The sequence below is a fragment of the Balaenoptera acutorostrata genome, chromosome 18 (assembly GCF_949987535.1).
Source record: "Balaenoptera acutorostrata chromosome 18, mBalAcu1.1, whole genome shotgun sequence".
In the NCBI taxonomy this organism is placed as follows: domain Eukaryota; kingdom Metazoa; phylum Chordata; class Mammalia; order Artiodactyla; family Balaenopteridae; genus Balaenoptera; species Balaenoptera acutorostrata.
In genome coordinates, this window is record NC_080081.1 from 49,949,570 (window position 1) to 50,021,658 (window position 72,089).

Genomic DNA, 72,089 nt, shown 5'->3' on the forward strand with positions numbered 1-72,089 from the left:
CTGACCTAAGAACAATGCCTATGGACTTTTTCCTATTTATTTTCCTATTTCTTTGTTTCTAGTGCAGTATTGTGATTTATAAGAAACATATACTTGGTCATTCAGATGACCAAAATATATTTCATATATATATATATATATATATATATATATATATATATATATATATATATATATATATTATATATTGGGTCTTCACCCAAGATTCCTGGCTCACAGCTCCCAAAATGTTTGGAATTCCCTAAATGATAAGAGCAAGGGGAACATCTTTTATCATATTTGGTCTCTAATCCCCAGTTCCTGACATCACTTCAGAGTTATAAAGGTGAAATGAGTGTTTTGCTATTCACAACAATACCCTTTCCACCACAACTGAGTTCATATTAATAAGGTAACTTTTGGGATGGGGGCTGGTTTCCAAAGGAACCAACCAAGAACAGAGACTTGGAACTTTCAGCCTCACCCTTTAATTTCTGGGAAGGGGAGAGGAACTGGAGATTGAATCAATCACCAAAGGCTAATGATTTAGTCACATTTGCCTACATAATGAAGTCTTCACAAAAACTCCAAAGGAGAAGGTTCAGACAGCTTCTAGGTTGGGAAACCAGAACTCTTACACTTGCCACCATGCTGGGTCCCAAACTCCATGAGGACAGACACTCATTTGTTTGGTTCCTCAACTATTTATCTCTTCATCTGACTATTGATTTGTATCCTTTAATATCCTTTGTAATAAACCAGTATTCTAGTGAGTATATATGTTTCCTGAGTTCTGTGAACTGCTCTAACAAATTAACCAAACCCAAAGAGGTGGTCATGGAAACTTCTGATTTATAGTCATCCCTCAGATGTGCAGGTAACGACCTGGGTTTCCAACTGGAGGGCGATCTTGTGGGACTGAGCCCTCTACCTGTGGAATCTGATACTATCTCCAGGTAATCAGAGTCAGAACTGAGTTGAATTGTAAGACACCCCAATGGGGTCCTGAGCATTGCTTGGTGGTGTGTGGGCAATCCGCCCCCTACACATACACGTTGGAATTGGTTATCAGAACCACTAATACATAGTAACATATTCCATCCTCTTGCTCTTTAATTGTCCCAACTGCAATGATGGGAGGCAGTGTGTTGTGTGGTAAATAACACAAAATACAGAGTTTAAAACTTATTATTGTCTATACTTAGAAATCTTGTTATCCTCAGTGAATGGTAGTCCATCTGTAAAATAAAAGTGTAGTATTTGTCTGTTGAAAACTTGGCATTTATGATAATCAGTTGAGATGAAGCAATTTATGTGTAAGCATATTTAAGATCGAAAAATTGTGTCCAAAATGTAATGAAATGTTATTAATATTATGCTTAATCACTAGTATCTTGGAATAGCAACTTGAAAATAGCAAAAAGGTAGAATTTATAGGCTAAATAGTACAGGTCTCATAAAATAGATTGATATGAATCATTTTGAAAAAAAAAAAAAAAACTCTTATTAGAATAAGAAATGCCTAAAGATAAATTAACTTCTCAGTATATGTATCATTGGTAGATAGATGGTGTCCATAGATAGTGTTCTTAGTGACAGGAATCAACTCAAGAAAAGGGAATTTTTGATAAATGGGAGAAAGATTTGGGAAGTTGGCAGAATCAAACAGTCCAAACGTGGGGACTCTTGAAATTTAAAAAAGTGCCTGAGAACTAAGAGTTTACCTTGACTAGTTAGTCTCTGCCTCTGTCATCACCTCTTCCTTCCCCTGCAGTGAGCCCTACTGATAATGACTCTGTTATAGCTGGTCCCATGGCAGCCACGGGCTGTCTCAAGTGGTGCATGGAAGGACTGTGCCCACCAGGCTTCTAAGGTAAAATGTAGGCAGCGATCCTAGGGAATTAGAAAATATCCTCCTATCAAGACTACACTCAGTGGAAGAGAGGCAATTCCCTTTAAGGAAATCAGGTACTATTAGAAAATATTAGTGCCAGGAAGTCCCAGGCTAATGAGGGTCTGCTTTAGAAAGTCACTATTTTTTCTGGCCTGCACGTGGGAATAAAATTTCTATTTAAGGGGAGTTGTAAACTTGAACTTCATTAATAAGAATTCTATGTCAGTATTCTAATTTAAAGTTCATTTACTCTTTGTGTATGTTTTTTTCCCCCTCTAATCTACAAACATTTATTATTGAGAATAAACTAAACATGTTCTCATCTGAAAGATGAATAGCTTCCCCACCGCTTATCAGCTAAAAGCAGTTCGTGGAAAATGTTGAAGAAACTTTGGAAATCTATTTTATTTTCTAAAGAACAGTATATCAGTCCCTGTGTTCTACTCACTGGAAAACTAATCACACCAATATTCTCCATTAGTGTCCAAATCACATGTACTATTTCCCCTTATGTTTTGTTATGAAAATAATATTAAATTCCTGAAATTTTCAGTGGGTTATTTTCACTTTGACCATTTCTTTGAATGATTTAACTAGATTTCTGAATATAAATGTTGACCATTTTTCTTTATTTCTTGGGTGAAAATAAAGATAGAGATAGGGTCAGTTATGATTGAAGAAATTTTGCTACTTTCAAGATGTGGTTATTAAATAAGTAGCAAGATAACAAACAACAAGACCAATTATTTTTCATTATACTAACTCTATTATAGAAATTGTCTGAAAATGTAGGTATTGTCAAAAAATGTTGATTAGGTAAAACAGTAACATTGATAATGTGTCCAGGGGAAATGACTCAGAAACATCAGATAACAGGGAATAAATGAGGTCTTCTAGAATTAAAATTTTCTATGTAAATTAATATTCAATAGATGAAGGACAAAGTGACTTAGAAGCATTTCAGGGCACAAATACTACACGTTTTCAAATTTAGCAATAATAAAAATTACTGATTTCATGAGATAACTTTGGTTTTCTTCAAACTTCAAGCCTTTTCCAATGAAAAACAAGATCCAAAAATCTCACTTGCAAGTTGTTAGTGCCATTTTGCAAACATTTTGAGAATTTGGAAAAAACAAGTACCCCTTACTTTGGCTTCCTGTTTTCAAATCTGATCTTAGGGCTGCTTTTCAAATCTTTTAAAAACCATAAGAATGTTTAGTTCTTCAAGTAATGTGTTTATCAAGTAAGGCTGCTATTTTTTGCAATGATGCCAGCAGATTCTTAGGCTGTTGAAGACAATTTATAATATAAAATGTTAACATGTTAATCAGGGAAGGATTTCATTCATACCACTTTTAGTCTGGTCTAAAGAAAATTCAGTATGCTTTTAAAATACTTCAATGTTATATACAGTAATTTCCTCATATATTACATACTGTATTAAGAGAAAAATTTATCTGTTATTAGTGTTTACAGGAATGCTCATTTTTTCATGTTAATTTGCCATAAAAAGCCATGAAAGAAAGATATTTCGTTCTGTGTTATAAGAATAATTTTTTGCGGACTGGGAAATAATAGCATTATTTGTTTGGAAAGCAAAACAAGAAATAATTGATGACGTCACCAGCTTAAAAAAAAAAACTAACAGTGGATCAAAACATCAAATAAAAAATAACCAGAAAACAGAATAAAAATATACACAGAAATCACAACTTAAAAATACGCTACCTTCATTAGTGAGCAGAAAACTCTTATATTAATAAGAAAAAGAGATTTGGAAATAACAAAATCATAAATTATCTTGTGGGAACAGGTTCTTAAATTATTTTTAGTGCACTTTGAAATTTTGTATGTGAAAATTATATTTTTGAATTTCAGGATATTGGGAAAACTTCTTAATGAAAGGGCTATTGATTAAAGTGTTATATTGTATTTTCTATTTTTATTAGTCCACTATGTTTCTATTTTCTATTTTAATATAGTCTGTTTTATCATAGTAAATGGAAATCCATTTTTAAAATAAAATATACCAGGGAAAATACCATAATAATTCTTTCATAATGTGTTTTTTTTTTTTTTTCTCCAAAAAGAACCTAGTTGTTCTCTAGAAACTGGCAATCGTTCACATCTCTTACCAGAACATATTTCAATTTTTCTAAAATGTTTGATTATTTGCTAATGTATCCAAGAGCTTAGGCAGAAGTTTCTGCATCATCTTAACTCCATCTGCTCTTGTTCCTGCTATGTTTGGCAAGATTTTTTAAATACTAATTTTAACTAACAGAACATCATTAATACTTCACCATACTATTGATATTTGGATAATTTAGCTTCAAATGGAAACATTTTATTTCATGTATTAAAAAGGCAACTTACTTTGCCTTCTAGTAATTTCTTGTGATTTTAGAGAGTTTGTCCTTAAAATATTTCTGCCAAGTCTTTTGTATTCTCATTTTAGAAATTAAAACCTTACAAAGTGTTGGTGTTAATGTAATAGCTCACTCCTTGGCCATAAGCCAGCAGGGTTAAAATAATTTCCCTGCTGTCATTGATTCTCTTGCACAACATCTAGGTTTTGTGATACTGAAGAACAGTCTGCCATTAAGAAATATATTCCATTTTCCCATCATAGCTGAAGGTTAGCCTCATTAAAGTGGGAAAAAAGCAGCCAGACTCCAGCTTGACACTGGGTCAAGTATTGTAGCTCATTTTCTGGAACGCTTCCCATCTAAGCAATTTGTCTTTTTCTCACTACGAAGATCTAAAAGATCACTGTGTAGAGTGAAAAAGCCACTAGGGAATGGAAAATTTGACCATTCAAAAATAAAAAGGAGTATTTTGCTTTGCCTACTGGGAAAGTATACTATCTTTGACTTCAAGAGTGATTAAACAAAAAGATTTCCTTATTTTCTAGTGTTTTGCAATTGTCTCTTAAAATGATAGCCAATGGAATGTAGATTCACTGTGCTATTCTTCCAAGCAGCTCTTAGGAATATTGTTTTCACACCAAGTCCTGGTTATTTCACTAATATTTTTTTTTAGGGTATCACTCAATACTTACTAAATATGTCACATTTAATATAAAAATTAATTGTTTTATATGTTTGCTTATTAACATGTTATCTTTTAGAGGTAAATATAATTGTTTTGATATTATCAGAATCTGTTTGCCCCTAGTCACCATCAAACCTCATATAAGAATAAGTTAGGGGACTTCCCTGGTGGCGCAGTGGTTAAGAATTCACCTGCCAATGGAGGGGACATAGGTTCGATCCCTAGTCTAGGAAGATCCCAAATGCCACAGAGCAACTAAGCACGTGTGCCACAATTACTGAGTCCGAGGCCACAACTACAGAGCTTGTGCACCGCAACTAAAGCCTGAAGCCTGTGCACTCTAGGGCCTTTATGCAGCAACTACTGAGCCCACATGCTGCAACTACTGAAGCCCACACACCTAGAGCCCATGGTCTGCAACAAGAGAAGCCACAGTAATGAGAAACCCATGTACCGCAAGGAAGAGTGGCCCCCACTCGCCACACTAAAGAAAGCCCACACGCAGCAATGAAGAGCCAACACAGGCAAAAAAAAAAAAAAAAAAAAAAAAGAGAGAGAGAGAGAATAAGTTAAGCAGTATCATGCGAGTATTAGTGAATATACCAGTGAATCATCTTTAAAAAATAAACTAGTACATCAAACATTAAAAAAATGCATTGGCTACACAGATAAGATTTTAAAATTTAAAAAGTTTTCTTAATCAAAACTGTTAAACATATTACCTTTAAGCAAATATTTTCTAAATTATGTTCTTATACATAATTTTTCAAGAAGTGGAAGTTTTTAATGTGTGAAAATAATTTCATAAAATAAAATCAAGTACATTATTGTAGAAATTAATTAACTGAAGATACTGAATTATTACATTACAGGGGCTACCAGTTGGTTCTATTCAAATTTAAATACAGAATTTTATTCATATCTTGATTACTCATTTGATTATAATATATTTAAAATAAAAAAGAATTGCCCTACAAGAGTTTGGCTTGATGGGTATCCAGAGTTAATCAAACTGCAAGTTTAAGGGGCAGTCCTCCACACTGACAAGTCGGCCCAAGACTTCAAATACCAACTGCAAGTTTCTGGTTTTCCCAAACTACCCTCAGGTTTGAAAATTTGCTAGTCAGACTCACAGATCACAGGGAAACATATCCTCACAGTTATGTTTATTACAGGAAAAGGATACAAATTAGGAGCAGCTGAAGGAAAAGACACATAGGGCAGAGTTTGAGAAAACACCAAACATGGAGCTTCAGGTCACCCTTTCCCTGTGGAGTCACAGACTGTTATCTCTTGCCCACTATAACATGTGACACCACGCATGGAGGATCGCCAACCTGGGAAACTCACCTGAGCTGCGGCGCTCCGAGTTTTTATTGAGGTTTCATTACATCAACATGATTGAGTCATTGTCCACTGGGTTGAACTCTATCTCCAGTCTCCCCTCCCCTCCAGAGGTCTGAATGATAGATATCATGTGGCCTCAGGGTCCCATCATGTGTCACCTTGTTAGCATAAATTATTATATAATTCCATATTACATTATATAGCATAAATTATCAGTATAATTCCAAGTGTCCACCATGAGTAACAAAGATATTTCTATTTGTTGGGAAATTCCAAGGGTTTAGCATTAGCCAGGGATGAAGTCCAGACCTCCTTTTGGACTAGGCTACATTCCTTACAACACAACGGGACAATAGTTTGATAGTGTTCTTTAGCTACACAACATGGGTAGAGAATTACAGCAATTTGCCATTTGATTTAGGCCTAAATAAGCACTTTTTGTAAGAAAATAACCAATAAAAGCCTATACTTTTTAATAAGTTATTCAGAGATGTATATGTATATATATTCTAGTTTACTAAAATATTAAATTGACTCAATAGTAAAGGTTTTAAAATAAGAGCACAACAGAGAAAATCATTGATGAAACTGATTATGCCATCTATTTTTCTCACTTTTCATTTATTTTATAGATCTAGAGTTAAGATTCTGGATTCACCTTTAAGAAAGCAATATTTATTCATGTGACACTGAACCATCACAGATCTCTTTATTTGATGGAAAGAAAGGAATGAAAGATTAGTTTCAAAATCCATACACTCACAAACAACTGATAAGTGCAAAGAGGACACAGAAATCCCACCAGCAGACTGGCAATCAGACAGTGCACACTGTAGTAAATATGGATTGTTTACAAGATCATATTTTCCATATGTATGTCCTAATTTAACTGTCCTAATTTTCCAAATAATTTAAATTACTGTGAGTTTACCCCAAACAATTCCATATATAGAATCAGGTGTAACAAACTTACTCAAATATCATTTTGGCATAAATTTCATATGTCTCACTTGTAGCATTTTGCCTTATATGAATGTCTCTGTCTTCCTTTTAAGAAAAGTCAACATGCAAATTTCATCACAGATAGAAAACTAAAGTTTATGGATGAGACATGTGAGTTTTATATTAAATACAAGTCACTAACACTTGAAATGTGTTGATAGTAAATGAGATACGGATTAGAAAACCTGGTCAACCAGGTTCGGAGTGTCCTTCCTTATCTGCACATCAGCACTGCAGCCTTCAGAAGCAATAGCTCTCTTATTTCCATGTTAAGTCAGGATTGCATGTTCCTTGAAGTTGGGGATCCTATTTAATGACATGCATTTTCCATAATATAAACATCTGGATGAGTACACAGTGGGCAGAGTTTGTAAAGCTGTGTCATAGAAGGTAGTTCTCACGTCACTGAATTGTTTTATACCTAGCTTCTTGAGTTCAGGTAATTGGAGGCGTCAAAGAAACACAGAAGATTTAAACAGAGATGAAAGATGTCTAAGTGAGATAGATTCAAAAAAGGAAAAGCAATGTTATTTATTGTACATAGATTAAAATGTTTAATTAATATTAAATTTTACATGTAGTAAAGCCAGAAATTTAAAAGATTATTTAATATTGAATTTACTAATATTTCTTAAGAAGAGAAAAAACGGGGAATAATTTGCTACAAAATATTGACCAATATTTGCCTGAAAATATTGACCAATAAAATAAAATATTTTATCACTTAGAAATAAGAACAATTAAATTACAGAAATTCCATTGTGTAATAGGTTTACAATTGAGTATTTGAGTATTTTTTGAATTATTATTTGAGTAATTGAGTATTTTTTGTTTTGGAATTATTTTTATATAGAGATGGTCACTTCCCTTTAGTGTGTTGTCTAAAACTAGCTACATGGTCACTAGAAGAAATCAGGCTTTTCCCTTTTATTGGGTAGATGGTTTTTTGTTGGGTTTATTTGTGGCTGTCACTTTTGTGATTCATAGGTTAAGTAAGCACACAGCCAATGATTTTGACATTTTGTGTTTATTCACCCAGATAATATTGTAATAAATACACAGAAAGCGTCAAAATTGTGATCATACAAAAATTGCTGATATTTTTAAACTTGTTAAGCTAGTGTTATACAGAAGGAGCTATAGAATAATGGCACTTATTAGGAAAGTACAATATTAATTCTATATTATGTAAAGTTAGAGAATACAAATAGCTATGGCAAAGAACTAAGGGGTAAGCAAAACCCTTCTGGGTAAGTAGAAATGTGATCTGTGGCTTTAAATAAATATGAAAAAAAAGGAAAGAAAATAAATATATGTAGGCATAAATAATGGGAGGCTATGAGAAAATCAGCCTGCCTCACCAGATATAGTGGATGTCTTTGAATGTATATTTTGAATATGGGTTAGTCATACACACAAGCAATCACAACTATATATTAAGAAAGCAAAATTGATATCTAACATAAGAATTTTTAGATAATTTTAGTGGTAAAAGTTATAGAAATTAGAAGAAAAAAGACTGATGGCAATTGTTCAAATTTTATATGGGGTAAGGCTAAATACAATTCATAAGGTGATGCTTTGTTTTATTGGACACATGAACATTATAAGGATAGAAATTCAACTACTCAATTATTTGATCATTTTTGCTCAATTTTTATTTAACAGTTAATTGGAAAGTACATCTTTTTTTTTTAATGGATGTTGACTTTTTAAAATTATTTATTTATTTATTTATTTATTTATTTATTTATTTATTTATTTATTTATGGCTGTGTTGGGTGTTCGTTTCTGTGCGAGGGCTTTCTCCAGTTGCGGTGAGCGGGGGCCACTCTTCATCGCGGTGCGCGGGCCTCTCACCATCGCGGCCTCTCTTGTTGCGGAGCACAGGCTCCAGACGCGCAGGCTCAGTAATTGTGGCTCACGGGCCCAGTGGCTCCGTGGCATGTGGGATCCTCCCAGACCAGGGCTCGAACCCGTGTCCCCTGTATTGGCAGGCAGATTCTCAACCACTGCGCCACCAGGGAAGCCAGGAAAATACATCTTAAAATGGTTCAGTGTGGAGTCCTATTTTTGAATATCCCATCCTTTCCTTCCTTCCATCATTTTTTGCAGAGGGAGCATCATTAATTTCAATAATGGCTGGGATACACTTGTTATGTTCCAATGCTGGTTTGTTCAGTCACTTAAAGCGTAGGTCTAATGGTCTACAAAGGCTCTTTGCTTACCCAATTCCTTGAAATAGATTGACTAGATTGACTGGACTAGCAGGGCAAACAGAAACTTAGGAAGTCATCTAGTCACATGAACAGGAATGACTAGCCTGCCCAGATGAATTAACTGTCATAACAAAACAACCGCACAGGTAGGGAATTGGAAAAGAACGCATGCCCAAGAAAGCCCATCGTCCTTCCATGAAGTGATCTTGCCCTAGCAAATGTGAACTTGTGGAACAGAGATGGCAGGCTCATGCAAATTAGATTTAAAAGGTTGCCCACACAGCATGTGCAATGTGACATGTCACTCCTATGGACTTAAGGCTGAGGTCTAAATCATAGTCTCATATTCCTACTCTACTTACAGATATAAATGCAGACTACAAAGTTCAGAATCATTTTTTCTGCATGCTTTTCTGAAAGAACTGGATCTTGACGCCTAATGGTAAAAGAACTAACCAGATTTAGGAAGTTTTCTTCTACTCCTTACTCTAAGTCCCTTTTAACATTTGACTTACATGCCTACTGGTTCTTAGTATCATTTTGGATTTCATGATAGAAATAAAAGATTATTTCTTATTTACTTCTATGCTTCTTCCCTACTGCTATCACAATGCTTCACACACAGTAGGGAACTTAGTAGGTATTTATTGAATTATTGCTTTTCAAGTTCAGAGGGCCTTAAAAGGATTTCTTGAGGGAGCCACTAGTCCAATTATAAATGGAATTTATATTCAATGTTCTTTATTGCAAATTAGATAGACAAGAATTTTCCCACCAGCTCAATGTTTGCTGTTTCAGGAGGGGTATAAGATCATCAATGAACAGCATAGCAGAAAAACATGTAATAAAGAATAGAATGCTAATTTGGGTAAATACTACTTTTCAAAAACTACTGCATGAAATTCCTGTTAACTTTATAGTTTTGGGAATGACATTGAAAATGTTACTGTCGATTTCCCCTTTTATGGCTGTTAGCATTTGCCTTATGTATTGAGGTGCACCTATGTTGGGTGCATAAATATTTACAATTGTATTTGCAAATGAAGCAACTGACAAAGGATTAATCTCCAAAATTTACAAGCAGCTCATGCAGCTCAATATCAAAAAAACAAACAACCCAATCCAAAAATGTGCAGAAGACCTAAATAGACATTTCTCCAAAGAAGATATACAGATTAACAACAAACACATGAAAGGATGCTCAACATCACTAATCATTAGAGAAATGCAAATCAAAACTACAATGAGGTATCACCTCACACCAGTCAGAATGGTCATCATCAAAAAATCTAGAAACAATAAATGCTGCAGAGGGTGTGGAGAATAGGGAACCCTCTTGCACTGTTGGTGAGAATGTAAATTGATACAGCCACTATGGGGAACAGTATGGAGGTTCCTTAAAAAACTAAAAATAGAACTACCATATGACCCAGCAATCCCACTACTGGGCATATACCCTGAGAAAACCATAATTCAAAAAGAGTCATGTATCACAATGTTCATTGCAGCTCTATTTACAATAGCCAGGACATGGAAGCAACCTAAGTGTCTATCGACAGATGAATGGATAAAGAAGATGTGGCACATATATACAATGGAATATTACTCAGCCATAAAAAGAAACGAAATTGAGTTATTTGTAGTGAGGTGGATGGACGTAGAGTCTGTCATACAGAGTGAAGTAAGTCAGAAAGAGAAAAACAAATACCATATGCCAATACATATATATGGAATCTACAAAAAAAAAAAAAAATGGTTCTGAAGAACCTAGGGAGCAGGACAGGAATAAAGATGCAGACATAGAGAATGGACTTGACACGGGGAGGGGGAAAGGTAAACTGGGGCGAAGTGAGAGAGTGGCATGGACTTATATATACTAACACATGTAAAATAGATAGCTAGTGGGAAGCAGCCACATAGCACAGGGAGATCAGCTCTGTGCTTTGTGACCACCTAGAGGGGTGGGATAGGGAGGGTGGGAGGGAGACGCAAGAGGGAGCAGATATGGGGATATATGTATATGTATAGCTGATTCACTTTGTTATAAAGCAGAAATTAACACACCATTGTAAAGCAATTATACTCCAATAAAGATGTTAAAAAAATAGGTTGCATATTATGCAGTGTTAGAAAAACTGTATTTTATTTTTAAGAATATAATATCTGTCACCCATAACACACATGAACACATAAACGTAAACATGGATGAGCACGTCATTATTCTGTTCACGCATCTGTGATGTCAATCTCAGAAGTTGAACTTTATTTAAAACTTGATTACTATCCCTGAATTTATTTTTTAGTATAATTATATTGTCTTGGAAGGCAAATTTCTAAATCTTCAATCCTTAAATTCTGATGAAAAGTGTCACCAAAGGAGTAGAGGATTGGCCAAAAAAAAAAAAAAAAAAAAATCAAATTCCTACTAACTACTGATAGCAAATATATTTTAAAAATAGTTCATAATTTCTTTTAAAATCTAAAAATGTACCAGTGAACATATAAATACGGACTGCCATTTTACCACATAAATGTTGGAAAAATTATATAACTTTTGTTCTCAACACATCATAAATACTATTTGTAGGATATATGGATTTTAACTACCAAAAGAAAATTTCTGTTTTTATAAATAAATTATCATAAACATGTTTCCTTTTAAACAATGATAATAATAAAAATTAGAACATCTTATACAATTTTATATGTCACTTACATAAGTAAATTTCAACCATAGACTATAATGGAGGAAAATGATGTTGAAGTTAATGCATTGTCCTCAGTCATCCAAAAATATGAATCTATTTCTGCATATTCATATCAGATTTTCATTTAACCACATGTATTGTCTTTAGTATTAAAGATATAAAATTGTTAACAACAGTTATGTGACTATCTTCCTCAACAATAGTCCAAAGTTCTACACTGTCTAAACAATATAATATAAACTAGTTAAGATCAAAGTAATTAATATCACATACCTCATCCACAAATCTCTCCTCAGCCATATTACTTCCCTTCAGAACCAACTTCGACCTTTATTAACATTTTATTTTGCCAATATTTTCCTTAACATTTTTTTTTTTTTAATTTTATTTATTTATTTATTTATTTATTTTTGGCTGTGTTGGGTCTTCGTTTCTGTGCGAGGGCTTTCTCTAGTTGTGGCAAGCGGGGGCCACTCTTCATCGCGATGCGCGGGCCTCTCACTATCGCAGCCTCTCTTGTTGCGGAGCACAGGCTCCAGACGCGCAGGCTCAGTAGTTGTGGCTCAAGGGCGCAGTTGCTCCGCGGCATGCGGGATCCTCCCAGACCAGGGCCCGAACCCGTGTCCCCTGCATTGGCAGGCAGATTCCCAACCACTGCGCCATCAGGGAAGCCCCCCTTTACATTTTTTAACACAAGTTCTACTCACGAAATCCTAACCCAAATTTTATTCTTAATCATAAGAGCTAGAAGCCAACTTTATTTATTCTAAATCTCTAGTTTTTCTTTTATTACCTCAAAACCACTGATATTTAATAGTATGTATCATATTCATATCAAGTTTCTGTGTAAAACTTTCAGGCCTTAAACATTTTTGTGCAATAACAAATATATTTTTATTCAATTAGTTTGTAATTATTTGTATTTAGAGATATACTATGAGTTCTATATTTTGTGCACTTATTTTATTATTTAGGGAGGAATTGAAATATTTAAATTTAAAAATATTTTTCAATATGTTTATATGCTATGTTCTTTATTAATTGTATTATCAAATAATTCAAGAGCCTATTCACAATTTCTATTCCAAATCTTAGAATGAATGATTTTATTATGATTTGAAACTTTTTATTACGATTTGCTCCCGTTGTCAGAATAATTCCTATTAAATTCAAGCAGAAATAAATTAAAATTTTATTGTGTGGTACTTTTTTAATTGTATATGCCACATTATTGAGTTTATTCATGACAGGAAAGAAGTTGTGCTTTCACTGGGTATTAAAACTGTCTGCTTATAATTTTGTTGGTCTGATTATTAGAAGAATTTTCCACAAACAAGCTTCTTGCTCCACACATGTCAAATCTTATTTTAGCTTCACTGCCCACATAGCTCTATATGTGGTGCTGTGTACATAAAATATGGCCTTTTGGTTCTATGATTCTGGCTTGTACCAGAAGTCCTGAGGTGGTAAACATACCATATAAGTTGGTGCAGTGAATGGTAGAAGTTTTCCCAGAAAACTGTCCTACATTAGGGCAGTTGGTAATACCTTAGCTGTAAGAACACAGCTGTCTTTTTAAAGCCAAATTAAGTGTATTTCCAACTCAACTTCCCTTAGAAAGATTCCAATAATGCCCACAGTCACTTTCCATGATCACAAGGGAAAGTATGATGAAGTTGATGTGGAGCAATTCAGTGGACTTGAGTGATTAAATTTACAAGTGTCACATAAATGTGTCATCATGTGAATATACTGTTAAATTCATTCTTACCACCTTTCCTGGGGGCCTTGGGCAAGGGCACATTGGTTCCTTTAACTTGAAGAATTGCTCAATACTCTATGGTACTTCATGCTGTATGGTAAATCCTCTGGGTATTTACTCATTTATTTGCACATTAGCCTCCTCCTGCTTCTTGTCTGTATATTCCTAGCAATGTGACTTAACACTCAGTAGAAAGTTTTTGATGTTTAGAGGCATTTTATAATAGCATTTCCTATAAATTTAATTTTCAATATCTGTTGACAATATGCAGTTTGAAATGATACAGGTCAACTTGTTTCTCTCTTATCTTGAGTGGCAGTCCCCTTAATTTTTCATTACACTTTATCATCCAGAAAAAAGACAACAAGTAAATATCTTCAAATCAGTAAGGACTTGGAGCCTTTACCATAATCAGGAGAGTAACGTAAATTTCAGAAATAGACAAGGGAATTGTCCAAACATGGAACGAAAGGGAAAAAAAATAATACATTTTCATAAGTACCTAACATTTTATTTGTGTAATGGAAAAGAAGAATCACAAAAAATATTTCTAGTGCCAATTCTCATAGCTCTACAGACAGAGAACTTGCTTAGTAAATGTTTTGGTTGTTAGTCTGAGAAGCTCTATCATCAAAGACACAGAAGCAATAAACATTCTGTCTTCCATCACAAGGCAATGAAGACCTTTTCTGCCCTCAAGTTGATGATTCTGGCTTTCTCTTCAAGTGTACCCTGGAGTGAGTCAGCGTTAAGGCTGATTAAGCCAGTTGTTAAATTTAAACTGTGCTTGTCAAAATAAATGAGCTAAGTACAAACAAAAGAATCTGAGTTTATTTTTCTTCATTCTTTTTGTTTTCTTTCCTCTCATAGCTATTTATTTAGGAGTGGTGATTGGTAAGCCTCAGTGTATATATCAGTAACTAGTAATTAGATGGCTGGTGATAAGCTGAGAATGTATACTAATAATTTATTATATGAGAAAAGATAATACATATGCTAGCTACTTTCTCCATATAACGAACAAAGAAAAAAATCTTTCTACCAACAAAGAACATTTTTGATAATTTTTTTAACTTTGAAAATAATTGGGTGTCTCAGCATAGACAAGAATATCTTGTTTTGGGGAGATAACATGGCATGGTGGAAGGAACACTGCATACTCCAAGGTAAAGGGAATGGTTGTCTTCAGGGCCACAGAGCAGTGGGAGTGTGAGAACTTGTTTTAATATGACTGCAAGCTCTATGAGTTTTCCCAGTCATTTAAAATTTCTAGACCTCAATCTCTTCACTTATAAAATATGAGTAATAAACACTTTCACTACCCAGTATATTTAAAAATAGGAAAAATCCATTACTAATGCCTGATATTGTTTTTAATTTATCCTTATTCATCTGCTTAATGAGAAGTACACTCACTATTCCCACTCCCGAGGAAGGCTTACTATTTCATGTTTGGTGTTTTACCTTTAAACTTGACAGGGCAACATGCACATTTTATGAGCTTCATCTGTGTTCTCCAACCTTTGGATTTTTTTGACAATTTCCCTGAAAATGAAAAGATACCAATAAAAGAATCCTCAGTCTCTGAAAAATATATTGGCCCATGGAATAATAAATGTGACTCCATGTCTATTGATTCTCAGGAAAAAGGGATAATGGAAAAGTCAGGTGTTCACCTTATTAAAGGTTCATTAAATGTCCTTTTGAAATTAATTTTGTTATTCTCTGAGAACTTATATATTACCAGCTTTGTTAAGTTGCTAGGAAGAATCACTCCCAATCAATGGGCAAGTTATTTATTTGCTATCTCAGTCCTTCCTTGTTTCTTGGATTCTTCAGGCCCCTGTTTTTGTCTTTCTGACTGCATTCATCACTACCCCTACCTTTTCCTAATATTTAGATCTCTCAACTGCTTTACTTGTCCTCTTCCTATACTTCTGTCTACCACCCTTCTGTCACCTGACCTTATCCTGTTATTCTCTCTACACTAGACAATAGGTACTCAAGTGCCAAGAGGTGCTACACAGCAGAAATATTTTAATTTTATTAAATGCTTCTCCAAAGAGTTAAGAAAAAAAAAAAAAAAGAGATAGCACTTTACTTATCTCTTTCAACTGGTAGTTATGTTTTGCCTTTTTAGAAACATTTATTTATACAAGTTTCTCACTGTCTTCTAGATTGTAATACAATATTCAGAATGTGATCGTGTATTTTTTTCTCTATGCTTTGCAGCTAAAGAAAGGATGCTCATGCATAGTAAGTTCTCAAGAAATATTTGTTGAATATTTAATTTTTTCTTTAAAAATTTGATGTTGACGAATCTAAAAATTTGAGTAATCTGCTTATGAAACATTAAATATTTTCTATTTCCTTATCTTGATAGATTCCGTTTTCCAAGTCTCTGAAGGGCTGGTGACTTTTCTAGTTTTTCTTTCCAACTGAAATGGTAATTAAATGCCACTATGTATTACTCTTCATATTCTATATGTGCATGTCTTAGATTATCTATAAGTCTCTACCAGTTCAAAAATGTTTTCCATACTGCTTGATTGTGATTTATTGCATCCTATAAGCCATGGCCAGTTCTACATAAAAAAAAATAAATGAATAAATAAAAACCTTTTCAGAGAAGCAATGCTTTTAGGTCTTATCAATTTTTAGAATAAATGACCAAAAGGAAAGCAAATGAAATAGTAGATGGATTAAAATAAAATGTAAGAGATAGTATATATAAAACATTTGTTCCTATCTTAGTTCTATATCCTTGTTATTTAGATAGCCAATTAATCAATGAAAGATAAGATAAATATCTTTTAAATACTGAGTTGGCCAAACAAAATTATTTTTATCATTCTTAATGCTAAAACCCCTATTTTAAGATAAAGTACATATAGAAAGTATCCCTAAACTCTTGACTCAAAATTTCTGAATTCCTGAATGCATTATCATAAGCCACACACAAAAGGAGATGGCAAGAAAACCTCTGATTCTAACCTCTAAAAAATAGATGATCTAAATAAGAATCCATGATATCCATAGAAACATAACAAGATCAATATGTTGTAATCCATTTACCAAGTTGTGAAAAATAAAAATGAACAGATTTCTCCATATTTAATAACTGAGTGCAATTTGTTAGTTTCAAGATTTGGCTATTCTGTACTCATATTCATGAAGATCCACTCTAAGGTCCCTGTTGAGAAACTAATCCAAATACTCACCTGACTGTCTTCATTTTTCATCCATCTATGGTCTCCAGACCTGCTGATTTGATTAGAAGCCACAACCCCTTCTGACTAACCATAAAGAATGTGAATCAGTTAGAAGTTATTCTGATTGACCAAACAGAGTCAATAACAAGCCAGGACTCACGGATGAATTATTTCCTTTTACTACTTTTTTTTGATAACAAATTAAGGAACAGATTTGTCATGAGCTTGGAACCATCTTATTTACTTGCCCTGACATCAGGTCATTCTTTGAACTATATCATGCTACCTTGTGATGTTTGAGTCTTGGTGTTGCTCATCAGCTACAAGTGAATGTGGTTCAAGTGTCTAAGAATTTTAGGTCTTAGTTTTATCATGTTAGTAGAACAGACATGAATAATTCTACCCCAATGTCCCTCTCAGCTTTAGATTTCTATGATTTATTTTCTGCTCTTTAAACATGATTTAGTCACAAGAGCTACTCAATAACAAAAAAGAGAGACTAAAAAAAGCTCTAGGCTATATGTTCATTAAATATTAGACAAATAGATGTCTCATTCTTAGTTATTTTAGATAATCCAACTTATTTGACCTAGTGATATCACTTTTCCAGAAAATGTATTTAGCCAACTGACTATCCAACTATTTTTCACATAGTGCTACTTATAGATTCTATACCATTAAATTATTGCAAAGTTTTTCAGCTTTTGTATATATATTGACACTTTATTTTAGCACCTGGATGCTGTGCTATACCCTCCATATATCACGGTGAAGAAAGGGCAATTGACTTTTATGATTATGTGGTCCAGAATTGATTCAAGGCTGAGTTTTGTTGCTCTCTTGTCCTGAAATGTTTGAGGAAGAAGAAAACTCTCTAGCAAGCTAAGAAAACAGATAACCTATGAAGGCTTTTATGATCCTATAATTCTATGAATAGCAGTCTAGAAATGGGAAACTCTGTCCCATTGTCACCAGGACACTAAAACAGTAGGTATGATTATTTCAGGAAATCAGGTGGCGGGTTTAAGGTTGAACAGCAATCCTAGGTGTCTTTCACATGTCTACCTAGGAAACTAAAACTGAAAACAAGGCAGCCAATTAGGTCAAATAAATTAAGCTAAGTCTACAAACAGAGAGTTAGGTTTCCAGTTTCAAAGTTAAATCTCATTAGAATAAGTGGCATAGGTGAGAAAACCAAAAGGAAGAAAAGAAAATAACAAAGTAAAATCACTTTAATTTGAAATCATTGTCCTCACCCTTAGCCCTAAATAAAAAAGTATGTGTCAGATATATATTTAATCAGACCTGAACCAAAAGAGGTGTTTGAAAGTACACCCATATTCTAGCCACAAAGCATAGCACTGCGCATGTCTACAGTTTGGAGACAGGCTTGTCCCAGGGGAAACTAAATTTACACAGAAATGTATTTAGAACTTAATTTTAATACTTTTGATAGAACATTGAAATTTGCAGTACCGATCATTGTATACTTTGTCCATTGGATCTGTGATGATTGAATTATCCAAACTTTTTGAAAAGACCAATTATTCTTGAAGATATAATTATAGCAGATAAGTGGAAAAGAAACCTTATGAAGAATGCAAGATCTACCTATTCAGTGTACAGGAAGAAATCAGGAACGTGGGTCAGAAAAGAGTATAGAGGATAATGCATTTGATCTACCTGAAGGACAATGTAATGATTTATCTAATAGCAAAGCAATAATCAAGAGTGGGATTCATCAGAAAAAAATCAAAGTTCTTCCAGCAAGGTAGAGTTCAGAAATAAAGTAGTTTGGAATATTTTAAAAATTCCTTTATGGTTTTCTTCTCTGACATGCCCCTTTATTTATGACTTCATTCAGTTTCTTTCCTACAAATTCCATAGCATCTGACACCTGCCTTTGATGCAGCAGTAACACCAGGGTTTGTATTTCATGCTAGCTTTGCTGTCTCCTCAAATGAGCCTCTATTGTATATTAGTGTCTTCTCAGCATTTAACACAGACCTATCATATAGCAGTTACCCAGTAAGTTTTTCAATTAATTGAATTGATTAAACATAACATTTTCATATTATATTAAAATTTTTTGAAGTAGTAATTAAAAGTATTCAAAGCAGAGATGTCAAAAATGAAAACATTCTACTAACCATAATTCAACATTTTTTTGTAAATAAGCAGCAAAGGATAATATTTATGTCCCTAAAATGGAAGTGATTAACATTCATTTCTTGGTGTTAGTTTACTACCAGACATAAAATTTGTAAGGACTCCATGGACAATTACTTATAGGTAATAGTGGATTAAAGAATGTTAAAATAGTTGCTTTCTTGTAGGATCTCATCTGTAAGTGGTCCAATAATCTGGGATAAAGGATAAGTAGTTTACCAAGATTTGATCAAGAAATAACAATTAAGGAACACACAGTTTTGAGGGCATTACCCTGCTGTGGCCCCCTTTGCCTGGGAAAGCAATAAGGGTATACTTTTTTACTTCACCCTCTGTCCCCTCCCCCCAAAAAAAGAAATAACAACTGGAACTATTAATATTTGTAACGTTCTTTGGAGTTGGCTGCATCAGAAGATACTTTGGAATTTTACTGTAGGCTTGAGAGTACTTCTTTGATATCAGATATATTTAGAATTACTTTCTGCTCTCACTGCATTGTACATACACTTAAGCTGCAGGAATTTTTACATTATATTTATCTACTTCTTGTGTTTGTCTCTTTTTTTTTCTTTGTACATTATTTTAATAAAAAAACACACTACTGTGTACAAATATACAGATCTCAAGTTGTAATATTCAAATACAGAATGTGATAAAGTAGCTTTGTAAGTTTTCTGCACTGTGACAGATTTTCTGTCACATTTAGATCTTTATGATTATTAAGACATAATGAACAAGAGAAGTACAGATTTTCCAGCCTCATGAGTAGTAAAGTCCTCTGCAAAAGAATGAAGGTATTGAGTCATTAATAGGGAAACAGCTGGCAAATTAGATGACCCTGCCTACCTTGTATTAATGTAAGAGACACAATAAGAAATAAGAAACTGTAGTTAAATGTTAGAAGTATAGGCAATATAGCTTTCTCAGACTTCTACCAATGCTTATATACTTGATATATAAACATTCTTAAATGTAAAATAGTTCAGTATGATTGTATCTATATTTGTTCCACAATGACAATTTAATATATTAATCTGATATATATTTTTGAACTGGAGTCATTTACAAAGAAATAGTGAGAAATCCTGAAAAGAAACTATTAGTTCCAAGTCAAATTATGTTTAAAGGTTAAGAGATCTACGGAAAACAAAAGCGTGGGTTAGAAACATTGCCTACATGCCAATTTTTATTTCTAAGAGAAACTCTTACACAAATAATCATCGTCTTTGTCTTACAAAACAAAACCGAATAATCCTAAAATTAATCCCACAAATCCAAATTAGCGGAATTTAGAGTAACAAAGTCAGAGTCAGTCTTGCCATCTGTACGTTAATTTGATAAATCAAACTGCTTTGGGGAGGGCATGACTTTCAGCCCTTAAATAACGACAACAGTTACAGAGATCTTTTTTTTTTTTTTTTTTTTTTAGAGAAAGATGTATATCCAGGAAACCCAATGGAATATGTTACTTCTGAAATTCCATAAAAGCTGTAAGGCAGCCAAGTGTTGATGGTATTCAACGACAGTAAAAGTTTGCACTCTTAATGACCATTGACGGGCTTTGTGTCAACTTTCAAACAATATGCTTTTCATTGACTATCAATGCAAAGATGAGGAAAGAAATACAATATATCATACCCCAGCATAGAGCTACTATATTTGTATAAAAGAATCACTACGTATCTGTTGTTTTAAATGAAGTCCCGTCCAGGCATTAAGCTGTAATCTAAATGTTGATAGTGCCTGATCTCAACTTCCAAGATGAACAAAGAGTTTATATGTGAAGACTGATTCTCTTTGGCCGCAATGGATACCATATTCTCTGGGGGCAGTCTTTAGTTGGATCAAGGTCATATTTTAGGTCCAATGAATGTACAACAGGGTGGTACTGATTCAGAATTTCTTGTTTTGCTTTTATGATTTTGATGACATGTTCAAGGATCTTTCTGGGATACTGCTTACGTTTTGTGGCTATATCGACTATGATTTCATCAAACTGGTCTTCAAGGACTTTGATATCAGAATCCATAAAGTAATTGTCTGAAGCTTCTTGCCATGCTTGCCCATTAATGCTGACATTCTCTTGCACAGCTGATTCAAAAGTCCACTGCGCATCTCGCAACACGGGCTCCTGAATCTCCTCTGGCAGCACGTCCCCCAGCTTTTGCACTAAGCGGCCGCAAAGTTCTAGCATTTCCGTCAAGGCCCGCTTCGTGGTGCAATGCACTCGGAAGTCTTTTCTGGAGGTGGCAAGGACAGAGGCCCCATCGTCTGTCCCGGCCACACTCTCCACGTCCTGCGGAGAAGAAAGGGCCACCGACTCTTATTTGTCTCTTTTTTTATTTCAAAAAAATTTAGAGCAGTTTTAGGTACGGAGATTTCCCATATACTCCCTGCCCCAACACATGCATAGCCTCCTCCATTATCAACATCACTCACTAGAATGGTATATTTGTTACCAAGGATGAACCTACAGTGGCAAATCATTAAGTTTGCTCTTGGTGTTGTACATTTTATGGGTTTGGACAAACGTACATGTATCCACCACTACAGAGCATATTCACTGTCTTAAAAATCTTCTGTACTCTGCCTATTCATCTTTCCCCCTTATGCCACCCTGGCACTATTGATCTTTTTTTAATGTCTCCATAGTTTTGCTTTTTCCAGAATATTATATAGTTGGAATCTTACCCCATGTAGTCTTTTCAGATTGACTTCTTTCACTCATAATATACATTTAAGATTCGTCCATGTCTTTCCATGGCTTGATAGCTCATTTATTTTTAGTGCTGAATAATATTCCATTGTCTGGGTGTACCACAGTTTATTTCTCCATTCACCTACTGAAGAACATTTTAGTTGCTTCCAAGTTTTGGCAATTATAAATAAAGCTGCTATAAACAACTGTTTGCAGATTTTGTTCTGTCCCTGTACCATACCTTGTCCAGAAGTGTATATAAAAGGAATCATATAGCACATGATTCTGCTCTTTGAATATGGCTTTTTACTAAGCATAACACATTTGAGATTTGCCTGTTGCATGTCACTAGTTTACTCCTTTTTTAGTGCTGGGTAGTATTTCATTGTATGGGCCAGAGCTTGTTCATCTATTCACCACTGAATGTCAGTTAGGTTGTCTTCAGTGGGAAGATTATTAAAAAGCTGCTGCAAACATTTGTGTACAGTTTTTTTGCAAAACCACAAATCTTCATTACTCTTAGGTTGAGATTGCTGGGTCATTTAATAAGCATATGTTTAACTTTGCAAGCAACTGCAAAAATATTTTTCAAAGTGACCTTAACATATTGTAATACCATGAGCAATGGATGAGAGTTATGGTTCCTCTGATCTTGAAAGAACTTGGCATAATAAATCTTTTCAAATTTTAGCCAATCCATAGGTATATAATAGCATCTCATCATAGTTTTAATTTGCATTTTCCCTACTTACTAAAGATGCCATCTTTTCATGTGTTTCTCAGTCATCTGTGTATTTTCTTTGATGAAGGGTTTATTCAAATCTTTAACTGTTTTTAAAGTTGGGTTGATGTTTTATTATTATTGAGTTTCAAAATCTATTTTTTTATTCTAGATACAACTTATTTAACATATATATGTATTGGAAATATTTTCTCAAGTATATGGCTTGTCTTTCATTCTTTCAACAGTGTCTTTTGTAGAACAGAAATTGTTAATTTTGATAAAGTTAAATTGACCATTTAAAAATATATTATGCTGTTGATTTTTATCTATTTTGTAGCTTTGCTTGATCTAAGATAAAGATTTTCATGCTTAGACATGTATGTTATATGCAAATTTGAGTGGAAAATCATGCAAAAATTCTAATAAGTAACAATATTTTTAAAGCGGTTCAAACAAATAATTATTGAATAGCTAAAAAAGGGTTGCCTTCAAGATTGTTGTGGCTTGTAAAGTGTTCTTCAGGGTAAACAGTGTAGTCTCCTCTCTTTTGCTGGGAAGTAAAGACATATAAGTAATATCCACAGCACGCTTGCTTGAAGCAAATGTATTCAAACCTTAATGTTCTTCAAAGCCTCCATTTGTAATTTAAAAAAAAAATTGTTCCTTGATAATATCCTTTAAAGAGTTATTATTATAAGTGATCCTTCATTTTACTCATTTGTAACAGAGATCATTTTTATTACATCACTTTGAGAATATATATAATTTTTATCATTAGACCATCTGTTTGGGATTATATTAATATATCTCTAAAGTATGCACTGTTAAGCACTTAACATAATCAAGACACTGTATTAGGAAGCATACAAGGTCCCTGCAGTTGAACTAGATATAGTTAGGGGATTTTTGAAAGGAACTTTAATTTGGGGAACTAAAACAGCTGGAAATATATTATGAACAAAATGTTTTCAGTGAGAAAGGTGATATAACTAAGAGTAGAGTTCAAAATGACTAGTGGATTATAATGATAATATATTCTGTATGAGTAGAAAGAATGAGAGACATTACTCATTAATGTGCTTTGGAATTGAATGTAAATCACTACCAAATTATCAAGTACTTAGATAAGTATATCTTATGATTATCTTTTTGGTGAGCTCATTTCTCAGAAGGAATCATGAATCAAAGAGAAAAATTAAAGGGAAATATAATTTGATTTTTCACTATGCAGTTCAAAAATTAAATACAACTACATGGGTATCATATAGATGCTTAGATGAAAGATTGAGAAACCAAAGCAAAGAGAAGCATATGTTTTTTATCACTGCAAGATTGAATAATCAGCAGATATAGTTCATCGATCATTCTGGGTACAGTAAATCTCCAAATTTTAAAATTTATGTAATAAAATGTAATGTGAATAAAATTATGCTCTATTTGAGTCACATATACTTAATTTATCAAAAAGATTTTTTTTCTCCTTACCCCAAGGCTTCAGCAATGTCTGGTGAGTTCTTTAAGCTTCTTGTAGAAAGTGTCTTTAAAGTTTTCCTTTCCTGATGGGCAATCTGTTTTCATCTTTAAAGAATAAATTAATTTAAATGTCTTGAGTCCTGAAATTCTGATTAAGGATTTCTGAATAAATTGTGTGCTTAGTAGAATTCAAAGATATTTTTTCTTGTAATTAAAGTGCAGTTGGTCTGTAGTTATTGAGTTTTGAGAGAGGTAGTTCTAATGGGAGGTTAGTTATGAATGTTAGAAATCATAAGTGTATGGGCGACCCAGCAATCCCACTACTGGACATATACCCTGAGAAAACCATAATTCAAAAGAAGTCATGTACCGCAATGTTCATTGCAGTTCTATTTACAATAACCAGGACATGGAAGCAGCCTAAGTTTCCATTGACAGATGAATGGATAAAGAAGATGTGGCACATATATACAATGGAATATTACTCAGCCATAAAAAGAAATGGAATTGAGTTATTTGTAGTGAGGTGGATGGACCTAGAGCCTGTCATACAGAGTGAAGTAAGTCAGAAAGAGAAAAACAAATACCGTATGCTAACACATATATATGGAATCTAAGGAAAAAAAAAAGTTCATGAAGAGCCTAGTGGCAAGATGGGGATAAAGACACAGACCTACTAGAGAATGGACTTGAGGATATGGGGAGGGGGAAAGGTAAGCTGTGACAAAGTGAGAGAGTGGCATGGACATATATACACTACCAAAAGTAAAATAGATAGCTAGTGGGAAGCAACCGCATAGCACAGGGAGATTAGCTCGGTGCTTTGTGACCACCTAGAGGGGTGGGATAGGGAGGGTGGGAGGGAGACACAAAAGGGAGGAGATATGGGGATATATGCATATGTATAGCTGATTCACTTTGTTATAAAGCAGAAACTAACACACCATTGTAAACCAATTATACTCCAATAAAGATGTTAAAAAAAATAAGCCTATGGGGAGGGATGAGTACAAAGAAAGGAAACTACAGAAATTGTCACATCTCCCCACATGGAACAATGTTTCTGTTCCTACATGTTGCTATCTCAGAAGATTTGCCATTCAAATTTACAGAGAAGTCAAAATAATTTTTGATACAAATAAATGAAAACCAAAATTGTGAGCTATGCTCTTTTCTGACAGGAACATCTAGATCATATGCATTAGTAGGATATGTTTAACAAAGATTATTAAATGTGTACTATGTACATATGTACCAAATACTAAATGAATTTACTATTAATTTAGTATTTTGGGGGGAACTCCCCGGCAGACCAGTGGTTAGGACTCCACACTTTTATTGCTGAGGGCCCAGGTTTGATCTCTGTTCAGGAACTAAGATCCCACAAGTTGTAGGGCATGGCGAGGCCAAGAAAAATAAATAAATATTTTTAAATCAAAAATTTTTATTTTTTGGGTAAGACTGTAGGTTGTACTCACTTATTAATGTTTATTGAGTATTTTTACACTTCTCAAGAGACACAGGGAGCATTTTTTTTTGGGGGGGGGGCAGCATTTTTTTGTTTAACTTCATTCCTATCTTGAGACTTCCCATTTTGGCTGTGATGCATCAGATATATTTTAGGAATATTTGAAGAAATGTCCCATTATGGAAAGATGTCCTTAAAATTTGCATAATTGTACTGTATAAACATTCACAATATTTATAATTATTTTTATTGTGATAATAGCAAAAATTTATAATATACATATTATTTATGTTTTAGAGTTATAATATTCATATAACTAGATTTGAGTCAATAAAAGATAGGTTGAATCAAAATAAAGCAGCAAAGAATAACCTTTTCAATTCTGTATGCTGTTTCTACCACTGTTTAATAATGTATCACTTATTTACCAGGCTGGAAGGGGAAGGAGTGAGAGTTGTAAAATGGTAAGGCCAAGTCACAGTAGAAATCAGAAGTATGTCTTTCTCACAGTCTATCCTATGTAATTTTGAAAACTCTCAGCATTCTCATTCTTCACTCTTCCTGTCATCCATTAATGACAATGCCAACAGCAGCAAGTCAATAGCTGGTGCCCACTGAAGTTATCAGTCCTGATGAAGACTACTAATATCTTTGTCAACAGTGTTGGACATGCCAAAGAAGCTAATAGTTATACTGGGTGCTGTTTTCTGATGATACTGATGTTGAAAACACTAACCTTCAAAGCTGCAGAAATTGTCAGAAATACTAACACCATTTTGCTCTCTCAAAGTTTCATAGATTGTGCAATGGCATGTAAAAACAAAGAATTGTTTTCTTGCTCTTTTATTACAGGCTTCTCAGTTTTTTTTTGGCTGCGCTGCACAGCTTGTGGGATCTTAGATCCCCAACCAGGGATTGAACCTGGGCCCTCGGCATTGAAAGCTCAGAGTCCTAACTACCGGACTGCCAGGGAATTCCCCAGGTTTCTCAATTTAAGATTAATTCATGACTTTAGGAGATTGAAACATTGTCAGGCACTGAGTGCTAGGCACTGTGATGCCCTGAGAATTAACACTTCTTTCCAAGTTAGACACATTTTTTAACTACACTTATGCTCCTGCAGTCTTCTCTAAATGATTTAGCTCTCAAGACCCCCTTTATTCCCATATGTAAAAATAACGAGGATGGGGGTAGGGCAGGAAGACATGCCACTAATCCTCATACTTGCCTAGACATGCCTAAACTCTGGGAAAAATATACATTAGGATGAACATGAGACCCTGTTACAATGAGTTTTATTTACTTTCCAAAATTATTTACAAGGTCTCATAAACATCAAACATTTAATCTATCAAAAAAATAGCAACATAATCTCCATAAATTTAATCTGCAGCCTGTAACTCTTTTTAAAAGAGTTCCTCAGCCAGATGACATAAAGGTAGTATGACCACAAGACATCTCAAAATTGAAATTGGAAGGGCCAATGCATGCACTATTAGTAATGTTTCAGACCATCTGGGCTAAATTCTTAAATACGCATATGTAACTGAAATTTGTGTTATGATTTCATGTAAATTGGAAACTTCAAGACTTGAACCAAGATCTAACCAATATTAATCTGGAGATAAACAACATAATTTCTTTGTGAAATATTGCAGAACAGACATTATGTTAGATGAAATAGTAAATCTTTCATTTGATATTTAAATAATGGATAAATTAGGAGTAAATCCTACTCAACTTAAAGCCATATTGTCTGAAAAAATGATCTAGCTTATGTATTATTAGATAAATCTGAAGGTAATCTGTGGATTGTTACAAATAAAAACAAAGACTTAATTTTCTTTCTCTGATTTTTGAAATGAAGTTTGTAGAAGAAAGACTTGGCTTTGTACCACAGAACCAACCACAGCCTTCTGAAAAATCTTGGTGACCTGGAGGCAAGTGTCTGGGAACCTTAAAACTGTGCAAATCATAACACATCTAGTAAGTGTTTCAGGAATGATTTGCAGAGGGTTATAAAATATAAACACTTAAAATTTAGTTGTGATTTAGTAAATGTGTAAAAACTAAAATAGATTCCTCAGAATTATCATCACTAAAGTGCTTGGCATTGTGTGATTTAATATGGAATGACCTAATATTAATAGCTAGAATACATATATAAAGCAAATTCTGGCTGAAAAGATGATAGGAGGAATACATTTCATATTACCTTAGAAAAACTATTCCTGAGTTCAGCTTTCGCTATATATATTTTGTATATGTTGATAAAGAAATTCCTATAGTGGGACCCACAAAATGAAGCCTGCCCCAGTGGTCCCACCCACACCACAAATCTAAACCTAAATCAACCTGCATTCAGGAGAAATGTCTCACTGTCTAGGAGAACTAACATACACCAATCACAATCCTCCAACTCAGCTCTAACTAGCTCACCTTTCCCTAGAAAACAGAACTTGCTAACTTTACCAGGAAATCCTCAAACTTCTAGTCAATCATGCCTTGTTTCTGCACTGCTGCTTCGAATGCTCTATAAAACTTGCTCTTGCCCAAAATCCTTAGGGAAATCTGCTCCTCTGTTTGTGAGGCACCATACTCCCCCAATCCATGGATTATTTTCCCTTAAATTAAAGGACACCAAACTCATTGCTAAATTGTAATATTTTTGTCATTTGAAAATGTAGTGAGTTCATTTGAAAAAATTCTAATTCAAGATTAGATGAGGTGACCATTTACCTCCCGATAAGAGAAATATACATTGCAAATAAATAATTATTACTTAAAAGTTTTACTTAAAGAATACGATTTATCAAATAAACACAAAAATATTTGTACCCTAAAATTCTAATATTCTGTTTAGTTACATAATTACATTGTATAAGCACATGAAATATTTCTGTGTTATAATTTAATAACTTGAATCTTGAAATTCTTTGGAGGGCTAGTCCAAGTATGTTTGTGGCTCGTCTACTCATCTCAGATTTTGTTTCCAGTCTACGAGCCGTTAAGGAGCTTGTAGCAAAATATAAATCAACTAAGTCACTTAGTTCACCAAGTTCACAGGACTTTCCTATCATGTTGTTTAGCAAGATATTCTCGAAGAAGGAAGCAGTGCATGGATTGACGTTCTGGTTGAAACTTCTCTCCATGCATCTGCAGTCTGAGTAGAACTATATGTGTTACATTTGCCTTTTTCCACTCCACTTACTTCAGTAGTGGCATACTTCCCTTTGACAACTTACAAGAAACTTAACTTCTACATAGACTTCATTCCTTATTCTTTCTAGTAGATTTCTCCTTTTCAGTAAGCTTTGATATATGGTCTATAGAGTAAGTTTAGAATTTAAAAGCACCATTTCTACTTAGGAGCTCATAGCTCCTTTTCATGTGGTATGATAATGAGACTTTGATTTTATTCAGTAAGCCGTTCATGCTAGCTTAGCCACTACATTTCTCATAGAGTATTTTTGAAATCCACTATTGATATAAAGAAGTACTGCTGTAGTACCCCAAAATGATCTTGAAAGCTTAAAATAATTTGTCTGTGGTTAAATAAAAATAAGAGACATATGGGATAAATGAGCTTTCAATACAGTTTTATGCATATAAAAGCATAGGAGCATTCTTTTGGATGAGGGTCCTGCCAAAGCTGAACACATTAAGGAAAGCTTGAATTGTACAATAGCATGTTTCTGAATTTATATATTTCTTTATTCTTGTCTTAGATGAGAGAGCAACGTGATCAGTGGAACTACTATAGATAATGCAGCTAAGAAATACATATTATGTATATGTGTATACATAATATATATACACACACATAAACTTGAAACATTAGATACTATGTCCAGTATTCCTTTCTTCATTATACATATTATAAGTGTATACATGTACAAATGCATTACACATATATAAGAAAGTGCATTTATACATTTATTCATTTGCATTCAATTTTTTGTTAAGTGAAGTATTACATACATAACCTTGAAATTTGTTTCCATATTAAAGTGTCACTTCAAAAGATTTACCATATAATGGATTGTTTGCCTCATTTTCTATGTCTGTATTCTATTAGACTGATTTTTTACAGGCAAATTTCAAAATTAGAAAAAAACAAATCAGACTACCTCATCTCTATATAGTAAAGGGTTTGGGTCCTGTTTCTTTCATTTTACATAAATATAGGACAGGGGAATAAGCCATTTCTCTAAATGATTCTTTTATCAAATGCTCCACCTATTATAGAAGAGAATGAGTCCCAGGATTAGAAAGCTTGACTGTAGTATCACTGTTTAATGTGTACACACACACACACACACACACACACACACACACACACACACACTCCAACCAGTAATTACTTCCTATTGTTGAGAAATTTTCTTCCTGTCTAAACAGTGGATGCTGACCCAGTGAAATTTTTTTTCATTGTTTGGTAGATTGTATTTCCATTTACCCATACATGGTCGCTCATCTGACAACAGCAGGCCCTATTATTCAATATAGTTTTTAAGAACATGGAAACTAAGAATTCCAAAATGACAAGAAACCATTTAATTTTAGTTGATTTTATGACATATCTGGTTTTAGCACTTGTAGCTGCAATAAAACATATGTTAACTCCCTAATAAAACCTGAGTGATGCTGTATCTGTCACCTCTTTCTATGTTGGGAAGTACTGCACAAGTTATTACCTCAAGAACAGTTGTTCCTGTCTCCTGTGCAGATCCATATCACTCTCAAATTTGCATTCTGATAGAGAAGCAACAAATGTTACTTAAATCACATGAAGTGTGTTAATTATACCAAGCTTTGTGAAATTATGGGTGAGAGATCCAAAAGGAATTCTACAGCTGTCTTTGGTCTCTTGAGCATATCTTGTCAGACCATAGTCTTTGTCACTTATATGATAACCTTAAAATTGCTTTTCTTCCCTTAAGTGGTATTCCCTAAATCTCAGTGATAGGGAAAAGCTCAAACAAAGCTAAATAGCAGATGCACTTTGGTGTTATTTAAATAGATAATGTTGATATCTTCAGAGAAACAAGTAAAATTCACTGTTAAAGCTGAATTGAACTGGTAAGTGTATCTTACCAGTTTTACTTAATTATAAATATTTCCTCTCATTTTCTTTCTATAGAGTATGAAGGATAGAGGATGGGAAAAGGAAATAAGCTCAGATCCTTTCCCCATGATTATAAAAAGGAGATTCTCTGGAGTCTCACCCTGTACATACCCATCTTTGGCTCTATGTGGAAGAATAAGAGATGGTCCAGTTTTTCTAGATTATATGTATTTGAAAATGGACAACCATGTATGGGTGGAAAGTATTTAATATGATTCTTCTTCCTGTCATTTCAGAAAAAAAAAAGGTGGAAAAAAAGACACATATTAAAGTGGAATTTTTAAGTTGTACTATTCCCTTTTTTGTTGCAATTTAAAGCTTATAGGTTCGGTACAGCAGTATGGGATAGAAGTCTTGGGATCAGTTTCCAGAATTAGACAATGGGCTTGGGTTTGATTCCCTGCTCCATCACTTGCTACCTGTGAGAACTTGGATGAATTAATTAATGTTTCTGTGTCTCAGTCTCCTCACTTGTTATTGAGATGATAATGATAGTTACTTCATATGATTGCTATGAGAATTAGAAACGTTAATATGAGTAACATGCTTAGACCAGGGCTTGGCACATAGCAACCACTACCAACATGTCATCAACTGTTATTACAAGAATCTTGAAGCAACAGTGGTCCCATGTATTACATGGTCCCATGTATTAAGCAGTTACAATGGAGGGACTTCAACTAAGAATTTCTTATGGAGGAATTCTTATTGCACTTATATGCAAAATATTGAATTTCAGTCCCCCACGAGGGGCCATTCTTGACCCTCAGAAAGCAGCAACTCATAGAAAGTCACCCTGTAACTGGGAAAACCTCAACCCATTGGAAATCTATAACACGTCAGACCCATCTAGGAGACAAATCTAAACCTTCTGGCTGAAAAATAGCTTGCAGCAGTCTGCTGTCCTTAGTTTACTAATATTTGCAAGAATGGTTTGGATAGCAGTCAATGTCCTAGAGCCACCCAAGACCTTGACATTATCATTTTTCTTTGAAGCCTTAATGAGGATTACTGCAAAAGCAGGTAGTCTGTAATTTTACACAATGACTTGCTGTTTTACTTGTCATGGAGATTATCATGCTAGAAGCACATCATCTATGCTTCCTAGGGATCATTTTTGAAATTTTAATTGCTTGGATTTGATTTTTAAAACCTCTAATTTTATATATTCATGTGAAAATCACCTTTTTTAAAATGAAAAATGTATGCATTTTAAATTAAAGAATGTTATAACAAAAAGTATATACTGCACTGCTTAGTACTTTATCATTTACCAAGTGCTTTCATATATGTTATTTCACTTGATTTAAAAAATAAGCCTATAAGCTATCAAGGGCAGCAATATTTTAACACCATTTAGTGGATGTGGGTGTGGAGCTGGTTATTCTACAAGATGCCCTCATATTTTTAAGTTTACAAAGAGAGTATATGGGAAAACAAATTCTTAAACACAAACCACTTGCAGCCAAATCCAGGATTCATTTAACTATATCAAATATTTGGGAGAGAGCACTTAAAAATAAACTGTAAATCCTAATATCTGGATGGCTATACTCAAAATCTTAGTCCATTTTAGAAACTAGGTTACTATTCTAATTTTGAAAATGTATGCATATGACATCACTACTTTTAAACTTATTATCTCTAGAAAATCTCATCACAGGGAGTGACAATAATATCTTAAAGAACAAAATGAAGTAGAATAAAGCAACAATTGAATGACAAATTCCTTTATAATAATTTCCCAAGGACCTTCCATTTTCTGTAGAGAAGATACCTGGGCTACATATCCCAATGATTATATATGTATAAAACCATATAGATAAACCAGGCATTTTATGAAATTTGTACAGGCCTTTTGTTAGAGTTGAGAGTGGCATTTTCACTAGCTTCTACTCTTACAGATTAGGTTTACTCCTGAACATCAAGTAATTTTGTTTACTAAAAACGTGATTTGTATTTATTTGGGTTCTGGGTGAGTGGAGTGTTGTTATGTACAAATGTAAAATTCTATTTCAGAGTGTAATGCTTAGAATCCCTATAAAAATAATCTCAATAGATAATGGGAATACTTTTAAATTTTATTTATTTATTTTTGGCTGCATTGGGTCTTCGCTGCTGTGCGCGGGCTTTCTCTAGTTGTGGCGAGCGAGGGTTACTCTTCATTGCGGTGCGCGGGCATTTCATTGTGGTGGCTTCTCTTGTTGTGGAGCAGGGGCTCTAGGCACATGAGCTTCAGTAGTTGTGGCACACAGGCTTAGTTGCTCCGCAGCGTGTGGGATCTTCCCAGACCAGGGCTTGAAGGCCTGTCCCCTGCATTGGCAGGCAGATTCTTAACCACTGTGCCACCTGGGAAGTCCCGTGGAATATTCTATTGAATATTCTCGTAGTTGGTTCACTTGAAATTACCCTGAACCTACAGTAAAATATAAAAAATTTCAAACTACATACGAGTATGGCTTGGATTCAGTTAAGAAGATAAGAAAGCATATGGCTGAAATATTTGTCATTTTTAATATATATGAGAAAGATGTAAAAGAATGAAGAGTGGGGAACCACTTTACCTTCAATAATAAATATTATTACCTTCTATTATAAGATTATTATAAAATTATCATTTGGATTCACATTATATGGTGATTAGCTAAGGCTTGATAAATATTCTGTAATGAGATAATAAGGTTGTATTGATTTACAAATTATACATATTAGTTATAATTTTTAGCCTATCCCTGTGGAGGCACTGAAAACAAAACCCATGTCTACTGAAATCAAAACCGTCACTACACTCTTTTCCCTTAGCTAATTTATTTTTACATTGAAATATTCATAAGACAGTAAAACATACCAATATTTGATCTATTTATTTTTAAAACATATCAATATTTTTCAACATTATAAAATACCTCTCCTCATTTTGTGTGTGTGTGTGTTTGTGTGTGTTTGTATGTGTAAAACTGTGTTTCATTCCTCCTTCTTGAACTCATTGTATACGAAAGAAATTTGAATTTAAGTCCCAGATTCATTAATTCCCTAATTCCTGTTATTATATCTATACTACTTTCCCCCTCTAAATTGAAAGTGATGATAATATCCAGATTTGGAGTCTCTACTGCCAAATATGAAGATATTAGATTTCTCATATGCTGAATTCATATCCTCTGGGCTTTGCCAGCACTTATAGTTTCCTTGCCTTCAACTGCCCATCCAGCTGCCAACTAATTTGCTCTCCTTCCTGAGAGATTATCACAAGAGTACTTCAGTCAAATGTGCGCTGAATCCTGGCTTGAGTTCTACAGGGAACACCCAATATCTCTCCTGTTAGCTAATACATAAATTCAGACTCCTTTATTCCCTACTCTTCTCAACTTAGTTCAGATCAAAAGGTACATCTTCACAAACAATACCATGAATCTTGTTTTTTAATGCTCACTCTTGTTCCAAGTAACTGTCCAACACAGAGAATTATCGTAAGGCAGAAATCAAAATGCAAGACCAGATGCATTAAAAGACAATAAAAGAAAGGAACCCAGAAAGAAAGTTATAATTTTGTCTCAAGTTTTTCTCATAACAACATTATCCCTAATACGGATTCATCACTGTATATTTAATTTTTCCCTTGGCATATTACCTGAAGTTAGAGTGAGGTAGAAGATTGGTAACACTGGTATGAATCAAGTGAGAAAAGTATTTTCTAAATTGAAAATTTAGAATAATGTGAGTCAATTCTATTATGAATAGAGAATAAAAACTGCACTCTCATTCAGTTTGGAAGTATACTTATCTATCTACCATTAAATTATAAAGTTTCTTGATATGACCACTCAGCAAACTCAAGCAGCTCTAGAGTACAGGTATACCTGGCTTTTAGAAATTTCGCTTTATACCACTTTGCTGTTTTACCAAAGTTCTATATTAGTACCTGTTTTAGATAAGTGAAATGAAGCAAAAGAGGATTTTCACTTTTATGGAAAAAGTTGAACAGTGAAGATAGCATTCAGCATTTGTTTTTCAGGGAGCAGTTATAGAGGCAGTGCACCATGAGCAGAGAGAGGGGTGCCACCAAGCTCCTTCCCTGCAAACTACACTCAGTATCTCAGCATCAAGATCTCTTTGAACTTCTGTGCTTCTGTGAGCTTCTGTGCTTGATCTGGATTTACTTTGTGCATCTGTTAGCAACATGTGTCCTATGGCAATTGCTTCTTTATGCCATTTGGCTTACAAAAGGTTTCATAGAAACACTCTACTTTGTGATAGTGGAAAAAACCCGTATGAAGAAAGTATAGTCAGGGAAAATCAGTACATTCTGTTTGGTTTTAACTGTCTTGTTCTTGCTAGCAGAAGATCCTAATAATCAAGCCTGGGGTCAGGGATGGGATGGTGCCAGCTTTTAAAGATAAAATTTATTTGAGAGAAATAAATGACGTGTTTTCACATAAGACAATGTAAAATAGAAATAAAAAAGAGAAGTAAACAAATTCGATTTGAAAAAAAAAATGTTCCTAGAAATGTCATTATTTTTTAGGAAATAGTTTTTTTGAATTCAAATTACTCCATAGTAGAAGAAGTCTCTTACTAATGTACTGAAGTGTTATTCCCAGTGGTTTGAAGTCTTCTGTAATAATGAAGCCCAAAGTAGTGACCCTATCTTATATTTACAATTTTTTGACTGTTGCAGTCAATGGTGACATTATTGCCTATGTAATATTGCCTATAAATTGTTACTAGACCACATTCAATTAATGGTGACAAGAAAAATTATGGCAGAACTGTGAATGGAAAGACAACTAGTAGGCATATCATCAAATCTCTGAAGAAAGCTGAAATTACCAACACAATGTCACAGAATTTTCCAGAAACATACTCTGAAATAATAAAGAGAAAGCCTAATGTCTGAGACAGATATGTAACACCTATCAGGGAAACTCACTCCCTCCCAGTATTCATCAATCAAAGCTTTTTAAGACATTAAAATACATATTCTATGAAAACTTTCCCAGATAAGCACTCCAATTTTAAATATAAATTTAACACTCTTGAAACAATCACTTTTTGAAGTATAGATTTTATTGAACTGATATTAAAAACAATATCATTCTGTGTAGACTATGCTGAAAATTCCTCCAAGAGCGTATATTTGGTTTTTAAAACATTTGTTTTCATTCATAGAATTAACTTTTAATATTTTTGTTTCATAACAAACATTGGAATTTCTACAATTTGAAATAAGTTATAATATCTAAACTCTAAAATATAGCATTGTATTTTTAGGGAATAAGAATTGTTCACCTAATCAGATACTAAGTAGGACATAAGTATGGTTTTATCTTTCTGGTGTTGCTTATTAATTCTTTCAATTTTACCTCTTATGTAGACTCCTTAATTCCCCAAAGGAAAAATAAGTTATTTGAAAGAGTGATGTGAAATAGATTTATCTACTTGCAAACAATTCAGGTAGTGTACTGCAATGTGATAAATTTAATGAAAGGTGATAATTTTTAAAGTATTGTAACATGTCCAAATCCTTCCTTGAACTTTCTACACATGTGGCCACATCATATAACTAATTTCATCTAAGCATACCAAAATTAATGGAGAAATATTTTGTAAAAGATAACTTTCAAAATAGCAAAATTGCTTATAAAATTTGATGCTACCTCATATTTTTTTATTTTATCACCTGTGAAATATTGAATCATTCTGAACAATACAATCCCTAAATTTTCATGTCATCCACCAAGTCAATCCACTTTTTAAGATCATAGTTTTTAAACAGAAGAAGCTTATTCATGTTGAATTTTATTGTTGAATATATACATTTTAGTCTTTAATAATTTTATTTTTAAAACTCAATAAGGAATGTAATTCTTTTTTTTTAAATCTACTGGCCAAATGCCCAACTTTCAAGTAAAACATAAACTGTTATTTAAGATTGTTTAATCAACCTTCTTCTTTTCCATGTTGTTTAATCAACCTTCTTCTTCTCCATGAAGGAGATCTTTTGGATGTCTGGTCACCATGATTTAAATCAGGGACTTTTTTGTACTGAAATCACATTTCCATAGAAGCTAATGAAGTTCTGTCTCTCTTGCTCAATTTGACAACTTACTCTCAGCTCTGCCAACACTACATTAAATTTCTCAGTAGCCTTGCTGACTAGTAGAATTTGGTGTCCTTCATTTGATGTTTGGATTGGAACTAATGACAATTTATCCCGGAGCTGGAAAGATTAGCAAATCTCTTTGGGGGATTTAGACAAAAAGTATGAGAAAAAAAAAAAAAAGATAAACTTCAGATTGCCAGCAATTTCTTTCTAAATGGTGCACTTTCTCCTTTATTTTCCTTATTTTGAACAAATTTAATGCCACATTTTCTGTTTCCATATATGCTGAAATAAGGCAATGAACTATATAACATGCTTGCTATTTAGTTGTCAATCAACATTTCTGCCTACAAAGATCATTGTAGTGCAATATTTGTTAAAATGCACCTTTTCCCTATGCTATTCTTGATCTGCGTTAATATTATGAGCTGTTACTTGTGAAAGATAATAATTTGTTTTTTGCTTCCTTCTTCCAGAATCACTATTAAATCTGCTCATTGCTGCAAGCTAAGGTCACATAGCACTCACAGTCTTATTATAACTGACAACTACATCTTGGTTTGAACGCCAATTCAATTTACACAGGTTTTCCTTTACACATTTTTCTCATATATTAGGTAAATAGAATGCTCACACAGCCTTAAATCAGTTAAAGGGCAGATAGACGTTTTGTTGTACAAGCTACCTCCAAACAGCTCGGCAAACAGCTCTGCCTGGGCTGTAAGAACTCTGATTACCCTTGGGGAGGAACTTGTCACCATAGTTCACTGAGGGAGGAGTGATATTTTTAACATTCCATATAATCAGTAAAATTTGTTTTTTACGTGTGCTGGTAATTAGTATCAGATACTGGCCCCTGAACTGTCTCTGAGCAAGAATTTCAGACATCTTACTAAGGAGATGATGCTTGTGTTTCAAAAAGATCCTACAAAGCTGCCTGTGCGAATTTACCTCTCAAATCAAAAATGATCACCAGTACTGAGGGTGACAGATTGATCAGTGGCCTCTGGCTGCAGTGACTCTTCTAATGTTCTCCTCATTGCAGGGTTCACAATGCACTTCTCTCCACAACTCCTGACAGCCCCTTCTCTACACTCCTTACTCCATTTTAGCTCCTAGTTGATACCCAGATTTCCTCTCCAGTTTCTGTTACTATCAAATGATTCAGCATTTTATCTGTACCCTTCGCTTTGCCTTTTCCTTCTCATTTCTTCTCTTTGTCCTAAAGAGTCCCTTGGGAAATAAAATAAGAATAATATAATATCTATTTTCCCTCCTCCTTATTTTAGCAGGAAGTGGTCAGCATTACAGATTGCAGGTAAGGACAATATTTAATAACAATAATTCATATTTAATACTAATTTAACAACTACTAAGCTATTTGTTAAATATAATATAAATTGACTTATAAAAATCTGAATGTTCACATTTAAATCTTATTTCTCCAGACCACATAAGGTAAGAGGAAAAAAGTTGCATTTCAAAAAAATGCGAATATTTCTCGTATTTGCTCCTAATATACTTTTATGGATATCTATCACTCCCAAACTTTCCCTTTAATCTCCTATAGGTTTATTATTTCTTTGAATATCTAGGATCATCTGAGATACTTTAACCAAAACTACCCGCTCAGCTACCAAAAGGCAACTTCTATTTTACTCCTTTTTTTCTTTTTCTTGAATTTTCTATTCACCAAATGTCACCTTTTCAGTTAGGCCTTCTCCGACACTGCCTATTTAATATCCCTACCCAATTGTCTTAGTCCATTCAGGCTATTCTAACAAAATACCACAGAATGGGTAGTTTATAAAAAGACAGAAATTTAATGCTCACAGTTTTGGAGGCTGGAAGTCAGGGTGCCAATATAATGGGGTGAAGGCCCTCTACCAGGTCACAGAGTTCTTATTTTGTCCTCACAGGGCAGAAGGGGCTCAGGATCTCTCTGGAGTCTCTTTTAAAAAGCAGTTATCTCATTCATAACAGCTCTACCCTCAGGACTTAACCCCTTCCCTAAAGCCCCAACTCTTAATACCAACTTTTCAGGGCGTTAGGATTTCAAGATATGAATTTTGGGGAGATACAAACATACAGGTGATAACACCAGTCACTATCTTACCCAATCTCCTAATATTAACTTAAAGTTGTTTATAGTAATGGCACTTATCATTTAAAAAATTATATTAGTTCTTTGTCTGTTTCCTCCTACTAAACGCATAAACTTTATGAGAGCAAGGAATCCATCTTGTTCACCACACACTCCCTTCACTTATAAGACAAATGGTACAGCTCAATAAACACTTCCCGAATGACTTTTTATCAATCAATGAATTGCTGCAGAGATACTTTCCTTAGCTATTTGACTTACGTTTTCTCTGTATCATCAATTTTAGCATATTCATTCATTATATATTCCACACATTCTTATTAAGTACCTGCTGTGTACCATGCAATATTATAGGCATTAAAAAACGCACCTTGCACATAGTAAGCATTGAACAAATATTTCCTAAAAAGTATTTCCTATAATTACATTGAGTTAACCTCATTAGAGAATGTCACCATAGGATAATTGTTAAACCCAGAGGTTTATGAAATACCTCATTTCTTTTTTTAAAAAAATAGCTTATTTTATTTACATTACATACTTTTCATACAATAATTTCATCTGTTATCTTTACCTGATTTCCCCACTCACTCTCTTTTCTTTAAAAAAAAAAAAAAAACAAAAACCCTCCCTATCCCACCCTTCTAGCTGGTCACAAAGCACCGAGCTGATCTCCCTGTGCTATGAGACTGCTTCCCACTAGCTATCTATTTCATATTTGGTAGTGTATATATGTCCATATATACACTACCACTCTCTCACTTTGTCCCAACTTACCCTTCCCCCTCCCCATGTCCTCAAGTCCATTCTCTAGTAGGTCTGCGTCTTCATTCTCATCTTGCCCCTAGGTTCTTCATGACTATTTTATCTTTTTTTTTTATTTTTTAGATTCCATATTTATGTGTTAGCTTACGGTATTTGTTTTTCTCTTTCTGACTTACTTCATTCTGTATGACAGACTCTAGGTCCATCCACCTCACTACAAATAACTCAATTTTGTTTCCTTTTTATGGCTGGGTAATATTCCATTGTATATATGGACCATATCTTCTTTATCCATTCATCTGTCGATGGACACTTTTAGGTTATTTCCATGTCCTGGATATTGTAAATAGAGCTGCAATGAACATTGTGGTACATGACTCTTTTTGAGTTATGGTTTTCTCAGGGTATATGCCCAGTGGTGGGATGGCTGGGTCATATGGGAGTTCTATTTCTGGTTTTTTAAGGAACCGCCATACTATTCTCCATAGTGGCTGTATCAATTTACATTCCCACCAACAGTGTATGAGGGTTCCCTTTTTTCCACACCCTCTCCAGCATTTATTGTTTGCAGATTTTTTGATGATGGCCATTCTGACCAGTGTGCGATGATATATCATTGTAGTTTTGATTTGCATTTCTCTAATGATTAATGATGTTGTGCATTCTTTCATGTGTTTGTTGGCAATCTGTATATCTTCTTTGGAGAAATATTTATTTAGACCTTCTGCCCATTTCTGGATTGGGTTGTTTGTTTTTTTGATATTGAGCTACATAAGCTGCTTGTAAATTTTGGAGATTAATCCTTTGTCAGTTGCTTCATTTGCAAATATCTTCTCCCATTCTGAGGGTTGTCTTTTCCTCTTGTTTATGATTTCCTTTGCTGTGTAAAAGCTTTGAAGTTTCATTAGGTCCCATTTGTTTATTTGTGTTCTTATTTCCATTTCTCTAGGAAGTGGGTCAAAAAGGATCTTGCTGTGACTTATGTCATAGAGTGTTCTGCCTATGTTTTCCTCTAAGAGTTTGATAGTGTCTGGCCTTACATTTAGGTCTTTAATCCATTTTGGGTTTATTTTTGTGTATGGTGTTAAGGAGTATTCTAATTTCATTCCTTTACATGTAGCTGTCCAGTTTTCCCAGCACCACTTATTGAAGAGGATGTATTTTCTCCACTGTATATTCTTGTCTCCTTTATCAAAGATAAGGTGACCATATGTGCGTGGGTTTATCTCTGGGCTTTCTATACTATTCCATTGATCTATATTTCTGTTTTTGTGCCAGTACCATACAGTCTTGATTACTGTAGATTTGTAGTATAGTCTGAAGTCTGGGAGCCTGATTCGTACAGCTCTGTTTTTCTTTCTTAAGATTGCTTTGGCTATTAGGGGTATTTTGTGTTTCCATACAAATTGGTGAATTTTTTTGTTCTAGTTCTGTGAAAAATGTCATTGGTAGTTTGATAGGGATTGCATTGAATCTGTAGATTGCTCTGTGTAGTATAGTCATTTTCAGAACGTTGATTCTTCCAATCCAAGAACATGGTATATCTCTCCATCAATTTGTATCATCTTTAATTTTTTTCATCAGTGTCTTATAATTTTCTGCATACATGTCTTTTGTCTCTTTAGGTAGGTTTATTTTTAGGGAAATACCTCATTTCTTGATAATTTAATTTGGAAAATGTTGATCAATAACGTATGAAAAACACTGCAAGTTGCAAAAGAAATAATATAAATATATTAATAAAAGCTTTTAAATATCCGTGCATCTTACATTTTGCAAAACGAAAATTTAAGTTGTTTTATTGCTATATTCTTTCTATAATTTCCCCAAGATGAAATCATCATGGGATTGTAGAGAAATAGACAGGAGATGATGTTCTTATATTATGATTTGTTTTTAAATAGTACTAAGAGTGAGTTCATCTTCCAATTATGTCTAATTTAAAGTAAAGAATATTTTATGGGAAAACAGAGAAACACACAGCAGATGAAGGAACAAGGCAAAAACCGACCAGACTTAACAAATGAAGAGGAAATAGGGGTTCCACCTGAAAAAGAATTCAGAATAATGATAGTAAAGATGATCCCAAATCTTGGAAATAGAATGGAGAAAATACAAGAAAAGTTTAAAAAGGACCTAGAAGAAATAAAGAGCAAACAAACAGTGACAAAAAACACAGTAAATGAAATTAAAAATTCTCTAGAAGGGATCAATAGCAGAATCACTGAGGCATAAGAATGGGTAAGTGACCTGGAAGATAAAATAATGGAAAAAAATACTGAAGAGCAGAAAAAAGAAAAAAAGAATGAAAAGAATAGAGGACTGTCTCAGAGACTTCTGGGACAACATTAAACGCACCAACATTCGAATCATAGGGGTCCCAGAAGAAGAGGAGAAAAAGAAAGGGACTGAGAAAATATTTGAAGAGATTATAGTTGAAAACTTCCCTAATATGGGGAAGGAAATAGTTAATCAAGTCCAGGAAGCACAGAGAGTCCCATACAGGAAAAATCCAAGGAGAACCACGTCAAGACACATATTAATCAAACTATCAAAAATTAAATACAAAGAACAAATATTAAAAGCAGCAAGGGAAAAACAACAAGTAACACATAAGGGAATCCCCATAAAGTTAACAGCTGACCTTTCAGCAAAAACTCTGCAAGCCAGAAGGGAGTAGCAGGACATATTTAAAGTGATGAAAGAGAAAAACCTACAACCAAGATTACTCTGCCCAGCAAGGATCTCATTCAGATTTTATGGGGAAATTAAAAGCTTTACAGACACACAAAAGCTAAGAGAATTCAGCACCACCAAACCAGCTTTACAACAAATGTTAAAGGAACTTCTCTAGGCAGAAAACACAAGAGAAGGAAAAGACCTACAAAAATAAACCAAAAACACTTAAGAAAATGGTAATAGGAATATACATATCGATAACTACTGTAAATGTAAATGGATTAAATGTTCCATCCAAAAGACATAGACTGGCTGAATGGATACAAAAACAAGACCCGCATATATGCTGTCTACAAGAGACTCACTTCAGACCTAGGGACACATACAGACTGAACGTGAGGGTATGGAAAAAGATATTCCATGCAAATGGAAGTCAAAAGAAAGCTGGAGTAGCAATTCTCATAACAGAAAAAATAGACTTTAACACAAAGACTATTACAAGAGACAAAGAAGGACACTACATAATGCTCAAGGGATCAACCAAAGAAGAAGATATAACAATTGTAAATATTTATGCACCTGACATAGGAGCACCTCAATACATAAGGCATATACTAACAGCCATAAAATGTGAAATCGGCAGTAACACCATCATAGTAGGGGACTTTAACACCCCACGTTCACCAATGGACAGATCATCCAAAATGAAAATAAATAAGGAAACACAAACTTTAAATGATACATTAAACAAGATGGACTTAATTGATATTTATGTGACATTCCATCCAAAAACAACAGAACACACATTCTTCTCAAGGGTGCATGGAACATTCTCCAAGATAGATCACATCTTGGGTCACAAATAAAGCCTTGGTAAATTTAAGAAAATTGAAATTGTATCAAGTATCTTTTCCGACCACAACAGTATGAGACTAGATATCAATTATAGGAAAAAATCTGTAAGAAATACAAACACATGGAGACTAAACAACACATTATTTAATAACAAAGAGATCACTGACAAAATCAAAGAGGAAATCAGAAAATACCTAGAAACAAATGATAATGAAAACACAACTATCCAAAACCTATGGGTTGCAGCAAAAGCAGTTCTAAGAGGGAAGTTTATAGCTATACAAGCCTACCTTAAGAAACAAGGAACATCTCAAATAAACACCCTAACCTTATATCTAAAGCAATTAGAGAAAGAAGAACAAAAAACCCCAAAGTTAGCAGAAGGAAAGAAATCATAAAGATCAGATCAGAAATAAATGAAAAAGAAACAATAGCAAAGATCAATAAAACTAAAAGCTGGTTCTTTGAGAAGACAAACAAAATTGATAAACCATTAGCCAGACTAATCAAGAAAAAAAGGGAGAAGATTCAAATCAATAGAATTAGAAATGAAAAAGAACTAACAACTGACACTGAAGAAATCCAAAGGATCATGAGAGATTACTACAAGCAACTATATGCCAATAAAATGGACAACCTGGAAGAAGTGGACAAATTCTTAGAAATGCAAAACCTTCCGAGACTGAACCAGGAAGAAATAGAAAATATGAACAAACCAATCACAAGAACTGAAATTGAAACTATAATTAAAAATCTTCCAACAAACAAAAGCCTGGGACCAGATGGCTTCACAGGAGAATTGTATCAAACATTTAGAGAAGAGCTAGCACCTATCCTTCTCAAACTCTTCCAAAATATAGCACAGGGAGGAACACTCCCAAACTCATTCTACGAGGCCACCATCATTCTTATACCAAAACCAGACAAAGATGTCACAAAGAAGGAAAACTACAGGCCAATATCACTGATGAACTTAGATGCAAAAATCCTTAACAAAATACTAGCAAACAGAATCCAACAGCACATTAAAAGGATCATACATTATGATCAAGTGGGGTTTATCGCAGAAATGCAAGGATTCTTCAATATACGCAAATAAATCAACGTGATACACCGTATTAACAAACTGAAGGAGAAAAACCATATGATCATCTCAATAGATGCAGAAAAAGCTTTTGACAAAATTCAACACCCATTTATGATAAAAACTCTCCAGAAAGTAGGCTTGAGGGAATTTTCCTCAACATAATAAAGGCCATATATGACAAACCCACAGCAAACATCATCCTCAATTGTGAAAAAATGAAACCATTTCCACTAAGGTCAGGAAGAAGACAAGGTTGCCCACTCTCACCACTATTATTCAACATAGTTTTGGAAGTTGTAGCCACAGCAATCAGAGAAGAAAAAGAAATAAAATGAATCCAAATCAGAAAAGAAGCAGTAAAGCTGTCACTGTTTGCAGATGACATGATACTGTACTTAGAGAATCCTAAAGATGCTACCAGAAAACTACTAGAGCTAATCAATGAATTTGATATAGTAGCAGGATACAAAATTATGCACAGAAATCTCTTACATTCCTATACACTAATGATGAAAAATCTGAAATTGAAATTAAGAAAACACTCCCGTTTACCATTGCAACAAAAAGAATAAAATATCTAGGAATAAACCTACCTAAGGAGTCAAAAGACCTGTATGCAGAAAATTATAAGATACTGATGAAAAAAATTAAAGATGATACAAGTAGATGGAGAGATATACCATGTTCTTGGATTGGAAGAATCAACATTGTGAAAATGACTCTACTACCAAAGCAATCTACAGATTTAATGCAATCCCTATCAAACTACGACTGGCATTTTTTGCAGAACTATAACAAAAAATTTCACAATATGTATGGAAACACAAAAGACCCTGAATAGCCAAAGCAATCTTAAGAAAGAAAAACGGAGGTGGAGGAATCAGGCTCCCTGACTTCAGACTATACTACAAAACTACAGTAATCAAGACAGTATGGTACTGGCATGAAAACAGAAATATAGGTCAATGGAACAGGATAGAAAATGCAGAGGTAAACTCACCCACATATGGTCACCTTATGTTTGATAAAGGAGGGAAGAATATACAATGGAAAAAAGACAGCCTCTTCAATAAGTGGTGCTGGGAAATCTGGACAGATACATGTAAACAAATGATGTTAGAACACTCCCTAACAGCACACACAAAAATAAACTCAAAATGGATTAAGGACCTAAATGTAAGGCCAGACACCATCATACTCTTAGAGGAAAACATAGGCAGAACACTCTATGACATAAATCACAATACGATCCTTTTTGACCCACCTCCTAGAAAAATGGAAATAAAAACAAAAATAAACAAATGGGACCTAATGAAACTTAAAACCTTTGCACAGCAAAGGAAACCATAAGCAAGATGAAAAGACAACCTTCATAATGGGAGAAAATTTTTGCAAATGAAGCAACTGACAAAGGATTACTCTCCAAAACATACAATTAATTCATGCAGCTCAATATCAAAAAAAACAAACAAACCAATCCAAAAATGGGCAGAAGACCTAAATAGACATTTCTCCAAAGAATATATACAGATTGCCAACAAACACATGAAAGAATGCTCAACATCATTAATCAGAGAAATGCAAATCAAAACTACAATGAGATATCGTCTCACACCGGTCAGAATGGCCATCATCAAAAAATCTACAAACAATAAATGTTGGAGAGGGTGTGGAGAAAATGGAACCCTCTTGCACTGTTGGGAATGTAAATTGATACAGCCACTATGGAGAACAGTATGGAGGTTACTTAAAAAACTAAAAATAAGACTACCATATGACACAGTAATCCCACTACTGGACGTATACCTTGATAAAACCATAATTTAAAAAGAGTCATGTACCACAATGTTCACTGCAGCTCTGTTTACAATAACCAGGACATGGAAGCAACCTAAGTATCCATCAACAGATGAATGGATAAAGAAGATGTGGCACATATATACAATGGAATATTACTCAGTCATAAAAAGAAACGAAAGTGAGTTATTTGTAGTGAGGTGGATGGACCTAGATTCTGTCATACAGAGTGAAGTAAGTCAGAAAGAAAAACAAATACTGTATGCTAACACATATATATGGACTCTAAAAAGAAAATGGTCAGAAGAACCTAGGGGCAAGATGGGAATAAAGATGCAGACCTACTAGAGAGTGGACTTGAGGATACCGGGAGGGGGAATGGTAAGATGGGACAAAGTGAAAGAGTGGCATGGACATATATACACTACCAAACGTAAAATAGATAGGTAGTGGGAAGCAGCCGCATAGCACTGGGAGATTAGCTTAGTGCTTTGTGACCACCTAGAGGGGTGGGATAAGGAGGGTGTGAGGGAGGGAGATGCAAGAGGGAAGAGATATGGAGACATATGTGTATGTATAACTGATTCACTTTGTTATAAAGCAGAAACTGACACACCATTGTAAAGCAATTATACTCTAATAAAGATGTTAAAAAATAAAATAAAATGAAATAACAAACATTTTCAACACTAAGAGAATATACTTGAATATGAATTATTATCTATATAAAGTTAAATAGAGAATGAGTGCAATTAACTGGAAACATTAACCTCCAAATTTACTTTTCATCAGTTCTCTGAATATTTTAAAATACAACATTTTTGTGCATTTTACATCTCTTTACTTTTATTGAAAATAAAATATATGAGAGAAAATATTACTTGTGAATGACTGCCTTAATCTGATAACTCTTTTTATGAACTTACATTAACAAAGATTGATTGAACACCTTTTGAAAGCTCACTCCTTTGTGAAATTCTTTGAAGGACACAAAATCATTAGATATGACAGTTGGTTTGGAGTTTACAATATAGCTGCATAAGTAAAAAATTTAAGAAATCATGACATTTCTAGAGGAGAATTCTAAGATTCTAGATAGAATTCTAGATTCTAATAATCTATATCTCTAAGCAAGTTATATTAATTATAACAGGCACTTATATGTTGGCATACTTTAGGTAGACATCATAGTCAATGTAAACTATCACTTTTTTTTCTAATTTTAATATCACGTACATAGAGAACTAAGGAGAACACAACAAGAAAGATGGTTGAGGTAAAATTAATCTGGCATGAGTGAAGTAGATAATATATTCAAGTGAACAAGAAACTCAGAGAAGAGGTGATGCTCTAGGATAGATCTTGAATTCCAGAATGATTATTTTTAAATTTATTTACAAGTGAGAAAAATGTCTGTATTATTTTTCTGTAGCTCTTAAAGATACATCCTAATGATGTATTGAAATTTATCAGCAGGTAGAGTCATCTTTGAAACTGAAGACTAATGCTGATTGGCTTCCCTGATGTGTCCCCAGATGAGAAATATGTAAAAACTTTGTATATTTTCCCTTCATTGTGAGGGAAAAATAATATTTAAATGTTAAATGATTTTTTTGTGTGTGTGTCTTCAGAGAATGGTAAAACAAGATATTATCTTTTATTCTCATTTTCATTAATGAAATGTGTTCTCTCCCCTTTTGGAGCACATGATAGTTGCTGTGCATATAGATAGGCCCTAATCAATATAATATTTTATAATCAGATTACAAAACCAATTATATTATCATTCTTCATTGAAGAAAATAACCTAACTCTGTGTGACAAACTGAATATCCTAGAGTAGAGTGGTGGTTGTGAGAATGAAAAGGAAACAAGAATCTAAGAGAATCCTCAAAAGAGGAGTCAGTTGTATTTAGTAATTTACTTGCAAGAAATCCAAGGAGAAGTCTTCAGAGATCTGAATGCTTGTTATATTTCATACAAAATTCTCTTCATTGTGCTATTACATTCTGCTACCATCATGGTATTTTTATGCTGACTTATATCCCCTAATGTATCATGAACTCTTTGACATCAGAAACATGTTTATTTCTCTTTAAATTTTGCCCCAACCATTAAATATGCTTATATACAGTTAAAGTGAACTAATAATTTTAGTTAATTGAATGAAGGAGTGAGGGTATTGTAATGCCATTCACCACCATGAGGAGAAAAGACAGGGACTATAAATTAATTATGCTTTATATTTGCTGAATTTTGGTCATTAAAACACAAAATAGAAATATTCTGCTTGTAGACCAGTAAAATAAAAATATGAATCAGAGGAAAGACCATTGGCAAAGATGGTTACCTGAAAGAAAGTCTAGAAATTATAATGTAATACATGAGTATCAATTAGATTTCTCCCAACACTGTATGTTGAAGAAGACAAAGGTAAATTTGAGAATAAAGCCTTAAGTTTAAAGGTTATCCACATACACAAGGTTAATAAGTACAAAGAAACAAGGTATTGAAGCAAAAAAAATGGTTTTTAAAAAATGGAAGTATCATCACTTAAACAAAATGAGTAAAGAATTTGAAGAAATTATCATTTAAATTTGAAAAGTCAAAGAGAATAAAAAAGATATTTAAAAGGCCATTAGATTGAACATAATAAAATTATTGGCTATACTAAAGAAATATATAAATAAACAAAGCAGTTTCAGTGAAACAAAGTAAATACCAGATTCAGATTAAGGGAATGGAAAAAACAGTGAAGATTTACTGTGCATTAAAATCTACATTACAATAATAATAATAATAAGAAGAAGAATAAGTAATCACACTAGAAAATAAGGAATAATGTAACACAAATGTTAGACAATTTTAGAATTTATGAAAAAGTGAAAATGCACCAAGAAAAAAATAATAGCAGCAAAGAGGTACCATTCACAATCTTCAGAACGTGGAATGTTGGTTGGGACACATTGAATGAGCCCAGTTACACACCTTGATTTAAAGAGGAAGGTCTATAGCTTAAAATGAGCTGTGAAGTAGAAAGCCAGCATAGAATTCAGATGTGTATTTACCACTGAGCCAAAGAGGAATATGAAATCTGCAATGTTAGGGTTTGTGTTATAGCAGTAGCCAATAGAGTGTGTATTACAGAAAACAAACTTATCTACAAAGAAATTGGCAGTAGTGCCAGGCAGAAGATCCCTGGTCATTCCAGTCTTCTACATGTATCATCTTTATTGACATTTAGCTGACTAAAGCAAGTCACATAAATGTAAGGTTATAAGGAAATACAGTCCTCTCATGTGTCCAAAAGTAGATGTGACCCTGATAAAAATTACAATAAGTATACCATAACTGAAAGGGCAAAATTAGAAAAAAAACACTATGTAAATTATGAATTCTACCTCTACTATTACTCTGCACGTTTTCATACAACGTCAGAAATAACATTTGTAAATCTACTGCATTCTTTTTTGTCCGTATTCCCCTTGAATTCTAAAGATTCAATATTTCAGCTTTATCTTTCTTGAAATTTCCCTCTTTTATTGGTTTCTGGAAAAAATGCATTCTCATGAGTTTCAACTTACTACTTCTTTCTTCTTCAATCCATTGTGTGACAAATGCCCTCTTGCTTCACACATAACTTCATACCCTGTTCCCTGCAGTACACATTCAGGTCCAACCACCAAAACAGAGCTTTCTCTGGTGGGTGGAGCTCCCTTTACCACCTGCGAATAGGCCAGAAGTGGAAGGAAATTATCCTTTGGGAGAAGTCCTCTTCTATCAATACTCTAACTCTGCAGTCTGTAAATATGTTTTTCTCACAGTGGAGATAACACTAGGGAGCATGTTTTACACATGACGGACACCAAAATATGCCAGCCTGATCAAACTTCAGTTTTTCATTGGAAACTGTACCTAGCAATTTAACTTAAGTGGCAATTTACCAGGTAACATATCCTGCATTGTTGTATCCGGTTCCCTGTTTCACTTTCTCCTCCCCATCAGTCTTTTTTAAAGTACTCTTCCAAATAAGCTCCTTGAATTAGAGTCATCTCCTCAGCGTCTGTTCATCAAGAAATCCAAACTAAGGTGCAACCCTCCAAGCTATTGTTCTCCAAACCAGTTTTTTTCCTTCATTCCCTAACTCTGTGTACACTATCATCATCCAAGTAGCTATCAAGATAGAAAAGTAGCTGTCATAAATTATTTCTCTATCTCCCTTTCTCCCACATAAATTTCATAAATCTATGCCTACACTCAGTGACTACTGCCATATCATTAGATCATATCAAACCAACTTTGACTCAGATTGTTAAATCAACCTTTGTCCCTTTTATTGGTTTTGTCCCCTTAATAGTTGTTCTCCACATAGCAGATTAAATAACCCCACTTAAATGATAAGTTAAATATGTTACCAAAATATCATTTTTTCCATTGTTCTTAGGAAAAGTAAAACTCCTACTACCTTCATATCCTGGCTCTAATGTATCATTCCAGCCTCATTTCATTCCACTCATTCTTTGGATTATGTGTTTCAATGTTACTGAATTAACAGAAGCTAAGTAATCTTTGAAATGGGAAATTTAAACTGGTGGAAGAAAGGATAATTGTAAGTATAAAGCCCTGTGGGAATAGACCAATAAGGGATTAATAATAATAAACAATAACTGTGTTTAGAAAAAAAAATCTTTTAGAGACATAGGAAGAAAGAATATATATTTGTAAGTGTGGATATGTGTATGATGATAGGTCTTTATAATGTACAGTCACTGGTTTACTATAGAGATTATCTGAAGAATTATCTTCAGCAAACACTGACTGTGTGTTGTGAATAGAAAAAACAATTGACATTGAAAAATGAAAGCAGGTACAAATTGTGTTGCCCTTATATGAAATAAAAATAGAGATGATTGTGGTATGCTCACAATACAAACTAAATTCCCTGAGAAGTGACCATATAGAGATCCTATAATACTATTTAGCAAATGCAGTCTACTCTATCAGTTTTTGTTTTATTATTTATGTGGACTTTTTCATCAAAATGTCAGTAATTAAATTAACCTTGTAAGTTACAAATCAAGACATGTCCTTGTATGACTTTATAGCTCTTGTGTTTGAGGGGGAAATAGAATGTAGTTCAATAAAAGAGGAAAGGTGCAAATGGAGATAGTATGTACCCAGTGTTGTGAAATTTGTCTTTTTCTTCATAGGAAGGGGCATGTCCCTTCATAGATATCATGTGTTTTCTCAACAGTTTCTATTAACAAAACATACAATTAAAAGATTTATCTCTTGTTTAATGTTGTCTCCAGAAAATAGTAATAGTTTTCCAGGAAGATTAAAATGAGGACCATGAGGAAATGATTGTGGAGGGAAAGACTGTGTACGAAAAAATGCCATGTCATGACTAAGCATTTTGTGGATTATCTCCTCAGAGATAATAATATTAATATTAACATGTATTTATCAATTATTGTATTCATTTACTAATGTTAGTCGTAGGCTAGACAATAAACATATAAAAGTGAAAGAAAAATGCTTAGGAGGCAAGTAAATATCAGATATGCAAAGAGACAATTGTAAAACACCATGAAAATTGTTATTATTTAATTTTATATGCAAGATAAAGAATCTGAGGTAAGGATTGCATACAAAAATGTCAATCTTGTAAGTAAATCATCAGCTTCAGAAATATGAATTCACTGAGAGCTATTGAAATAAAAGTAAGGGAAATGTGTTAAGTCATTTCCTTGAACTTATATGGATAAAACAGTAGATTTAGTGTTTTTATTTTTCTTTTTTAATTTTATCAGCTTGTGTCATATATATTTACTTTAATGACAAAGATATTTTAAACCAGCAAACAAGGTGTGAACTAAACTAGTTAAAATTATAAATTAGCATATTAAACAAATCAAATGAAAATGTAAGCATTTATTATTAAACTCAGTGGAATAATATAGATGAGCTTGAGGATAGAGATGGGATTCTAACATTTACACCAAAGAAAATCACTACCATTATCAAATAGAATAAGGCATGAATGAAATTTTAGTTTCCAATCTCACACTGATCTACTTATTCTGCATATGTTTGTATTCTTTTGTGTCTTCCATTTTTGCTCATTATTTCCTCTTCATTCTATAAAATGTCTTGTACCTACCTTTACATTATTGATCTAAATATAAGAACCAATAGTGAATTCCCATTCAAAGATCTTGGAAAAAAATCACAGGAGAGAAAATATAAATCAACTGAGTAATACTTTGTTTTCTCCTGAATTTTTATTATCAGACATAAAAATAAACATTCAATTAAAAAATAAGCCATGAAGTAAGACATGCAGTACAATTGATTCCACAAATATACCTAAACAGCATTATAAAATGGTATATGTAAATCTTGCTGTTATGTGAGGAGAACATGGAAAAAATAATAAGCCACTTTAAAAAAACCCTATAATTATTAGTAATACAGATTTATAACTAGGAGACTTAACATTTATTACCTATGTTTCTGTATTTAGAAATAAATAAAAAGTAAAACAGTGAAAACATTTGTTAACATGGGTAGTAAATGGTAGGTTATGTCTTTTTTTCTACTTAACTTTTTTTTATTATTCTACAAGATTTTTAAAATTCAGGATCTAATGATAGTTCACATTGTTTTCAATCACCCGACACACTGTTCTGCTTTTTAATCGTCTGAAAAAGATGACTAACATTTTGCAACTCACACATCTTTTGATGCTGGTCCCTAAAGACAATCAAAGTTAGAAGTGAAGAAATGTTACTTTTGACTCTGGCCAGAACTCCAGTAAAGAGCTTTGTCCGATCAATACAGACCCTATTAATTCTGATCCTAGACTGATGATTGTTGCTCCCTCCCCAGAGTTAAATTACTTTGAAACAGCACAAAAACTACTCAGAAGGGTTAGTCAGAAACCATACAAAATGTTTTCTTCCTAACAGTCCAGTTATCACTGAGTTGCACAGAAGGAAAGGTTGAGAATATGGTTTTATAGTGTATATTTCATGCTATAGGCACCTCCTAAAGTGCTTTGTAATGGAGCTAAATATCAGTCTGGGTAATTCTGAAGTTGTTAGGTGAGTGCTCTACAAGAGCTGTCCTTGGGATATTACAGCGCTTATTGTTGATAGGTAGAACTTTAGCTAGGACCGCAAGGACATTTTTTATACTTTTCTAGAAAGATGCTTGATTCTCATTTTTTTCCATTTCAACTGGAAAGGTCACAAACTCAGTCACAAGCTCAGTTTTTTAAATGATGAAAATGTATTAAGTGCCTACAATGGGCCCGTTAAATACAGGACATACACATATAAATGAAAAATGGTTACGTCCTCCAGGTGCTCATCATCTGGTCAGTTTGGCTGCGCTATAAGCATATAGTTATAATCAGCTGTGAAAATTAGAGATTGTCATAACTTAATGGAGAATAAATGTGGAAGCCTATATTGATGGTGTGCTATTTACAAAGCAGCAAAGGAGACATGAAACTGGAATTTGACTTTGAAGTGTTTATCAGATTTGTCCACTAGATTTACCAAAATTGAAGAGACATCATAGCAAAAAAAAGACAAAGGACTCATAATGTAAAATATATATATTTCATGACACACGTGAGAAAACTGCCATTAATTCAGTGTGGCTATATATTTGGACGAGAAAATATAGAAAAGAAAACAGAAAATAATTTAGTCTATGTTATGGAGAGTACTTTGAATTTCTTCAAAAATTTTTAAGAAAAAATAAAAGATTTGAAACAGGAAAGTGACAGTTAAATCCGGTATTTTTGAGTGAAAATTTTAGCAGCAATATGATGGATGGATTGAAAAGAAGTGTTAATAAAATCAGAGAGAGCCTAAGACAATCATGTTGAGACAATTAGTGAGAAATAAGAATTTGTTAAAGAGGTTGAGAATGGCTGATAGAAGACTTATGTGAGGGAAGCTTTAGACACAGAAAGAATGTAACTTATAATTTTAGAACTCATGTACTTGGATTTTTTTTTTTCTTTAAGAAAGTAAACAGATTAATAAATAATGCTGCATAGCACAGGGAGATCAGCTCGGTGCTTTGTGACCACCTAGAGGCATGGGATAGGGAGGATGGGAGGGAGACACAAGAGGGAGGAGATATGGGGATATATGTATATCTATCTATCTATCTATATCTATCTATCTATCTATCTATCTATCTATATATATATATATATATATATCTGATTAACTTTGTTATAAAGCAGAAAGTAATACACCATTGTAAAGCAATTATACTCCAATAAAGATGTTAAAAATAAAATAAACTAAACTAACTAAATAAATAAATAATGCTCTTAAGATAGGAAAGGCAAAACCAGGAATGGATTTGGGGAAAGAAATTGAGTAGGATTGGTCAATTTGAAGTGGTGATTACCTGCAGGGCATTCTTGTAGCAATTTGTTCTGCTTTACTTATATTCTGCCTAAACTCATTTACTGGAGATAGGACAAAGGTCAAGACCAGGAATGAAGCTTTAGATGATATAAGTATAGATAGGATTGAATTTTGCAAGAGAAAATGAAATCCCCTTTCAACAGGAAAACAAGAACATAAAATGACAAAGAACAGAAATATGGGGAACCTGAAACTTTTAGGATTTAACAGAAGAACATAAGTTTATATGTATAAAGAGTGTCTTCATTAGCGATTTAAGAAGGAAGAGATCCAGAAGACCCTGTTCCAGATACAAAGAAAAGAAGTTTTGTAAGAAGATAACTTATACCTTGTCTCTGTTCCATGAGCCCATTGTGAGAACACCTTCAAGGTGTCAAAGTCAAACCCTCCAAACTTGACTCTCTCTAGTTATGTCTCCTTCAAATTTTCCACCTCGTAAATTTACATATTTGGGAAAATGTGTTTATCTTGTATCAGACATTACTTCTGCAACATAAATACTTAAAATCCTTACAGGTTTGTAATTTGTATCCTATTCATGATCTTCAGCATTTAAATGTCAATTAATGCATCTTCAAAAGTCAGAGAAGGATTTCATTCAGTTTGTATCAGTGAGCTGGGGTAGCTGAAAAAATAAGCAAGCTCTCTTAATGTTCCCCCCTTGGGCTGGGCACTCCTTTTCGCTTCCACCTGTGCTGTGTGCCAACTGCTCTCTCTTTATGTGGAAGACAGGTAACAAATAACGTGCACTGATGATAACTTCTAAGATTCATATAGAATGTGTTGCAGAATGTGTTTGTATATATTTATGGCCTGCTTTATAGAATAATGTAAAATTAAAATAATTCAGACCAATTTTTTCACATAACTGACTTGTTTATTTCAAGATAACCATTTTAAATGTGAAAACTCATTTTTAAAAAAGCCTTTCAGAATAGGCAAAAAGAAAAAAAAAAAAAAGTGATGATGTTTTTATATCCAGAGTATATTTGTCCCAGAGAGAATATAGGCATTATTTCATCATTCAATTTATTTACTTGTAGTTGATTTTCTTGAGACATATATTGACTTAATTTGAACAGATGGATTAATGTTTTAGATACGACATTTAGCCACAAGCTATTTTGTAGTTAGGTTCTTTTCAGAGCTAGTCACAGTATCCCATCGATCCATATACAGAATTGCCCATTCAAATCAATGATGCATTCTTAATGAAAATATATGGTGAGAAGCAAAAATTACTTTGATATGGGCTTTATAAACTAAAATATCTCACATTTTGTTTAACTTACATAGTTGGGAGGACTATCTACCTTTTTTGTAATACTAAACAGAAATAGATAGCTGGCTGACTAAAGCAGCATCAACACAGCTTATTCAGTATTTCTTTAGTTAGTTTTTCTGCCTTTTTCAAATGGGGACGGATAGTAAAATGTTCATTAGTGACAATTTTTCACACTGTTCTTCCTTCTTTGAATTAATTTTTGTAAGGGAATTCAGAGTTTAGACATGATTTACAAAAAAAAAGTAGTTTAACATGCTTAAAAATATTAGAGAATTTCAAGTGAGTACACAAAGTAAAGCAAAATAATAAGCAAAAACATTATAAACTCTCAGTCAGTAATGTAGGTGGTTATTTAATGAGGCCAATTCTTAAATGTATCAGATGTCGTTAAATTATAGAAACACTGCAGAGAGTTAACACATAAAGGTAGTCATAGTTACAAGAGTGGAGCGATGTCTCTTTTTAACTGCCTCTCCTTACCTTTTCCCAATCTCTTTTTTTTTTCAATAACATTTAAACTCTACTTAATTCGATCTTCATATTTAACAGTAAGACTGAAACAATTGTCAAAACAAAAAATTATACGACCAAATAAAAATGATTTTCATTGTTATATATATATATATATATATATATATATATATATATATATATATGGCATATATAATGATAAGCACGGGAGATGGGCACTGAATAAGATTCATGATTCCTTTTCATGACATTCATGGTACATATTCATAGAACTTAATTCCTTAAGAAAGTTCTCATATATGGTTTATATATATAGACTACTAAATGATACATTGACCAGCATATTAAACATTTATATTATAATTCAAATGTGGTCTCATGTGGCCTTTCCTTGTAGCCAATGGGGAGTATAATTGCATATCCCCCAAAAGGCAAATCTATTGGTGAATTAATGTGGTCAATTAACTATATTTAGAAAATACAATCTATATTACAAAAAACAGACTGCTTATATGTCAGACAATATTTTATAAATATTATTTCTAGTAATCAAATTTTTTGATAGAGTGGATTTCTTGACTAGGTAAAACTATACTGTCAATGAGGTGATAAAATATATTGTTGTTCAAAGACAGACTCACATGCTTAAGACGAAAGATGACCAGGTTGTAAGGAATCTGTAGTAATTCCCAGTGAAAATTGGAGGGTCTAACTTGGATATTCAATTTCTTAAAAGACAGAGATATGGTCAAGCAAACCCAAATCTTTCTTTAGGGAGCAGTTTTGAATCTACTGAAACATATGAATACATTTACTATGGTATCCAAGCCCATGAGATGAACTTATGGCAAAACATACTCATGGATAACTGCACTGATTTGTCAGTTATATGTAGTTATTTGAACTAAAGAAATACAACTTGGAAACTGATTGCTAAATATAATTTGACTAGTTTTGCAAATTAGTCTTTCTGACAATAGTTTGTTTCTAGTATTAATTGTCAACTGAGATCAACAACGTTTCTTGAATTCAAGAATGATCTTCATAAATTGGGACATTTGTAGCGACGTGGTTGGATCTAGAGACTGTCATACAGAGTGAAGTAAGTCAGGAAGAGAAAAACCAGTATCATATATTAACAAATATATGTGGAACCTAGAAAAATGGTACAGATGAACTGGTTTGCAGGGCAGAATAGAGACACAGGTGTAAAGAACAAACATATGGACACCAAGTGGGGAAGTGGTGGTGGTGGTGGTGGTAGTGGTGGGATGAACTGGGAGATTGGGATTGACATATATACACTAATATGTATAAAATGGATAATTAATAAGAACCTGCTGTATAAAAAATAAGTTAAAATTTAAAAATTAATTTAAAAATAAAAATAAAACTGCAAAAAAAAGAAAAAAGAATCATCTTCATGGTATAATTTTAGAAATATTCTGAAATGTCCAAAATAAATATATAATAAATATTTATGCTTATTGGTATATAAATATGGTAGAATAACATGTAGTTATTAAAATAATGTTATGGAATTATTTCGCTCACAAATGTTTTACTATATATTGTCAATTGAAAATGCTAGTTACATGAAGTGCATTAGCGATGTACTGTTTCAGCCTGTAAAGTTATGTTGGAAAAAACAAAACACTGTCTCACTGTTTGTGGGCCTATATTAACTCTGGTTCCTCTGGGTGATAAGGATAAACATCATTTCTTACTTTTCTGTATTCTTAACTTTTTAAAAATAATTAACATCAAGTACTTTAATATTCTTAAAATAATCAAATTATCAGAGTCAATGTCTAAACTATACCTCTTTTGTTATGATATCTCTGAAACACTCATCAATTTTTATCTATGGAATTTTCAACATAATAACTGAAAAAAATTAATATTCAAAGAAACATAAAAGAAAAATTTTGATGTTAGAGATGTTAGATTAAACAAACATATTTAGCTCTCTTCCCTCCTGAAACTGCCCTAAAATTATAATAAATATTTTTTTTAAAAGTAGCATTTTTAAAAAGTAGATATATATTTAAAAGAGATTAAAAAAATAAATAAAAGAGATTGAGAATGGAATAGGGAACAGTAACAGCAAGAGTATAAAGCAGTGTAACTTATTTAGGAGACCCAGGAATGCTTAATCCTTAGGCTGCTGTAAGAAAAAACATGAAACTACATAAATTGTATCATAGAAGGCCCCCTGCAATAAAAAAAAAAGCTTAGTAATGGGTAATACCAGTGCCCACTGAATTAAAGACTTTTTTAAGAATCCCTGAATCTTTTTTCCATGCAGCATTGTTCACTGCCTTCTCTCCTCCCAGGTAAAAGACATTTAAACTCTAGAGAAGGTAAGAGAAAAAAATGCAGGGTGAATGAGGGGAAACACAAGGCAAAGGAGAGGACTGAGTACATTGTGATGTCAGAGGCTAAGACAGTGCTCTCACACTGGATGACATGGCCCCAAAGTTCTTTCCCCACTCATTTCTAGAGTGCTGGAATCCACCATCATACTCAGAAGTTAGGAGTCTAGAAGAAGTTTCTTTGGTGTACTAGAAAAGATATAAGGCTGTAGATGCAGGAGTCTGCCAAGAAAAGAACCTGACTAAGCCACCTTAAAAATAAGGCCACAATTGACAAACCTGTACACCTACAAGTAACTTCCAAGCAGCTTTCTACTGACCACTCTTAAATATGAGTGGACAGCCAAGGATTGCCAGTCATATGTGAAAAACAGAAGAGATGAAATTATGGAGTAGAGAATTTGAGGTTGAATTAATGTTAAGTAGTATACAGAAAACTAAGCAAGCAAGCAAGCAGCGTATTACTTTCAGAGAAAATAAGAAAGTCAAAAAAAACAAACAAACATACTTTTGACATACAACATGTAAATGATGTTTAGATGGTCATAGGTTCTAAATTTTAATTAATCAAAATTAATAAATAACTACATTTTAATGATAAGAAGACCTGAAAAACCTGTGCCAGTGGTAGAGTGGCTTAAGCAAACAAAGAAAAAGAAAAATATTTATTTTCCCAAAATAAAAGTTCAGAAATTATGTCTAAAATTGAAAAAAAATTATTAAAATAATTACAAGAATGTTATTTAGCAATGTGGATGTCCTACAATAAGTTGCTAAAAGAGTTAATAGTGCCTGTTCTCTAGACATATACAAGTTGTGTAAATTTATTTGACTCTTTAAATCATATGCATAATTTGGATAATAATGTAATTACATGTTAATTTAAGATATATCCATAGCCAAATGTGAATGATAAAATAGTGTGACTGAAGTTTGACATATTTCTAGGGTCAGTAGTATAGACTGCAATCCAAATAAATAAATAAACAAAAAAATTAACAGACTGATAAATAAAATAATTTGAGTTGTTAGAATCATAGCAGTAATACCTATTTGATAATAACTAATGAACAATGTTGACAAATGTAGATTTTGAAGCCCAGTGAAGGAAAAATGATTTACCCAGTAAAACAGGAGAATACTGCCCAAAGGTAGATCTTAAATTTTATTAACCATAGCAACTAAAAAAAGGCACAATAGCATGCTTTTATTAAAGGGAATACATTCTGAAATGTCACACTATACAGTGTGATTGAGACACTAGCTGGGAAATTTACAGATTGAATTCAGCCTAAAAATTCTCTGTTGAGATAATCATCTTAAAGGGCTATTGTCAATGCATTCAGAATCATAAGCTCTCCATCTTGTCAATTTCACTGCATTCTAAAGATGCTTGACAACTTTCATTGCAATATACTGTGAACAATCTTTCAGTCCTGCAGCAACTCAGTTAGCGTTATCAACAAAGATGTGAAATGCTCTATAAAGGTAAACCAGATAAAGTGGATCAATATGGACTCTGGCAATATAAACCCTCTGGCACATGAGAAATGCCATTATGAAGCAGGCTCCATGGCTGATACTGTCCTACCAAACGGCTCTATATAAAATCTGCAAAAAAGACAATTTGGTAAAAATCCCTGCAGGTGTTTCAGAATTGAATAGAAATATTGCTGTCTGGGAGCCTCTCATGATGACCCTTTAATATGATTAATTCATATATAGGATGTTTCTTAGTCTTTCCTCCTGTTTTCCTAAATACTATTTGAGTTTCTACCTCTTCAGCTGTAACACAGTTATACACAGCAAAACTAGACTGTTTCAAATCTGTAGAGCAGCTCAAGGTTGTCCTCAGCACTTGTGACGTGCTTACTCCTCCATCCCACAGAGCTTCTACAGTGTTAATGTAGTCTTTCATTGAAAACTTATAACTCTGGGGCTTCCTTGGTGGCACAGTGGTTGAGAATCTGCCTGCCAATGCAGGGGACACGGGTTCGGGCCCTGGTCTGGGAAGATCCCACATGCTGCAGAGCAACTAGGCCCGTGAGCCACAACTACTGAGCCTTCGCGTCTGGAGCCTGTGCTCCGCAACAAGAGAGGCCGCGACAGTGAGAGGCCCACGCACCGCGATGAAGAGTGGCCCCCGCTTGCCGCAGCTAGAGGAAGCCCTCGCACAGAAACGAAGACCCAACACAAACAAACAATAAATAATTAATTAATTAATTTTAAAAACTTAAAAAAAAAACCTAAAAACTTACAACTCTGGATTTTTCCAGTCTAGCATGAAATGATCTTAGATGTTGCCACTCTGTCCTAACAAATACAAAGTTAAAACAAATGGAAAAATAAACAACTCTTTTTAGATCTGTCAGAGAAGTTAAGACACAGGGCAAACCCCTGCCTCCAAAATTGGAGAGAAAGACAGATACAAAACTTGGCCAATTATGTCCAATAAAGCTGAAAAAATAAAATAATAAAATGAGAACTTAAAAAAAAAAGAAAAATTTACCAATGCAAAAACCCATAAGTAGAAACCTCCATGAGAACCGGTGTTGAGGTAGGAAAACCTAAATTCTAATTGACGAATTGCTGGAGCCTCAGAGTAAAAAACGCTGAGAGTTTAAAAATCCAGGACCTAGAGTTTGTCATACAGAGTGCAGTAAGTCAGAAAGAGAAAAACAAATACCATTTGCTAATGCATATATATGGAATCTAATAAAATGGTACTGATGAACCTCCTGGCAGGGCAGGAATAAAGACGCAGAAGTAGAGAATGGACTTGAGGACGCAGAGGGGGAAGGGGAGGCTGGGACAAAGTGAGAGAGTAGCAGTGACATATATACACTACCAAAAGTAAAATGGATGGCTAGTGGGAAACTGCTGCATAGCACAGGGAGATCAGCTTGGTGCTTTGTGACCACATAGAGGGGTGGGATAGGCATGGTGGGAGTGGGAGGGAGGCTCAAGAGGGAGGGGATATGGGAATATATGTATACATATAGCTGATTCACTTTGTTGTACAGCAGAAACTAACACAACATTGTAAAGCAATTATACTCCAATAAAGTTGTAAAAAAAAATCCAGGGGACCCAGCGATAGGGGAAACCCTGTATGTTTGTGATATTTACTTCCAGGATCTCATAGTAAATATAGTAAATATAGTAATATAGTAATAGTATATTACTATTTGTCAACATTGTTCATAGTAAATATCAGAGAAAAATACCCTCCAACTTCCAGCAGGGGAAAGGAAAAAAGAACCATTTTGAAATACACAGCAGCACTCTGTTCTTAACAAAGCCTGCCTTTAGGAGAAACTATTTTACCAGAGTCTAACCTGCTGGAGTTTAATCAGAGCCTAACGTACTTAGGGAGCAGGGAAATACACAACTCTAGCCTATCATGTGGGAGAAGCGAAATACGTAACTCCAGTTTCTACCAGCCATCTTGTCCACCTAAGTGGGGAAAAAACTGAGAAGCACTGTTGAAGTTCACAGTCCAGGGACACTGGTTCACCAGACTGAAATAATCATACAACTATAGAGTTCTTCCGCTTCCCGCTCAGATGTGAACATAGTAAATTAAAATAAGAATGCTAAACTGTATAATCTTTAAGTTCCATTACAAAAAGTACATTAAAATTCTGCAAAATTGTAATTATAAGTGTAAAATGGCAGGGTAAATATGGTGGTGGCAAATTCCAGTTGGCAAGGAAAACACAGACACAAAAGCGGTCAGAAAAATTTACCTTACTGAAATTGATATTTTTAGTGATATTTGAAGTAGAAATAACCCTCAAATGAATTATTTCTTTTTTTTTTATAGAAAGTAATAGAGTTAACAAAAACTTCATTGAAGATTTTCTTGTGTGTGTTTGAATGGGAGGTTTCCAAGGTCATCTCTTATTCATATTGAGCATTCTCCATAATTAATGACTTATGTAGAAACAGAAATCCAAAAAAAGTTATTAATTTTTTTATATAGTTAAAATAAAACCCTCAGAGATCAAAATTATCAGCTTTGTAGAAAATAATAAAAATATCTAAAGCTGTGTCAGTCTAGGATAGATGATGGTGTGTGGTCATCATACAATAATGTAATGTTCAAAATCTGTTTAATGTGAAATGATAGTATATCATCGTAATTCCTTCAAGGAATTAGGGTCAAACTTGGCAAGTTTACTGTAATAGCTTTTTATTTATCTAAACTTGTATTTTTCTTGAGTTTTTGTACTCTTGTCTCTAGGAAGTTTTTGAACATAACCACATATGCACACACACATAATTATTTTTATTGGCACTTCAAAAATTTGCCATAAATATTTATTATATATTATAATAATATGGAAGCCCCAGGAATTCCAGATAGTCTTGAATTTTCTTTCATTAACTCTGGACTCCTGCTTTCCACTGGAGACTTAAAGAATGCAATTTCTTTGAGTTGGAAATGTAATCGACATTCTCCATTTCAAAGCAGAATATTGGCCTTATCATTTGTCAGCAAAGTAGACTTGTATGATGCCAGCCAAATTATTTCATGGTTGGTTAATTATATAGCTCTTAGTATTTCTGCATTTGGGTATCTTGGTCTGTAGCAATTACCACACTGATGATGGACACAATTTGTTCCTTGATGCGCAGCATTTTTATGAAAACTTAAATGACAAATTTACAATAAAATACGCTATGAATAAAAAGCACAAACTTTTATAGGGTATTACCTATAATTATCTATAAGCACAAACTTTTATAGAATATTCTCTATAATTCTCTAATAGGTAGGTTAGAGCTACGTTCTTTCAAATAGTTGACTAAAGGCTTTGACAACTTTAACATGAGCAGAGGAAATAGTCTATTTTCTTCTCTCATTTGATAATCAATATTTTACCTATAATTCTCAGATGAAGAAGAATATTTTTAGATAATTAAGTATGGTAAAACCAAGAAGAAATTTGAAGAAAATATTAACACATTTTCCTATTAAAGTTGGGACACATGTCTATTAAGTTTATTACATCAATCAAACACAGTACTCTTCCAACGCTTATTAGTCTTAATTTATGAGTAAGATTATCAGATCATGTTATGACTATTTAAGTGCTTCTCCCATATTTCTGGTCAAGGGCCTGGTCCTACTTCATCAACTCTGAATTACTCAGTGTAGAACTATATGTACAGAATCTTTAAATCTATGGTAAATTATTAGTCCTATTACCCTAACATAAATGATATCCTAGAAGATGTCAGTTACTTTAGAAAGTTCACTGATGTTTTAAATATATCAAAGAACCTAAACTTGTAATCTAATACACATACAGGGAAAGCACACACACACACACACACACACACACACTACAATTTCTTGTTATTTATGCAGCCTAATGATAGCAGTAAAACCTTGGCTTGCAAATATGATATTATTTTAGACCCTGAAAGAAGTATTTTGATTTGTTTTACTTATTTTATATTATTATTTCTTTAAATTATGTTGTACATTGTTGATGAAAGTATGTATATATTGAAGAAAAAAGTCTGAATGAATCTTCTCAATTAAAATCAGTAATGTTATTTATATTAAGCATTACTAATTTAAAATTGGGTAAACAACAAGGTCCTACTGTATAGTACAGGGAACTATATTCAATATCTTGTGATGAACCATAATGGAAAAGAATATAAAAAAGAATGTATGCATATGTATAACTGAATCACTTTGCTATACAGCAGAAATCAATACAACATTCTAAATCAACTATGCTTCAATTTAAAAAACATTCAATTGTACATTTTGAATGGGTAAATTGTGTGATATATAAATTATATATCAATAAAGATGTTTTAAAAAGTGAAAACAACTTTTAAATAAATAAAATTTGCAAAGAAACAAAAAATCAGAGAAATGTGTTTGATCAGGAACAAAACAAGGGTAAAATCCTAATGTTCTGAGTATGAAATAAAGTAATATCCATATTGCATATTCAGTAAGTTAGGTTTTGTTTTTTGCATTTATGAAATATTGACATTTTAAAATATAGATTAAAATTTATTAATTGTAAATTTTAGTCTTTTAATGCATAATCTTGAATTCCTTATCACCAAAAACCTTCAAGTCAAAAATATTTAAATTAATTATAATCAGCAATATTAATAGAACACTTGCAGCTTGTAATGTATGACAATATGTAATTGCTCTCAAATATTAAATTTAATACATAAAAGTAAATCACTACAGCATTACTTAAAGTTTTGAAAAAGAGAGTGTCTTAATAAGCTATACTATCTACACTCACTGATAAAGCTGAATGAAGAACAATAGATTTTCAGTTAATAATTCTATTTGAAGTTATTAGGTAAAAACTAGACCATTTAAACATTAAATTCATATAGAATGTGTAAGATTGGGAATTGATACTACTATATTTAAATATGTTTATAAACTTTGTCATTGTGTAGATTGAAGGTAACAAATGGCGTCAATGAAAATGCTTTGTATTACAAAAAAGAAAGCAAAATTTGGTAAATAAGTAAGGTTATAATTGTACATAAAATTTAGCTGCTTGCTGATAAATAGGATTAGCTATAAACTTTTAAAATATAATCATGACAATTTATCAAAAATATGAGTAAATATTATTCTACAACAGAAAGATGATTTCAGTTTAGCTCAGGAACTAGAATGGATGACTACTTTCATCATTATTATTCCATATTGTCAGAGATGAAATATAAGATAAAACACAATAAAATAAAAAGTGAGACAATATAATAAAAAGAACTGATAAAAACATTGAAAAAGAATGAATAATACTATAGCAATTGTTGATTATGTGATTCTAGGATTATGATCTCCAAGTAAAGTAAATGTTCTGGAAATAATAAAGTATAGAAATGTTTTAGTTTCAAGACAAATACATGAAAATCAATAGTTCAATTTTTTTTTTTTTTAATTTTAGGAGTAAGTATATAAATGAAGAAAAAATTATATTTTTAATGTTGCAAAACTATAATAATCCTGGGAAATTTTAATAAAAAAGACAGAATGCAAAATTCTTTACATTTTTTGTAGAACATAAAGCAAGATCTAAACTTAAAAAGGGATAAAAATGATTTTGAGGGAAAGACTTCAAATAATAAAAATAGCCACTCTCCCAAAATTAATATATAAATTTAATACAAATCCAATCATATTTCAACAGAATGTTGATTTGTTTGTTGGTAGATGGAAGTGAGCAGGGCTGATAAAATCCTAATAATAGTTCTAATATATCTAATATCATAATATATTTAGAGTGTAATAAAATTAATATTGGCTTGGGGATAAACACATATGTCAATATTGACTTGAGAATAATCAAACCAATTAATAGAACTGAATTGGGAATCTTGAAATAGTTTCCAGTACATATAAATATTTAACGTCTATCTTGCAAATGTAGTGCTTCAACTCCAGAGGGGGAAATAAAAAACAGCAGTTAATAAATGTTGTTGACATAATTGTATCTTCATCTGGAAATAAATGTAAGTTGGATTTCTATGTTACATAACACATACTGATAAAATATCCAAATGGTATCAGACTTAAGGTTAAAAACAGTTATATCAATTTTTATACTGATAAAAATATAGCAAGAAAATCAAAAAAGCTGTATTAAAATCTAGAAGCAATCTTTAGATCAGGTAATTGTAAAAATAAAGAAACATTTGCTATATAGAATGTCTTAAAAGATTGTATTTCAGAATATACCATAAATGAAGTCTACAAAATTTTGGGAACTGGGAAAAATATATTTATATTAAGAATTCAAATTTCCAGACCTCTTAGAGATAAACTAGAAAATCACATGTAATCTGGTGAAAAATAGACACCAGGCCTAAGTGAGCAAAAATAGATGTGCTTAGGCCACTCACAGAAGAGTAAATCCAGTTGTCCAAACACTGAAAAAAAGATGCCTAAACTCAGTAGCCAGTAAATTTAAGTGACAAAGAGATAGTAATTTGTATATTTTGGACTGGAAAAATTAGTGACATATCTATTCCTTGTAGGATAGTAGGGAAGACAGTGTGCTCAGTTCTTGTTCAAGGAAATGTGAATTATTTCAGCATTATGGAAAAATATAATAAAATTTTATATAATTTTAAAAATTTATCTTTTGACCTTGTAATTTGCTCTCCTAGAAAAGTTATCCTATATACATACAAGAATGATGCAAATTAAAATAAGTACAAGAATATTAATATCAGAATATTTCTCATACTTGTAAAAATGTAAGCACACACAAAAACAAAAACCCTAAATAAATACCCATCAATAGAGAATTAGTATATCCACACCAAGAGATATTACCTACCTTTTAAAGGAATGACTTAAAATTCAACCAGTTAACTGACATGGATTTCCAGGGGATAATTTAGGATGCATAAATGTGTTTAAAAGTTGATCCCACTGTTTTTCACAATGACAGCAAAGAGACTACAAATGTATATGTTTGTGTGTGTGTTCTATATGTTTTATATGAGTGTATCTTCATATTGGCATAGAGGAAAACATAGAAGGTGCTAGCAAAATACTAATATAGATTACCTCAGGGCCTTGGAAAGGATAAGGTAAAGCAACCAGAATATTGGAAGAAAAAACAAAAACAAAAAACTTGTGCACACCAAAAATCTGCACACAGATGTTTATAGCAGCTTTTTTCCAAATTACCCAAACGTGGAAACAACTAAGCTGTCCTTTAGTAGGTGAATAGGCAAACTGTGGTACTTCTGGAAAATGGAATATTATTCAGCATTAAAAAGAAATAAACTATCAAGCCATGTAAAGATGTGGAGGAACCTCAGATGCCATTTGCTAAGTGAAAGAAGCCAATCTGAAAAGGCTACACACTGCATGATTCCAGCTGTACGACCTTCTGGAAAAGGCAAAGCTATGGAAAGAGTAAAAAGATTACAAGGGGGTGGGGGGAGTTTCTTTTTGAATAGGTGAAGCACAGAAGAATTTTATGGCTGTGAAAATACTCTCTATGATACTATAATGATGGATACATGCTATTATATCTTTGTCTAAATACACCAAAAGTGAACCCTAATGTAAACTATGGACCTTGGGTGATAATGATGTGTCAACGTAGGTTCATCAACTGTAACTAACGTGCTGCCCTGGTGGCAGATGAGGATAATGAGGGAGGCTATGCATGGGTGTGTGTGTGTGTGTGTGTGCAGCATATGGAATATCTCTGTACCTTCCTCTCAATTTTCTGTAAACATGAAAATGCTCCAAAATAAAGTCCTTTAAAAAGTTACCTGGCAAAATGTATTTTTTTAAGTAACATCAACTAAAGTGGAAGTTTTTGGATAAGGCAGGTCATGGTTTCTTGTAAAAATTTCAGAACTAGAAGAGAATGCAGACACATTGGATCAGATTTTGTTTGCTTCTTTTTGGTTCTCACATCTATGATATTCTCTTCTGATAGCAAAATGGCAGCAGTATTTCAAAACATCACATATGCACAAAATACCATCTGGAACAAGGGACAGACTTTTTGTTTCCCCAGATTTCCCAGGAAATGACTTAAATATATATGTATATGTATGTGTATATATATATATATATATATATATATATATATATATATATATATACATATATATATGTGTATATATATATATGTATATATAATACAGCTTATATCATTTGCCCAATTTTTAATCAAAAATTGTGTCCAGATGAAGCAAACTAGGCCATGTTCTTGGTTCTAGAATTTAGCTTTTCTTGGGACATGTGAATCCCCAAAAGAATAATAGTGAAGGTAAAAAAGAGAAAATAAATTCATGGTAGGACATGACAAAGGTCTCAAAGAGTTAATTATCTTAATTAACTAATGTCTATACACATAACATGAACCATTAAAAATGGTCATGCTTATATGAAATGCATTTATATACTCCTCAAAGGAGGAAAAAAAAAAACATTTCTTTGTTATCAGAATCCAGGTATCCAAGGATTACCTTGGTTTAGTTTACTAAGACAGTCTCCACTCTACACTGTCTTCCACTGACACACTTGAGATGGACATTAGAAAGCTTTCATGAGCTACTCTGGCTTTAGCATCCTCCTTCCTATTCATGGAGCTCTAAAGACCTAGAGATCATCAAAGGACCAACAGTCATATTTTTGTTATTTTTGTTATTCTCTAGCAATATAACTCCCTAAAACCTTAGAAGAATTTTGATCTGTGTGCTACCCAGAAATTCCATAGGCTGGTCCTCAAAGCCAGAGTCCTTAAATACTTAAGTTTGAGTTCAAGAGAGTGTCTTGAAATCTCTAACTCACCTTAGTATTCTGCATTCTCATAGCACTCTGTTGACTCAGCATAATCCTCTGTTTAGGAGAAATCTGAAACAATAAGTTGGATAGCAAGGCACAATAATATACTTCTAAAGTACAGGTTGCTTTCCAAATTTCTCTGCATAATTATATTTATTTTTCTCTTTTTTGGGGGTAGATAAAGTCAACAGCTGTGTGCTGTGTGTGTGGGAGGTGAGGATGAAGGTGGGAGTGTGATGGAGGGAGGTGTTCCTGGCCTTAAAGTTTTTTAATCAGTTTACCACTTTCCTACCTTCCTAGAATTTAGTATATCCACTTAAATTGGCTCTCTAATCCTGGAAAAGAGAATGCTAGCCAATTTTGTGTTACAGTGAACAGCTGAAAGGGCATGTCTTAGAAAAAAAAAAAAAAATGAGGGAATGCATTAAAGGTCTCAGACTTAAATACCCCTCCTCTATAGTGGGCAGAATGAACTTTTCCTAGGTGACATAAAAGAAATCAGTTTCTATTGGGAAATGAGGAAGAAATATTGGAGAGTAAATCACAAATGTCTACTAGGAGGACTATTACATGTTAATTATTTCTGAATCAGCTAAAATAAGCTAGACTGTGTTGCTTTTATAACAGGTACAACATGCTACCAACAACAAAAAACAAAGACTTGTCTTTTCTTCACTTTACATTTTCATCAAAGGTGGCCATGCCTTCTTCATTGCAAGACTCTTGCTGGCTGGAAAGCCAGTATGAGACATTTCAGTTGTCATGATAGACACTTGAAACATCTGCATGGCAGGGTAACATAACACTTCTACTCATAAATCATGGTTCAAGACTGATTTCAGGGGTCAGGATTATAAAAGCCTCCCAGGAGGATAGGCCACAAAATATTGGGCAACTACAACACCATCTCCTTCAATTACAAACTAATCACAGGGCTAGAGTTTTATGTCAGCTATCATATATAATTCTTATAATATCTCTTATGAAGAGAATAGCTTTTAGTTTAAACTAAAAATGAAGCTCAGAAAGGTTAAATAATTCGTGAGAAATATAATATATTGAACAATAGGTAGCATCGGAACAGAAAGAACTACGTGAATCTGAAACACAAATTCTTTCACTGTTTCACACTACCACAAGTTTAAAATCTGATTTAAGGTTATGCTTGAGAAAAGGAAATTGAGTAAAGCAATATTAAAATTAAGGTCTCCTAAAATATGTTTTATTAAGCATTAAGTTTCAGTGTAAGTTAGTAGGAACCACAATTCAATGTATATATAATTATGTTGAAAAGTTTTCCAGAAATTCTCTTTATGAATAAAACTAGTTCATTCTGTGTATTTTCTTAGCTAAATAAATTTTTAAAGAAAACCTTCACAGCAAAGGATATGAACTTAATAAAATTCTAAAACCCCATTAATGATAAAATACAGTTGACTTAGACTTCAAGGAACTCATTTATCATTTTGAGCCTTAGATTCATTACTATAAGATGAAGATTTTGAACAAATTGATTTCTAAATTCCCATAAATGTTTTGGGCAATCATTTTATCAGTTAAGTCAAAATGTTTGGAAGTGCAATTCGAGTTTATAGATTCAATTTGGTTCCATTAAACTGGGAAATTTTACACAATTTTTTTAGAGATAGGTTCATCCATTCTTCATATTTCTCTCAGATTTGGTGTAGTCTTCTAACCTTACTATCATGGATGACTGACAAAGCTCACCGAGAGAGAGAGACCTAGAGAGAGGGCAACCCAGTAGTACAATTGATCCTGTCATATCTTGTACTTGATCCATGAGAGCAAGATTGATTCCCCAATAAAGTGAGTGAAATCATGTGGCTTGTTGCAAAGCATATGATCTCTGGACTTGGAGGGACCAAGGTTAAAATCTGGCCCTGCCCCTTACTTCTAACTCTGGGCCTCTATTTTCTTATTTGTAAAATGAATATAACAGAATATTAACAGCATTGCTAGGAAGATTAATTACAAATTCAAGAATACAGGTTAATGATGTATGGCTCATAGTTGATGTTTAAATATTATTTATAGTATTACAATCCTTATAACTTTTTTTATTAAAGATTATTCTTTTTTTTTTTAATTAATTAATTATTTATTTATTTAATTTATGGCTGTGTTGGGTCTTCGTTTCTGTGCGAGGGCCTTCTCCAGTTGTGGCAAGTGGGGGCCACTCCTCATCGCGGTGCGCGTGCCTCTCACTGTCGCGGCCTCTCTTGTTGTGGAGCACAGGCTCCAGACGCGCAGGCTCAGTAACTGTGGCTCACGGGCCTAGCTGCTCTGCGGCATGTGGGATCTTCCCAGACCAGGGCTCGAACCCGTGTCCCCTGCATTGACAGGCAGACTCTCAACCACTGCACCACCAGGGAAGCCCCTTATAACTCTTTTAAAGAGACTAGCAATACAAAAAATGAGTGAATTAAAAACTGGAATGTGAAAGACTGGGCAAAAACTGAAATGAAGGAACATGATCAAGATAAATTTATTGTTGGAGACTTTAACTAGAGGAAGGGTAAGATTCTGTGGCAAGGCTTTGTCAAAATGTAGGTGTCCTGAGAGAGGACTGCTAGAAGGACAGTTAGTAATAACAAGCGTTCATTGAGAAAGCATTCCAACTATAAAAATAAGGCCCTTCATGTGAAACCTTCCACCCATATCAGTTGTTTATTCATATCAGTTTTTATGTACTTCTAGTATAAGTGCAAATGTTTTATTATTTGAAAGCTTTTTATACCAAATATACTGAGTTTTTTCCAAATATATTCAAGCATGAAATTTTCTCTGAACGATTATTTTTATTGACAAGCTTACTGTAAGTGAAAAACAATCGGAGACATTAAACAGATGTTTCAAAAATGTGTTTAGAAAAGTGTGTTTCCCTGGCAGTATAAACAAAGTTACTCTGTCTCAGGAATATTTCTTTC

General features: G+C 33.3%; 1 protein-coding gene across 1 annotated transcript; it reads right to left on the minus strand.

Moving 5' to 3' along the window:
* Positions 1–21,123: 21,123 nt before the first annotated feature.
* On the minus strand, positions 21,124–26,487 carry LOC103002326 (kinetochore-associated protein NSL1 homolog). Its single transcript, XM_057532703.1, has 2 exons — positions 26,449–26,487; positions 21,124–21,645 (listed from the first exon to the last, which is right to left on the minus strand). The coding sequence occupies exons 1-2, from the start codon at positions 26,485–26,487 to the stop codon at positions 21,124–21,126; spliced, it is 561 nt and encodes a 186-aa protein (XP_057388686.1).
* Positions 26,488–72,089: the final 45,602 nt, after the last annotated feature.

Bases quoted from the DNA above. Each gene is read 5' to 3' on its own strand.
- LOC103002326 (XM_057532703.1), bottom strand. From the start codon at position 26,487: ATGGTGTTAGTATTTCTGACAATTTCTGCAGCTTTGAAG. The intron at 21,646-26,448 runs GTTAGTGTTTTC...TCTTCTCCGCAG, and splicing joins CAATTTCTGCAGCTTTGAAG to GACGTGGAGAGTGTGGCCGG.